Source organism: Oncorhynchus nerka, linkage group LG16 (genome assembly GCF_034236695.1).
Source record: "Oncorhynchus nerka isolate Pitt River linkage group LG16, Oner_Uvic_2.0, whole genome shotgun sequence".
Taxonomy (NCBI): Eukaryota; Metazoa; Chordata; class Actinopteri; order Salmoniformes; family Salmonidae; genus Oncorhynchus; species Oncorhynchus nerka.
In genome coordinates, this window is record NC_088411.1 from 10,452,436 (window position 1) to 10,524,524 (window position 72,089).

At 42.8% G+C, this 72,089-nt stretch overlaps 3 protein-coding genes and 1 pseudogene across 7 annotated transcripts in view; 3 read left to right on the forward strand and 1 right to left on the reverse strand.

Annotated features, from left to right (window-relative positions):
• Positions 1 to 6,385: 6,385 nt before the first annotated feature.
• LOC135561159 (bone morphogenetic protein 2-like) lies at positions 6,386 to 13,072 on the forward strand (annotated as a pseudogene).
• Positions 13,073 to 14,102: 1,030 nt separating this feature from the next.
• LOC115144002 (protein split ends) lies at positions 14,103 to 27,795 on the reverse strand. The gene is made up of 3 exons (XM_029684563.2): positions 27,351 to 27,795; positions 27,200 to 27,252; positions 14,103 to 21,777 (listed from the first exon to the last, which is right to left on the reverse strand). Exon 3 carries the CDS (start codon positions 21,680 to 21,682, stop codon positions 14,876 to 14,878), a length of 6,807 nt encoding a protein of 2,268 aa, XP_029540423.2. The 5' UTR covers positions 21,683 to 21,777; positions 27,200 to 27,252; positions 27,351 to 27,795; the 3' UTR covers positions 14,103 to 14,875.
• A 20,270-nt stretch (positions 27,796 to 48,065) lies between these two features.
• On the forward strand, positions 48,066 to 55,458 carry LOC115144003 (V-set and transmembrane domain-containing protein 4-like). 5 transcript variants are annotated; one of them, XM_029684565.2, is made up of 8 exons: positions 48,066 to 48,261; positions 49,267 to 49,668; positions 52,218 to 52,271; positions 52,470 to 52,574; positions 52,679 to 52,760; positions 52,872 to 52,993; positions 53,675 to 53,739; positions 53,958 to 55,458. In XM_029684565.2, the coding sequence occupies exons 1-8, from the start codon at positions 48,210 to 48,212 to the stop codon at positions 54,108 to 54,110; spliced, it is 1,035 nt and encodes a 344-aa protein (XP_029540425.1). In that variant the 5' UTR covers positions 48,066 to 48,209; the 3' UTR covers positions 54,111 to 55,458. The 5 variants fall into 5 exon arrangements, with proteins under 5 accessions (XP_029540425.1, XP_029540424.1, XP_029540426.1 ...); XM_029684564.2 differs by having other exon boundaries at positions 48,068 to 48,261; positions 49,264 to 49,668; XM_029684566.2 differs by having other exon boundaries at positions 48,072 to 48,261; positions 49,264 to 49,668; positions 53,985 to 55,458.
• Positions 55,459 to 70,688: 15,230 nt separating this feature from the next.
• The window catches only part of LOC115144553 (leucine-rich repeat-containing protein 18-like), a 3,330-nt gene continuing 1,929 nt past the window's right edge, over positions 70,689 to 72,089 (forward strand). The window contains exon 1 of the mRNA XM_029685595.2: positions 70,689 to 72,089. This exon is cut by the window's right edge and continues 354 nt beyond it. The gene's annotated coding sequence lies outside the window, so the exon portion shown is untranslated.

A 72,089-nucleotide genomic window follows, 5' to 3' on the forward strand; every position in this document is an offset into this window, starting at 1 on the left:
TTCTCCCAATAATATAACTCATCATATCTATTGAAGCTGATTAGGATTTCCTGTGATATTCATGCTAAGGCTGCAGTGAGTATTACACTAATGCTCCTGTTGGAAGTCTGTCCATGGAGGATAAGGCACTGGGGCTTATGTCTCTCCTTTGTCTGGGATGGCTGTCTCGGTCTAGGCATTAGATTAGTATCTATCCACCTGTAACAGAACCAAGCTTAATACTGAACGAGGTAGTGTGACAGAATAGGATACACAGCCAGACGCGTGTTATGACTAACAAGAATCATCCTTACCGCCCAGCATGGGACAGTGTCAGTGGCGACCCGCCATTAAAGGCAGGTGGGGCAGTTCACCACCTGTTTTGCATGTTATTACATGTCAGTTTATTGAAAGATAAAAATGTTTTTTTTTAAATCATGATCTCTTTTTTGCTTTCTTGAGTAAGGCAGCTCCAAGATGCAAGTGTTTCAGCCTAGCTCAGTGCTTTCTGTGGTGGTGGGGCAGCCAGTGGAAAATACAGAGTGTAGGGGTTGGTAATGTTCTCTAGTTGTGCCGTGGTTGGCTCAGTGTTCTGTCACTCATAGGGACACTACGTCACCGCAAACTCTATGGGGAGAATTCGAAAATTGAAGCACCTTGGGTGCTGCCATAGATTTACATTAGAAGTGTCCATCCAAGAAGGCTCAAAGTCATTGGCCACAGATAAAATGACATCAAATCAAGTTATATCTACCATAGCTTTGATTGGACTGCTCATGTCAACATCATACTTTTAAAATCTTAGCTAGCAAGCTAGACAAGCATTCATCATCATGAATCATGTCGACAATCTACTAGCAAATCTATTTCAATCCTTGTCATATGAAGAGAAATTATAGATAAAACATATCGGTGCTGATCGGCCATTGGACATAAACATTACACCACAAGATGGAAATCACAAATTCAACAATGAGTGGTTTGGAAGGAATCAGTGGCTAACTGCAAGTGTTGCAAAGCAATCAGTAGCCTACTATTCAGTGGAGGGGCTGTGTGGTCCAAGTCTGGTTTTACAGTTTTTTCTGAAACACTAACAGGGATCCTTGAAGCACTTTCTCTGAAACCATTAACACTTGTAGCCATTGCATTTACCAAGTGTGCCAAACGGAATGCGCGTTCTCTGCTTTACACTCAGTTTGTAATTTTATGACACAATTTTTGTAAGTGAACTCGTTATCTAAAAGTGTTTTCACATGTGTCAGTGTGGAAAGCCAATTGGGGAAATTGTGTAGCAATGTAGAGACCAATGTTTACAGTTTGCTATTAAAAGTGTGTTATTAAATTGCAAACTGAGTGTAGAGCAGTGAGTTGTGTTTACAGTTTTGTCAAATCAGAGCTTGAGCACTAAATAGGCCACAGGTAAACATTTGATTTTGACAACAATGAAGGCCAATACTGGCCTCATGGCTTGGTTTTGGCTCTGACATGCACTGTCAACCGTGGCACCTTATTTAGACAGGTGTGTGTGCCTTTCCAGATCATGTCCAATCAATTGAATTTACCACAAGTGGACTCCAATCAATTTGTAGAAATATCTCAAGGATGATCAATGGAAACAGGATGCACCTGAACTCAATTTCGAATCTCATGGCAAAAGGGTCTGAATACTTATGTAAATAAGGTATTTCTGTTTAAAAACCTGTTTTCACTTTGTCATATTGGGTATCCTGTGTAGATTGATGAGGACATTTTTTTATTTAATCAATTTTAGAATATGGCTGTAATGTAACAAAATGTGGAAATATTGAAGGGCTCTGAATACTTTGCACTGTAAAATGCACTGTAAAATATGTAATATGCCAGGGGTATATGTATACTGCAGCTAAGAAAGTAACACTAAGTGTATGTTGTGTACTAAACTGTTAGTGGCCCATGTGCCTCACCCTAATCATTTGGTCCCTTTCCCTCTAATAACTTAGCCTACTGTTCTGACTTGGTGGTGCACATGTAGTCTATAGCCTGTTTTAGAGAAATGTAATCATTGAATATTGTAAGAGCTTTCATTGCCTGCTTACATGCCCCTTTATTTATCCTACGGTTCTGACTTGGTGTACAGGGACAACACTGTCAGAACGGCCCATGTTCTGAATTCTGTTGCTGTACATTTCAAAAGTGCTTAACAAATAGCTATATTGACTACGCCCATCTTAGCTCGCTCATTAATTTAATCGAAATTTCCTCTTACACACTTATTGTTCCCTTATGCAATAGTTTGTACATCTCAATTGTCAGTAGAAACCACATTTGTTTAAGCAAGTCAGCCATATCAGCTATGTTTTTTAAAAGGCAGTAAATGAGGCTGAATGAACTGTGTCGCTGCCAGACAAGGCTCCGCTGATAGCCAGGTGTAGCAGTGGTAAGGAGTCACTGAAAATAGTTCTGCTGTTGGGAGCTTTATGTAGGTCTTAAAACTTGAACATCCGCTGAATTGCAGAGCGCCAAATTCTAATTAAATGACTAAAAATATGATATTTTCATGAAATCACAAGTGCAATATAGCAAAACACAGCTTAGCTTGTTGTTAATCCACCTGGCATGTCAGATTTCATAAAAGCTTTTCGGCGAACATCTCTCTCAGCAGACAAACCATTACAAACAGCTAGCAGCCATGTAGATTGGCCACGAAAGTCAGAAAAGCAATAAAATGAATTGCTTACCTTTGATGATCTTCGGATGTTTGCACTCACGAGACTCACAGTTACACAATAAATGTTCATTTTGTTCCATAAAGATTATTTTTATATCCAAAATACCTCCATTTGGTTGGCGCGTTATGTTCAGAAATCCACAGGCTCGAGCGGTCACGAACGGGCAGACAAAAATTCCAAATAGTATCCGTAAAGTTCATAGAAACATGTCAAAAGTTTTTTATAATCAATCCTCAGGTTGTTTTTACAATATGTAATCGATAATATTTCAACCGGACTGTAGCTTCTTCAATAGAAGAGAGAGAAAATGTCTGCTCAAAGCTGTTGCGCATGCAAAATGCTGCTGGCACCCAGCCATCCAATGACGAGATGTGATCTTTCTCGCTCATTTTTCAAAATAAAAGCCTGAAACTATGTCTAAAGACTGTTCACAACATGTGGAAGCCATAGGAAATCTGAATCTGGTTGATATCCCTTTAAATGGAGCGAAGGCAGGCAATGGAACAGAGAGCTTTCAGGAAAAAACGCACTTCCGGGTTGGATTTTCCTCAGGTTTTCACCTGCAATATCAGCTATGTTATACTCACAGACAATATTTTGACAGTTTTGGAAACTTTAGAGTGTTGTCATCCTAATCTGACAATTATATGCATATTCTAGATTCTGGGACCTGAGAAATAGGCCGTTTCATTTGGGTACCTTTTTCATCCAAACATCAAAATACTGCCCCCTACACTCAACAGGTTAATAGTTTGTGGGCACTGTTTGTTACCGTTATAGTGCAATTAATGTATTATTTAGTGTTGTTTTGTACTGTGTACTGGCTTTGCTGGCATGCATGTAAAAAAAATCAGGGGGCGTTTGCCCCACTAAGATTTACATGCAAAAAATGCCACTGGACAGTGTAGAAGCTGAAGAAGTGTCATCCACAACAACAAACAGTAATCAACATACAGATAAAATAGTCAATTTCCCTCCTTCCTGAATACACCAACAAACAGCACCCAGCACTTCTCCGTCAACATTGCTCAGGGTTGTTTGTTTACCATATGCCGACGTGTCTATCAGTGACCGGGTGGTCAGCAGCAAGTGTGTGTGGTTTTGTTTTGGGGGGTGGGGGGCTGCTCCTGTGCCAGGTACGAGGTGTTGAAAGGTGGGTCAGACACAGAGATACCAGTGGGTCCACTCTAACCCACTGAAGCAGATGGTCTGTCGAAAGCAGAGGAACTATTCAATGCAGGGAGGTGGAGACGAGACAGCCACAACATTTTTAGAATACTCTCTGACAGTCCACATTTGTCCCCTTCGATTAGTATAGGTGGGCAAGGGTTAACAGGGTTATAGGGGTTACTCCAGAGCTCTTCTGAAATGGAGATACTAGGTGCATACTGTCGCACTCTTAACCCACCATTCCACAGTCTCCCCTCTTTTCCATTTCCAGGCTGTTTAGACATAATAAATACTCCTAATCTCTATCTCATTAAAGTGTCAGTGGCTGGTCCCAGTCTTAAATATAGCCGTATTAGGTGGCAAGGCTGATCCCCATGGCTGTCCCAGAGTCTGCTGCTAAAGACAGACAGGAGAGAGGAGAGAGTAACTCTGTCTCGGTAGCCCTGTAAAAAAATGACAACCCCTCTCCACTTCTGTCTGCTTTCAGACACACCGTGTTCCTGCCTTTCCCTCTTCAATATAATCAAGATTAATGGGGACTAGAAATTTTTGGGATTAGGGATGATGTCTGGATCCAATGTCTCTTCTTCATTAATGTGGTGCAGTGTCGGGGTAAGACAGAGATATGCTTTCCCACTCAGTGAAACGAGGTTACCGAATGCCAGAAAGCCCCCACAGTACACCAAAATACAGCAGCACCCCTGCTAGCGCTGATATTTGGGGAATGCAGAGGGGGTTTTGGAGGCATCTCAAGTAGCCTATCATGTTACCTTAACAGGGCAATTACATGTGCTTGACTTTGATTAGTCAGAGGTGTGGGGATGTGGTGTAGTACTGAATGTAAATAAATCATAAATCATAGACAATAGAGATGTTTACCTGGGGCTTGGCCACTTTCTGAAATTCAAATGAACTGATTTGGGTGATTGGAGGTGAGAATGCAAGTTGAAGTCTAGTCACTCCACCCCCGATATGCATTCATCCCTCTAAATAGTTTAATGCACGTTCTGTTGCCTATTCATTTCCCCCTGCACGTTATGCATTGATCGTTGTCGTTTTCCCAAATGCCAGACATTATTTACAGCCCGGTTTCATTTTAAGCTTGCTAACATTGCCAGTTTATTTTGTTGAGCAAACATTTGTTTCTTCTACTATTCTATGTCATTTGAATCTGCCTTTTTGATTATCCGAGTGGATGCAGTGTTTAAAGGCTCAATAACATTCCCAAACACTGGGAGAGGTTTCCTTTATCAGGGAGAGGTTTCCTTTATCTCATCTCATGTCATCTCATTACATACTGTATCGTCGATTGTTGCCAGCATGCTGGACCTGTAGTCCTACTCCACCGTGTCTGGAGCGCACGCGGATGAGTGCCAGTATTTGTGGCCAAAACGGGTGTGCGCCCCACTCTGTTTTGTTTGAAATTAAGTCTATGTGAAACTAATTTGTGTGATAAGAGTACTCTAAATGTATGATGAAAATGTGTTTACCCAGTGTATGGTCTAGACAACTTATTATGATAAGTGTGTGTTATGGGATTGTGCTAGTTTGTATATTTTTTAAATATGTAATTAGATTGTGGGGCACATTGGTATAATGGCTGGGTCCAAATATATATATATACCTGTGTTTTGCTGTTATCTGGCCTTTACCAGTGTTGAAATAAATTCCTCATGGGGAGGCTGGTCAGGTCCTGGTAGGCCCCACATGTATTGATTGGCAGGAATGCCTATTTAGGCCTAATCCATACAATTATTTTGTATTTATTTTTAGTTTGTTTTTTGACTGTTGTTTTGAATCTTTTCCAAAATACTTTTGCCAAGCTTAATTTTGTATCACCTCATTTAACAAACCTACACCTGATTTTGCATTCTATAACTTCGCTGCTTCTTGCCCAGAGACGTTAACGTGCGCTAACCCCATTCCGTACAAATGTGCGCAACCGCGACATTTAAACAAGGCTGCAAAGAAAATTAATGGGACTGTAGCGACTGTGTTGACATCAAAATCTGGGGTGTGAACTACGTTTCTATCCAAGCGTTGATTGACATGGTAATGGCTCTATAGTATTGGAAAAAACGGACCCCTCCGACGCTGACCCCATCGTGACGTGCCATGGCATAACGTACAGCACGCATAAAGCAATTCATTCTGTCTTACAGGCTCTCTCCACCAGGTGGAGCACTTCTCTCAAAAACAAGAAAGGGACAGGGACAGGGTGAGGGGAGATACCTAGTAATTTTTTGTATCATCACTGCAAGCTATCATGACTCTCAAAAGCCGCTGTTTACTTCTGAAGATCACTTTAGCACCGCCCTAAAAATCTGATTAAAATTCGACACAAACCTTCAAATAAGTACGTAATGACACATTATATAAACTCTTTATAGTGTTTTATTTAAATTTTAAAGGCGATAAGGGGATAAGTTGGACAGATCGAGTGAAAAAAGCCGTTTCCCCACACGACATCTCTCCTTCTCACTATCACTAGGTTTTGCTTCCCCACCCGCCATTTTTAAAAAGACCCGATGGAGCTTATTTCCTTCAAGAATCATGCAGAGATGGGCATCATGAAGGTCTCATCATTGATTTTGTTGGAAAGGGGAGAAATTGTGCTTTACAATGGTATTGATATTACAGTTGATCTGGAAGTATTATGTTTTTTGGGTGCTAAAATAAGGTCAATTGTACGGACCAGCACAATGTACAAAAAGTTAGTTAGTTCACATTACCCTTTTTACACAGTCACAAATACATTATGTCTATACTCATAGGAAACACCTTCATAAACATATAAACACATTTATATGATAAGAGGGAGACTAATCAAAGGAAAGTTGCTCAACTTGACAAACAAGGGGAAAACTGTAACTAAGAGCAATGAGGAAAAGGGTCTGTAGCTTCTGTAACCTAATGGGCTTCTCTCGCCACATTGAACCACGTTTGACCTCTAGACCCCTGTCCTGCACTTACTTTTAGGTCACAGAGAATGGAGTCACTAAGAACACAAAACACCATGCCGTGAAGGTATGTTTCCACTTTAGCAACGATTGTATTTTCTACTCACATATCTAATAGAACAACATCAGCACTCACATTAGTTTTACAATTATTTCCATGTGTTTCTGGTTGGCCTACAGAAGTGTTTAACATAGAGGGGACAGGGGAGGTCATTAACACATGGGTAGTGCTCTCAGATGTAGCCTCTAGCACCCTGCCCCAGTGCCCCTATTTTGGGGGGTTAGACCTTGCAGCCCTGTGGGAGACTCCTGACTGTTACAGGCCCACACCCTCACCTTGGACCTTGCCATAGGCAGGTCTGTAACTGTTGTACCATTTTCAATCTCATCTCTCCTACAAGCAGGCTATCCAAATGTGCTAAAATATGCTAATTTCCAATAATAAAGTGTTATGTTATTAACTTGAATGATCATGAATTGACAGATCGGTTAACGAGGGAAATGTGCAATATTTTTACTAAGTTATTGCCCACTCCGTGACAAGGATCCCCTAATATGATTACGTCAGAGGCTCATGCAAAGTGAGTAACAAGCACCAATTTATGCTTTGGCCAATGGCGCCATCTACTGCATACATGAGACTACTGGCAATTCAACCAAGAACCAAGGCAGAGATAAGGTCGCTATTATACGATCCGATACAAAATAACGTGCTATGAGATGCCATCCACGTCATATGGCTTCTCTTCAAGTTTATCAGTAATAGGCACATGGTCAATCAAAACACTTCAGGTGTTCCACAAACTCAAGTTTATTGGCCACAGAGGAGGGTTCCATGTACCATGCGCTGTCGATTACACACATGCAGGGTCCCCTGTGCAACTGTCCACTTTCACTGCTGTTTATTCAACGTTTTTATGCCCGTGTTGTGGGTGTCTGGCAAATATACTTTTCGGTATTATGATCGATATGTATAATGGAAAATATGCATACGGTGAAATGTTTGATACATCCAATTCAATAAATTCACATAGACGTCATCTGCCCATGGACGGCCACGTGCGGGCCCAAGTGCGTAATAACAAGGCCCGTGACTGATAATAATTGCCTCCAAATGAGGGGATCATCATTTTGTAGCAGATGACTTTGAATTGATTAAATACATTGTAAGTGGAAGCCCCATTGATCAGTGAGATGATTTTAAGAATTTGTTTTCTTCATCACCCTTGATTGAAGACAATCCACGAATCATTTCAAATGCGTATACACAGATCATTGGATTTGGTGACACCTCCATTCATTAGTACGTCATCCTGTGAGTCAATCAACAGACAATGCCCAAACGGAGAGTCCGGCGTAGGGACAAGTAAAACCTCCGTTTTCATTTGCGTCAAAGGTTTGTGTACTCTCGTTCATTTGAGGGCCAACTGGCCTCAATACAGATAACTGAAAACACACTACAGAAATCAGCGAGAACATACTGAGAAAAAAAGTTGTCTTCTAGTTCATGATGCGAGGACGTCATTTCGTCTTTTTGCTACTCGCAGCGTGAATAATCTACCATAGGATATCTTAAAATTAAGGTATAATGTGAGAGATCAACAGGCCTAGTTATTTACTTATCACGTCGTGTCTTATAAAGTTTAGTTTTCTATTTCCATTCGATTTCATAACAATTTAATAATGTATCTTTTGTGAAAAGGGAAAGCGGTTGGGTCAGACGAATAGGTCAAATTACCCTCTTATTTGGGCCAACCTGCAATCTGTTGGCCAAATTATTAATTGTCTGTTTGAGGGGGTGCTACTTCAGTATTTAAATCCGTTATACATTCATTCATAGAGCTCCAATTGTCCAATCGTCCATCACACTCAGGACAGTGCCTACCAACAGCGGTGATAGCTTAATCACTGACCCATAACCATTCGGGCTCAGTAGGCTATCGCTTGAATGATATTACAAGCATTATGCGTCTGTCTCGTCCCCATATTACAGCGTAGAACCGTGGCCATTTTTAACTATATCATTAGACGAAAGGCATCCCAGATCATGCTGGACTTGTTCAACGCAGTGGAACAGTGGAATCCCGGGAACCAGGAAAAATTAGAGGACAATGTGGCGCGGAGCTTCGAGGACAGAGGTGCGTTATCAACAAACGCATACTTACGCACGGCTGATGTTACTTTTGTGCCCAAGCATGTTTGAAAATAATGAAGAAAAAATACTTAAATTATCTTGAAGGGGAAAACTTGCAGACTTGTTATTTTAACACAATTCATTATTATTATTTTTATGCATGTTGGTGGAAGGTGTAATTTCTTAAATGTATTCTCATTTTGTAGAGATTAGAGAATGATCAATGTATAAATTCACTGGTTCAGGCAAAAAAAACGACTTTGCCTTGGGAAGTCATAATGGACCCCATTTCTACAAGGTTAGTTGGAAATATAGACTTTTAACCGTGTTGAAAAAACTCGATATAATTAGTGTACTGTTTAGCCTAATGCATGTTTTGCGCACAGGTAGACCTCTATGAGGTGTTAGACAGCAGAGCGAAACCTTGGAGATGGAATCTAATCACGTCAAGACTGTTACCTTTATACACCTACGGATGGAAAGTCTTCAACGTCACACAAACGGTAAGAATATTTTATCTCAGCAAATCATATTTAAACTCGACTTTTTCAATAATCACATATTTTGTTTCCCCAATGACAGGTGTCCAAGTGGATTTGCAGGATTCGCAACAGCGAGGAGAATAATGGGATTCAGGTTGGTATTACACTGCCATCGGGTAAGTGGATTGAGTCAGTCCTGCCGTTTTCTGAGAGACAGAGAGAATCACCCGAGGAGAATGCCTACCTACAGTAGTTATATTCTCAGGCGATGGAAGATGCTCAACCACTAATCGATCACTAAATCAAGGTAAACTAGCTGGTCAGAATTTCATTTTTTATATAAATTCAGACACAGAACAACTGTGGGGTACATAATTATTGACACCCTTGATAATGATGAGCAACATAATACAAATACTGAGCTATATTGTATGCAATTATATTCTGATATACTAATACAATTCCTCAACGAAAAAAGTGGTCAAAGTATTGACACCCCTGTTTTCAATACTCAATCACCCTCCTTTTGTGAGGATAACAACCCTGATCTTATTTCTAAAATGTGTTATGAGATTGGAGAACACATTGGGAGGGAAATTCCCCCATGCAGATAATTTCCAGATCCTTGATATCCTTAGTCTGCGGGTATGGACTGCCCTTTTTTTATCCAAACCACCGGTTTCCAATGGGGTTCAAGTCCGGAGACTGAGATGGCCATTGCAACATGTTTATTTAGTGGTCAATTAACCGTTTATTTGTGTAATTTGATTAATAGTAAAACCAAATGCATGCTTTTCAACCGTTCGCTGCCTGCACCCGCACGCCTGACCAGCATCACCACCCTGGATGGTTCCAACCTTGAATATGTGGACATCTATAAGTACCTAGGTGTCTGGCTAGACTGTAAACTCGCCTTCCAGACTCATATCAAACATCTCCAATCGAAAATCAAATCAAGAGTCGGCTTTCTATTCCGCAACAAAGCCTCCTTCACTCACGCCGCCAAACTTACCCTAGTAAAACTGACTATCCTACCGATCCTCGACTTTGGCGATGTCATCTACAAAATTGCTTCCAACAATCTACTCAGCAAACTGGATGCAGTTTATCACAGTGCCATCCGTTTTGTCACTAAAGCACCTTATACCACCCACCACTGCGACTTGTATGCTCTAGTCGGCTGGCCCTCGCTACATATTCGTCGCCAGACCCACTGGCTCCAGGTCATCTACAAGTCCATGCTAGGTAAAGCTCCGCCTTATCTCAGTTCACTGGTCACGATGGCAACACCCATCCGTAGCGCGCGCTCCAGCAGGTGTATCTCACTGATCATCCCTAAAGCCAACTCCTCATTTGGCCGCCTTTCGTTTCAGTTCTCTGCTGCCTGTGACTGGAACAAATTGCAAAACTCGCTGAAGTTGGAGACTTTTATCTCCCTCACCAACTTCAAACATCTGCTATCTGAGCAGCTAACCGATCGCTGCAGCTGTACATAGTCTATCGGTAAATAGCCCACCCATTTTTACCTACCTCATCCCCATACTGTTTTTATTTATTTACTTTTCTGCTCTTTTGCACACCAATATCTCTACCTGTACATGACCATCTGATCATTTATCACTCCAGTGTTAATCTGCAAAATTGTAATTATTCGCCAACCTTCTCATGCCTTTTGCACAGAATGTATATAGACTCCCCTTTTTTTCTACTGTGTTATTGACTTGTTAATTGTTTACTCCATGTGTAACTCTGTGTTGTCTGTTCACGCTGCTTTGCTTTATCTTGGCCAGGTCGCAGTTGCAAATGAGAACTTGTTCTCAACTAGCCTACCTGGTTAAATAAAGGTGAAAAAAAATAAAAAATAATGCTTGGGGTTATTGTGTTGCTGGAAGATCCACTTGCGGCCAAGTGTCAGCCTCCTGGCAGAGTCAACCAGGTTTTTAGCTAAAATGTCCTGGTACTTGGTGAAGAGTGGGTGGCAGGTAACCTAGTCATTAAAGCGTTGGGTGGCTAGTTTGAATACCCGAAGTGACAAGGTGAAAAATCTGTCGATGTGCCCTTGAGCAAGGCACTTAACCATACTTTGCTCCAGGGTCACCGTACTACTGTGGCTGACCTTGGAAAACAACACATTTCACTGCATCTATCTAGTGTATGTGACAATAGAGCTTTTTTTTGTTGTTGCTATGGAGTATTGAATGCAGGAGTGTCAATCATTTTGACCACTATCTTTTTGCGATTTTTAAAATGATTTGTTAAGGTCTTAAATCTCTTTCTCTGAGCAATTGTTTTAGTATAAAATACTATTTCATGTGTTTTTTTAGCATAAAATATAGCTCAGTATTTGTATTATTTATTTATTTCATTATGGACCCCACTATGTGCAAGCCCTACAGACCTTCAACCTCACATCAATAGATTAAAAAAAAGAAGAAAGAAAAGATTAATAGTCATCATCCCTCCTCGTCCTTGGACGTAGCCTGCTCGGTGTAGCTCATCCAGCTCTCCGTCTGGTAGTACATCTGAGTCGGCGCTTAGTTACAGGGCAGCCGCAGCAATACATAGAATGGTCAGCTGGGCGGGGTGCCGGTTCCACGTGCACCAGGGTTCTCAATCACCTCCAGGATCTCTGGCGTGAGCTTCATGTCGTGGACATTGGGAGCTGCGCCAGTTGCCAGTGGCCACACCGGAGTCCAGCAGTTCCTTAATTGTCTTCTGGATCTCTTTAGTAAGACCCTTTGCAAGGGTCTCTGAAGATGCACTGGGTCCACTGCAGGTGGCAGTGTGACCTCGAAGCTCCAATCCTCAGGTCCGGTTCTCTTCTCCAAGTTGATGCAGTGGGTGTCCATGTCTGATGGATTTATGAAGACAATCCGCAATGGCGGACATTTATAAGTTTTGGAGTCATTTGCACCATAATGGAACGCCAAGTGACCTCATATTTTTCGACCACGACTTTTTGACCAGTTAACTTTTGTAGCTGTCTTTCATTTTGTTCATTACATGTTTTATAATCTGGTGTGCGGGATGATTACATTTAATAATGTGCCTATGACTATTTGCAGGTCTGAATGAAACAAACAGGGATAATTACATTTTGAAAATAAATGTTTCTCTGATTCTTTGCTATGAATTGGACTTAGTTCATCATAGAACGTTTAGCCCAGACATTTCTACCATATTGCTCGGCTGTCAATTATCAAATTATATTCTGAGAAATGTGGAGGTTTGCTGTTGTAACCGTCAAAGATTATTACAATTCTGATATATTTATTTCTCATTTACATTTTTGTCGGACATTTCAGCCACGCCACAACACCTGACAGTCCAAAGGTATCGCCTCAAGACAGCAGGAGCAGGCGGAAATGCGCAGCATCAAGTTATCCCCGCAGCCGCCCCATGTCATGCCAGCGGATCCCCCTCCTTGGGGACTTCGAGGTAATCGGCTGGGCTGGCTGGATCATTTCTCCACGGGGTTACAATGCTTACTACTGCAAGAGCTCCTGTCCGTTCCCACTCGGAAAGAGTTTCCGTGCCACGAATCACGCGACTGTGCAGTCTGTCATGCACGCTCTAAAGCTCTCCAATGAGGAGGAAAACGTGGTTCTGAAACAGTATGACGATATGGTTTCGTTTTGAACAGCTTTCAGAAATCTTGGTTGAATTTAAAATATTAACAGTATGTCCAGTGATTCATGTATAAATGTATGTTTTTGTATGAAATCAAAGTTGGTTGTTACAATTGAACATGTTTGTATTGATATTTGATAAGGCTTTGAGGCCGTACAATGGCAGTAGGCCTAATGGAAGTCCCCGTGTCACCGACCAAGGTGCTGAAATTAAGCGTCCGGTTGGTTTATAATTGACCTTTTACAATTAGAGGTTATTGCTATATTACGAATGCTGGCCTTCTTTTCAAGCACATACATTATCAACATATTTTTGTGTCATGGTTGTCATAATGAGGGGGCGTCATTTGATCACCCTGTCGCAGAATAACTTTCCTTTAAAATGTATAGATTTTAGAGGTTGACAAAAATGTCCATTATAATCCACATAATAATTCACATTTCCTGTTGCTGCAGGATAATTTTTTCCCGCTGTTGCAAACTGGCTCAAATTAAGATGCTATATTTTTTGTACACCCTTGATTCAAATCACAACAACTTGATGATGAGTTAATCATTTGAATCAGCTGTGTAGTGCTAGCCAAAAACACAAATGTAAAACAGGATTAAGAAACACTGTTATGGGATGGATATGTGACTATATGAAAGATCATATGAAAGACTGATGTCCTAGTAACTATATCGTGTAGGCCTACAAATGTGGTTTCATCTTGTTTGCTACATCATACACTAGGTTTGCGATTTCCATCTTCAATGTAATGAACAATACACACTAGCTGGCGCCAGAGGCCTGAGTTTCACATTTAAAAAGCCAATCTTGCATTCACAGTAAAAGATCTCTCACCATAAATTGAGATGAACCAAACAAAATGCATTCCAACGCGGTGTAATAAGTGCAGTGTAGGCCTGATCATCAAGTCTTGCTACCTATGAAAAGGTAAGCCATTTTAAAATGGATAAAAATCACTTTTTGAAATGTAAACTATATATATTTTTACAACATCAAGATTATGAAATTACAACAAAGGATAACCCTAGTTCTTCAGAGTTTATTTTTTATTGGAATGATTTACAAAAACAAAATGCAGCCCTGCTTTATCTAGTCATTAAATCCAAAATACTGCCAAACATATTTCCAAGTATCTCCAAGTATTTCCAATCATGTTACAATGATCAATTATTGCCACTTACAATAAATGTAAATACCATATATTTTATAATATAAGTATGAAACAGAATATGCGACTTTCAATATTCAGTTGCATGAAATATTTCAACTCGTGCATGCAAAACACAATGCATACTGTATATTAGAGTGAAAATAACCAAATTTATATTGGTAATGACTACTGAAACGTACATCAAAACATAATGTGTCCTTTTGGTTTAAATAAAAATCTAAAAATCTGTCAAAATTGTGTTATTTGTGAGGGCAAACAGCTTTTTGGGGAAAAAAAGTCTCAAAAAGCAAAACTTGACATCAATAAAACAATTACAACAATTCATGAAAAGAGGTGAAACACCACTTCAATTATATTCATAGAAATCCTCTCAAGATTTACAACCAAACTTCCTGTCTACGTGTGAAAATACTTATGTACATTGAACTTCCATGTTTTTTTCTTTATGCTGTCATTTTCCATCAAAAAACATTTATGAATAATATCTTAATCATATATAAATCCCTGTGGTCAGACACTCCCAAATGCCATTTATATATGAACTCTACAGTAGCTCGTATTAACCACAAATGCAAATTAACACTCCACTTCAACACTGTTAAACTTTTCTCGCGAAGTTGATAAAAGCCCTATCAGTTCATACAGTCATAAAGGTCCTCAGTGCCTAAGAACTCCCCTAACATGTGGTCTTGTGAGCCATACACTGGCTCTAGGTAGGGATGGCCTTCGCCGTTGTGTTTATATCGCTGCCTTTCCCGCATCCGTTCAAAGTCTTCCTGGTCCAGCTGTGAGGGGTGGACAGTGGACTTCTGTGATGGGATGGATGAGACAGGCACTGGGACAAAGGAACCTTGGTAGAGCACCATTGGTGCGTTCATCACCTCCATTGTGGGGCCTTCTGGAGGTTGAATAGGTAGCTGCACGTAATTCCCAGTTTCTGGATCAAAGAAGGTCTTCGTCTTGACCTGGACGGGCATGTCGACTACGAAGTACTGCCCAGAGTCTGGGTCCTGCAATAACTTCCGTTGGGTCATTGGGAAGGAGGCATAACGGTGCTCGATGCTGGATTGACGGGAGAACTGGCCGGTGTAACTTGACTGGCGGGATAGATTAGGGTGAGGTGATGTCAAGTCTATAATGTCACTGGCATAGGAATCAACACTGTGGTTTCTGTGTTCTAGTTTCTCTCTGTTGGATCTCTCGCGGGCTCGGCCCCTCTGAGACAGCTCATCCCTAATGGACTTCTCAATACGCTGACTCCTCGGCTCCGGTCTTTCCCTAGGAGATGTCTCACTGCTACGAATTCTCTCTTCTGCTTTATTACCAATGTGTCTGTCCATGCTCTGAGATCTAAGGCGCTGTTGTCTCCCAGTCATGGATCTCTCACCGTTTGGACTTTTTTGCTCACTGACAGCTCTGTCACTGCTACGGAATCTCTGTTCTGGCTTGTCGCGGCTTTGTTTCTCACTCCTCTCACAACATTGTTTGTTACGGCTTTGACGCTCGGATCCTCCATGTCTCTGATTGTCACTGCTGCATTGTTGACGCGTCGATTCCCCATGCCTGTGTTCCTCACTACCACGACTGCTGGGCTCTGTTCTTTCTTGCCTGGACTTCTCACTGCTATGCCTCTGATGTTCGGGTACATCATTGTGGTGCTTCTCACTGTTACGGGCCTGGCTCTCTGATTCATTGTGCCTGTGCTTTTCACGACTACGGCCTTGATGCTCTGATTCACCATGTCTGTGCTTCTCACTGCTACGGCTGCTGTGTTCTGTCCTCTCCTGATGTTGCTTCCCTCTAATACGATGTTTCTCACTACTATCACTACTACTACTTTTCTGCTCCGATGATTTATCCCTCTTGTTTTTGTCACTTCTACTACTACAGCTCTTAGTACTGCTCTTTTGCGGTTGACTTTCCTTCTCTTCCTTTTGGATCCTCCTGGTGGTCAGCTTCATGGCTTTGAAGAGGGCCTTCTCGGACTTGGGAGGCACCACGGGGGGTCTGCCAGGGCCTTGGGTGTCGTTGGCGCGGCAGACAGAACCAGACCTCTCGCTGGACACCTTGTAAACGTCTGGGGTGTCATCAGCTGTATCCATTGTGCTTGTCCTTTCTTCTGATGATGGGCTTAGCCTTGAATGTTTGTTATATTCCTGTGTGACTGTGAGGAAAGACCCGTATTGTTGGCCTCTTTGGCTGTTTTCGGGGGTCAGTTTTGAGGGAGACAGTGGGGTGAGTGGTGAGTGGTGAGATGCAGTCTCTCTTGGTTTGAGGTGTTTGTCTGTTGTGATGGTAGCAGCATGGAGTTCAGGGATTTCAAGATGGTCTTCCTCGCCCCTCTCAGAGCCACTTAAGCTCTCCCTGGGTGACCACGGCGCACGTTGGCCTTTCCGATTGTGTTCGGGGGTTAGTTTTGAGGGAGACAGCAGTGAGTGTGAAGAGTGGGGAGATGCCGTCTCTTTGGGTTTGAAGTGTTTGTCTGGTGTGGTGACGGCATTATCGGGTGACTGCATTTCAATGGAGGTTTTTGGATGATCAAGATGCTCTTCCTCGCTTTTCTCAGAGCCACTCAAGCTCTCCCTGGGTGACCAGGGTGCACGCTGCGATGGGTCATGGTTTGTCTTGTCCAGAACCGGTTTCACTGTCTTGGTTACAGGCGAGACATGATCATTTAATATGTTGTCTTTCACTTTGAATAGAGCCGGTTTCCCCAGAACGGGCGAAGAGACGTTGGACTGAGATGTTGGCGTTTGATTGTTTGTGTTGTCCATCGGGCTCTGGAACCATCCTCTTTTGTCCATCTCTCTGGCTCTCGGCCCATTTTCCTCCTTCAGTGATGTTTCTCTGTCTCGCCTGGGACGGACTACTGGCTTGTCTTCAAAGTCCTCATTTTCATGATCACTTACAGAGTAATAGTCCACTTCTGTCCTCCTCTCCAAATCCCCTCTCACACGTTCTGGACCATCCTTTACTCCTTCCTCAACCTCCTCAAATTTTGCAATCAAATTCTCCAAAGAATGATAGATGTTTGAGTCAGTTTCAAGGTTTCTTTGCAATGTATTTTCGACAAAGAAATATGATGACTTCGGGGACATACTGGTTTGATTCTGTTGACTTGGATTTATACTACTGCCATTTGACAACGGGGACACTAATGTTTCTCTAATATCTTGGTCAAGTACTTCATCAACATGTACAATATCTTCACAAACCCTAACTGATTTGTCAGACTCTTCAGTTGCTTGAATCTTTTTCATGCTATCTTTTTTCATAATTGATTCATCCTCAGTACTGGTGTTTACTTGGTTTGAATGTTTTGAATGATCCTTGTCTGGTTTTAAAGGGGCCTTCCTTCTCACACACAGTTGTTCCTGTTGTTCAATATTGTGTTGTATTTTCTCTGCTTTGAGTTTCTTCCGAGGAAGTGTGTTAGTTTGCCTTTCATTTAATAGAGCCTTCAATTCTTTTTCCTTCTCCTCACTGGGGGAAAAACAAGTATTTGCCTCATGTGGATACTTTGAGTACTCTCCTGGCAGACCAACGTGGTGTTTATTTTGTACAAAACGCTTCTCTTGCTCAGCTGTCTTCTCCGTTTCAAGTGCATCTGTTTGTTGATCAGCTTGTATCTTTGCATCGAGGGCCTCCTTACTTGAGACCTTGCCCCTTGCGTGTGTGTTCTCTTTTCGTAGAATGTTATCATTTTTACTATCCCTAATTGAAAAGTCCTTGTTCTTTGTGCCCTCCTCAATTATGTCCATTACATTTGCACATTCTTTCTCCTTCTCTGAGCTGTCCTCTTTTTTAATGCTCCCTTTCTTGCTCCTCGGTGGTACCTTTGGTTTGATAACTGGTGCGTCCGGTTGACTCTCCTCTGTGACGACCTCATCGTTTCTAGAGGTGTCGTCTCTTGTTTCAACTGATAGCTGTTTAGCTACGGTTCTATCACTCTCCTCTGCTGGGTATTTGCTGGATCTAATATTGTGTTTTTGTTTGCCACTGACATTATTGATTGCGTTTCCTTGCACTTGCTCCTCCCTGATATATCCTGTTGCCAGTTTATTTTGTTCAGTGTAGATTGTGGCACCGAATCTGTGATTTTCGCCAAGTTTTGTCTCGGTCTGGGAAAGAATTCCTTGTATCTGATGATGATCCTTCAGATCCCCTAGCCTCCCTCTGACCTCGTTTTGTTTCCCCTCTGTTGCTTTCCTGATATAATCCTGTCTAGATTGTCTACTCTTTTGGACTCTAACGTTATAACTATCATCAGGGTTATCATCAGGGACTCTATTGTTTTCACATTCTTTATTACTAAATACTTGATTTTTACGTTTCTCTGCTCTATCCGATATGATTTCCTCGAGTGCCATTTTAGCCTTGTCGTAATTGTCATTGATCAAAGATTTGTTTACAACCACGTTGTTGTCTATCTTTGAGAATACATCACGCCTAGCTTGCTCCTTCTCTTTATTCGCAAATGCCTCTTTTTTAGCGAACGTGTTTCCTCGCATAGAAAGAATACCCCTTTTAATGTTCCTAAGCTCCCTTGAAATTAAATCGTTTTTCGCTTTTGCCTCCCCATCTATCATTGGCTTGGGCTTCAAATTCTCACCGTCCTTGCTATGGCGTCCACCCAATCTGGCCTTCTCCAGCTCTTTAAGTGCATGTAAGTCGCTTATTATATTTTCACTATCTTTCATTTCTCTGTGCACTGAACTCTCTGCATCCTGTTCTTCCTTATCCATGTCTCTCTTGTTATTCACCTCCATTTTAGGTTCTAAATCTTCCTCCTCCTGCTCTTCCTCACCATTCTCCATCAGTGCATATCTTTGGCTTTTAATATAGTTGTTCTGTCTCGCTGAAAATATATGCTTAAACCTGCCTTGCTCTTTAACAGGCTCCTTCTCTTTTTCTACCACCAGACATTCTTTCTCTTTTTCTGAACTTTCTATTACTCCGTTGGCGAGGATGTTTTTCATTGGATAAATGTCACCTGTTGCCTGTGGCTCTATCTGTCTGTAGCTTGGCCTTGGCACTGAAAATGAATAAAACAAATGTCTATCCTCTACTACAATTCCCTTTTCATCTTTCACTTGAGGGTCCTCTGTTTTGACAATGTTGGTCTTATTGGTTAACGCTTCAACAGCTTCTGCTCTATTGGGAGAGAATAGTTTGTTTCGGGTGGTAAATATTGCTTCCATACCGGCTCTCATAACCTCTTCAACACTGTCTTTGACATTTAACTCTATCATGTCCTTTGTTGACCTGTTGGTGTTGTACGTTCTATTTGAGGGCAGCATTTCATTTTCAGCTGTTATCAATGTGTCCCTAGTTGCTGTGATGGCTTCTCTTGTACTTGCAGTCTGTTCATCATTATGTTTTTCCTTGAATTCCACGGTGTCTTTTGTTGGCTGTTTCGCATGGTCTGTTCTATTTGGGGATAACACTTTGTTTTGTGCTGTAGGTAATGCTTCCCTATTCGTTCTTGTATGTACAGGCGGGTCACCGACACCTTTCTCCTTTAGCGCCGACATCTCTTTCACTGGATTTTCTGATATATTCAGAGAAATCCTATCCTTTTGTGTAGTAGGATGGTCTTTTGTGTTGTCCGACATATTCGGAGAAAGCCCTTTGTTTGGTGTGGTAATGGACAAAGTATCCTTATTCATTGACGGTGAGAAGTGTTTAATCTCTGGCTCTACAAGACTATTGTACAAGTTCAGAGTTGGGTACATTTGTTTCTTAGTCCGAGGGCTCTTGTTCACCTTTGGGTGTGAAAGGGGAGACCCGGGGCTCCTGCTAGCCGCAGCCTCTCTTTTGGTTTGCAATAAGTTGGATATCAAATAATCGTCTGATATATCAGAATCTAGATATTTCCTAAGACCAGCATTGCTAGATTCCGAAACATCAGGGCTACAGATAGGCAGTCCATCTAATAGAATGGCAGGTGTACTGAAGCCAGAGGCTAGAATGGCAGGTGTACTGAAGCCAGAGGCTAGAATGGCAGGTGTACTGAAGCCAGAAGCTGTAACGTCAGAAGGAGCATGTGCATATTTGAGTAGTCTCTGTTCCAGCAGCTTTGGAGACAGAGTACGCCGATCCGCCTGTTCGGTTTTGAACTTTGGCGGGCTGTACCTGCTCTTGACCCTCTTCCTGTTATCCTTGAGGTTGAACAACAAACTGGACGCGATGGATTTGTAGCTCTCTCGTTTGATGACCTCTGGGGTCGACCTTGATTTGACTGGCGACACATGCTCTAAGTCTAGGCGGGTGAGATCAAGGAGAGAGGGAGAGAGCACCGCTGACAGGATCTCTGAGGTGTCTGTGGCCTGTCTGGATGGTATTATGGGTGTCATCAGCTGAGAAATGCTGAATGGAGTAGAGGTCAAAGAGCACGGCTCCTCCACTTCTTTCACCTTTATCGACTTTACTTTCTTTTTATAAGGTATGTTACTCTCCTCCACCAGTTTGGGGGTTTCAGTGGGAGTGCAAAGTAGTCCTGGTTGGTTGACAGGCACAGCACTCTTGACTCTCATTCTGTTTCTTCTCCAGGGGGTGCTGGTTTCACCCTGGGAAGAGGTGTCTGATGCACACCTCTTCTCAGGGGCAGAGGGTTTTGGTAGAACCTTGGGTGGAGGACGAGGAGGAGGAGGGGGTTCAACTGATTTCTGGCACTGCTGCTCCATCTCCTCTGCACGCAAAGTCTCTATTCTATGTGCCTCAGTCAGCTCTTTGTATAAAGGGGAGTCATACCACTTAGGGAGGTTGTCCACCACATGGGGAATGGAGGTGATGTCTTCCTGGCCGAACGGAGAGTGGTTAAAATCCCTCCACGATTGGAATGGGCTGAACTCGCTGTGGAGGAAACAGTTTTTGATGTGCAGTTTCCGCAGCTTGAAGTTGGATATGCAGTTTTTTGTCTTGGAGAACTTTGCATCCTTGCCTGATTTCTTGGCTATGAGGTTGTTATAATCTGAGGAGAATTCCGATAGTTCCCTTTCGATGCTGAGGAGGGCCGACTTATCCCAAGAGTCTCCGTTAGTGTCCTTAAAATCCCAGTTTTTAATCAGCATGCCCTCACATTTCTCCTCTGTAGCGCTGAATGCTTTGAGGAGAGTCAAACTGGACATGCTCTTCTGCTGCTTCCAGGGTTGAGTGCCAATGGTACCATTGATTTGGTGCTTTTTACCAGTGTCTTTAGTCCTTTTCAGGGGCTCCTCCACTAGGGGCTTGTGACAGCTGAAAGGGTATCCGTATGAGAACTCATCGTTGTAGGCGGCCTCGTCTCCGATGCACAGGCTCCGGAAGGCGCGGTCGGTGAGCGTGCTGACCTCTCGGTCCGTCTCGTCCATGAAGATCTCAGTGAAGCCGTTGGGGAAGCGGTGGTGGAGCATGGTGCTCCGGTGGCTCACGTGTTGACGCTTCTCCACGCAGGTCATGGTGAAGGCTGATGGTTGACACCAATCACACCTCTGCAGTAGGTTGTAGATGGCGGAGTCTATATGGTCCCCAGTTTGGTCAGCTCGCCATCTGCCTGGGAAAGAGATACAGTGTCACAATCAAAGAGGAAACCCTGGACCTTCATAACGTCATTGCTTTACGCAGATTGTATAGAGAAGAGTTTACATTTCATCAGCCTAATCATTTGAATAGATTACCAGCTTGACATTGTGGTATTTATTTTATGCAATTCCTCCTAACGGTATAAAAAAAAAGAGACTGTGTCCATTTTGATAGCACTTTAAATGGTTTGGCATACCACATATTTCGCTCTGACCTTTGTGTATATGACATGTGTGAACTCAACTATCTCGTAGCTCCAATTTGTAAGTCGCTCTGGATAAGAGCGTCTGCTAAATGACTTAAATGTAAATGTGACTTAAATGTCTATGTACACCACAAACACACCATACCGCAGGCTATTTTAAGGAAAGGAATATGTTTTTAGGCCCTTTACTAAACATCAGGCATGACAATGGCTATGAACAGCATGAGAATAAATACTGGGATTTTGTAGGAGCTAATGCCCATTCTGCCCTGTACTGCCCTGTATCTGACTACCTTCGCCTCTCCCGAGTCCGTACGGGAGTTGCAGCGATGGGTCAAGACTGTAACTACCAATTGGATACCACGAAATTGGGGAGAAAAGGAATAAAAAAATATATAATATCATTCAAAAATTAAAATACCCCAAAAAACTGGGACACTCCTAAAACTAGCGACAGCTGATTGAGATAAATATACACACAAACAGAGTGAAGGTACTGAATGTATAGAACAAGCCTTAGAGTTGTATTCAATAAAACACCCTGAGTAAAACTTGATTCAAAAGCACAGAAGAGACATGATTCAGATTCATGTCCAAGTTCAAAGATCATGCCAAGATCAATAACAGTTATCCAGCCATTTATAGGCCTCTCTCTGCAGACGGTAATTACATCTACATGCTAGTCTATATATATATATATATATATATATATATATATATATATATATATACACGTGTTATTATCGGAGAAGGCCATCAATTTGTAGTCACTGTTGTTGTTTGCACCATTCCTATAAATCAGCATTGGTTTGTATACAACCATGTGGGTAGCATGTTGCTTTCGCATTAGTACGTTACATGTGGTGACCTTTACAATGGACATACAGTACTTTACTTATTATATATTTTCATATTGTGATTGATGGTCAAGCATATATAAGGAAATCACACACCACAATGGTCTTTAAACATTTTAAATGGAGACTAAGTCTACATCAGGCACCGACAATGCCCTTAAATCAAGACATCATTCACAGTACACTTTGCAGCAGCTGCTTAGCTTAGTTTAGCTATCTGGGTGAGTGCCTAGAATAGCTCATTAACTCATTTCGATATTCTGACCTGGGAGCATAACAATTGGCATATTGGTCAACTTCACTGTTAATACAAAACTGGGGGGGCCTCCTGAGTGGCGCACTGGTCTAAAGAGAACCTGGTGCCACTAGAGGTCCTGGTTCGACTCCAGGCTCTGTCGAAGTCGGCCGCGACCGGGAGACCCCATGGGGTGGCGCACAATTGGCCCAGTGTCATCCGGGTTAGGGGAGGGTTTGGCCGGCCGGGATGTCCTTGTCCCATAGCTGTCACTTTCTGACCTTTATTTCCTTTGTTTTGTATTTATTTAGTATGGTCAGGGCGTGAGTTGGGTGGGCAGTCTATGTTTGTTTTTCTATGTTTTGGGGTATTTCTATGTTTCGGCCTAGTATGGTTCTCAATCAGAGGCAGGTGTCATTAGTTGTCTCTGATTGAGAATCATACTTAGGTAGCCTGGGTTTCACTGTGTGTTTGTGGGTGATTGTTCCTGTCTCTGTGTTTTGCACCAGATAGGACTGTTTTAGGTTTTTGCACGTTTGTTGTTTTGTTAGTTTATTCGTGTACAGTTTCTTTATTAAAGTACAATGAATAACAACTACGCTGCATTTTGGTCCGCCTCTACTTCACCTAAAGAAAACCGTTACAGAATCACCCACCACAACAGGACCAAGCGGCGTGGTAACGGGCAACAGCAAAAGCAGCAGCAGGAGAAGCAACAGAGGCAGCAGCAGCAGGAGCAGCAGCAGCAGCAGTGGGAGAGGCTGCACTATTTGGAGGAATGGACATGGGAGGAAGAATTGGAAGGAAAAGGACCCTGGGCACAGCCTGGAGAATATCGCCGCCCCAAAGAAGAGCTGGAGGCGGAGAAGGCGGAGAGGCAGCACGGCGGCGTGGATGGAAGCCCGAGAGTCAGCCCCAAAAATTTATTGGGGGGGGCACACAGGAAGTGTGGCGAAGCCAGGTAGTAGACCTGCGCCAACTTCCTGTGCTTACCGGGGGGCTGGAGAGACCGGGCAGGCACCTTGTTATGGTGTGAAGCGCACGGTGTCCCCAGTGCGGGTGCATAGCCCGGTGCGGTACATTCCAGCTCCGCGTATCGGCCGGGCTAGAGTGGGCATCGAGCCAAGTGCCATGAAGCCGGCTCTACGCATCTGGTCTCCAGTGCGTCTCCTTGGGCCGGCTTACATGGCACCAGCCTTGCTGCATTTTGGTCCGCCTCTACTTCACCTAAAGAAAACCGTTACAATAGCGCTATAAAGACTTTGGTGGCGGGCCGGGCGCATGCACGCTGACACGGTCGCCAGGTGTACGGTGTTTTCTCCGACACATTGGTGCGGCTGGCTTCCAGGTAAAGCAGGAATCAAGAATCAGTGCGGCTTGGCTGGGTCGTGTTTCGGAGGACTCGCGGCTCTCGAACTTTGCCTCTCCCGAGTCCGTACGGGAGTTGCAGTGATGGGAAAAGACTAACTACCAATTGGATACCACAAAATTGGGGAGAAAAGGAATAAAAAATATATATTATAATTAAAAAACTAAAATACCCCAAAAAACTGGGACACTCCTTAAAACTAGCGACAGCTGATTGAGATAAACATACACACAAACAGAGTGAAGGTACTGAATGTATAGAATAAGCCTTAGAGTTGTATTCCATAAAACACCCTGAGTAAAACTTGATTCAAAAGCACAGAAGAGACATGATTCAGATTCATGTCCAAGTTCAAAGATCATGCCAAGATCAATAACGGTTATCCAGCCATTTATAGGCCTCTCGCTGCGGACGGTAATTACAACTTAATGAAGGTCACACACATGCATTTTCAGTCCTTTGCCCTCAATATAAAACAATATACTGTATTAAGTCATTGTGACCACTATTCATGAGTTAAGGTGAAAGAATGTATCCACTTTTCAGAAGAATTTGGCTGGCAGGAAGCTATTTTCCAGTGCTTATAATTTGAAACCAGTTAGAGAGACGGTGATTTCCCAGCATCTGGTTGGTTTATTAATAGCAGAGAAGGAACTACAGCACAGAGGCTATCTATCACACCCCAAGGTAAATATTCAGTAATATACAGTCAATGTACAGGAATATGCATTATGCGTACAGTAATAAGCAGTAAATGTAACATTACTGCCAGCAACATAACAAACATTGTCTTAAAAGTTCCACCTCATAGCTCTCATAAAATGTCTGGACTTTCATTAAAAAAAACTTTAGTTGGTTTATTCAATTGATATATCTATTTGGATCACTGACTATGTGATCCAAATATAAAAATATATACACACACTGTTTTTTTGTCTATTAAACATTGATCAGAAATACAGTGTAGACATTGTTAATGTTGCAAATGACTATTGTTGCTGGAAAGAGCAGATTTTTTATGCAATATCTACATAGGTGTACAGAGGCCCATTATCAGCAACCATCACTCCTGTGTTCCAATGGCACGTTGTGTTAGCTAATCCAAGTTTATCATTTTAAAAGGCTAATTGGTCATTAGAAAACCCTTTTGCAATTATGTTAGCACAGCTGAAAACTGTTGTGCTGATTAAAGATGTAATAAAACTGGCCTTCTTTAGACTTGTTGAGTATCTGGAGTGTCAGTATTTGTGGGTTGAATTACAGGCTCAAAATGGCCAGAAACAAAGACTTTCTTCTGAAACTCGTCAGTTTATTCTTGTTCTGAAAAATTAAGGATATTCCATGCGAGAAATTGCCAAGAAACTGAATATCTCGTACAACGCTGTGTACTACTCCCTTCACAGAACAGCGCAAACTGTCTCTAACCAGAATATAAAAAGGAGTGGGAGGCCCCGGTGCACAACTGAGCAAGAGGAAAAGTACATTAGCGTGTCTAGTTTGAGAAACAGACATCTCACAAGTCCATAAGTCCAAGTCCATTCCATAAAAAAATCTGCCGTTTACAGCTACAATAGTCATTTACAACATTAACAATGTCTACACTGTATTTCTGATCAATTTTATGTTATTTTATTGGACAATTTTTGGGATTTTCTTTCCTTAACAAGGACATTTCTAAGTGACCCCAAACTTTTGAAAGGTAGTGTATTTACTATATATATATACACACACAATACCAGTTGAAAGTTTGGACACACCTACTCATTACAGGGTTTTTCTTTATTTTTTACTATTTTATACATTGTAGAATAATAGTGAAGACATCACAACTATGAAATAACACATAAGGACTTATGGACACTTAACCAGCATGGCTACCACAACATTCTGCAGCGAAATGGCATCCCATCTGATTTGGGCTTAGTGGGACTATGATTTGCTTTTCAACAGGACAATGACTCAACACACCTCCAGGCTGTGAAAGGGCTATTTGACCAAGAAGGAGAGTGATTGAGTGCTGCATCAGATGACCTAGCCTCCACAATCACCCAACCTCAACCCAATTGAGATGGTTTGGGATGGGTTGGACCGCAGAGTGAAGGGAAATCAGCCAACGTGCTCAGCATATTTGGGAACTCCTTCAAGACTGCTGGAAATGCATTCCAGGTGAAGCTGGTTGAGAGAATGCCAAGAGTGTACAAAGCTGTTATCAAGGCAAACGGTGCCTTCTTTTGAAGAATCTAAAATATATTTAGATTTGTTTAATATTTTTTGGTTACTACATGATTCCATATGTGTTATTTCATAGTTGTGACATCTTCACTATTATTCTACAATATAGAAAATATAAAAAATAAAGAAAAACCCTTGAATGAGTAGGTGTGTCCAAACTTTTTACTGGTACGAAATATGCATATGATATCATAAAAATAAAAAAGTATTGAATATTGACAGCAAAGGATGACATTATGTTTGTCATGTACCTGTGACATGTGTGATGTTTAGCTATTACTGTAGAAGGTCCACATTGTGAGCTCTTCACCCCAAACATGAAAAAAAGGATCCTGACAGTATGATCCAAATATCCCCTCAAATGTCCATGCATTTGACAGTTATTACCAAATCAAATCAAATCAAATGTATTTATATAGCCCTTCGTACATCAGCTGATATCTCAAAGTGCTGTACAGAAACCCACATATGAAGGAAGATCAAATGCTGGTTTACCTTTTGATTGTGTATTCCATGTTTGGGGTAGAGAGATGAATCCACGGCCCCTGCTAAAAAAAAACATAGGCATGAGTAACAACAACTTTACAAGCAGGAAAAAAGTTTTCTGGTAATAAAGAAATAGCCAAAGAGAAGTCCTTGAACTTACTCAAGCCCTGAGATCCATGTGGTTAATGCAGTGGGGCAAAGGACACTCAAATTTGAGCACAGAAATGTGTCTGTACCGAAATAGACGCAGAAACCGGTGTGGCCAAACTGACCAGTAACACAGGAAGCAGCTAGCTACCCCACATATTGGAGTAACCATGTTGGTGTCGAGTGGCAGCAGGCCCATGAAATGGAAACGCTCATTGGCTAATTTTAGTATCTAGGAGCATGGGCCCATAGCAGCCTGCTAGCTTTGCCTTTAAACATCTTCAAATACTAACAGTGGCTATTCATGTGAGGGGTTGAGTGGTGGAGACAGTCTATAGCTCCTGGTGAACTCATGGAAGTTGTGGCTTACTGCCTGGCTATCTTTTGGCCTGTGACTCACTTGTCTCTCCCATGGTCTCTCCATGCAAACAAGGTATCAAAAATAGCTAATTGCATCACCAACACAAGTGTCACACTCATTAAACCGTAGAATGAGAGGCAAATGGCATCTGATTACAATGATGGGTTAGTACTGGTTTTCCAACACACACTGTTCATGATTTGTTTACTGTCTGGGATCAGCTGTGTGGTCTGCCTTTGTCACTGAAGCTGCTGTATATCCTGAAATCCTGCAGACCGATTTAGATTATAATACTCCAATGAAGATGATTGCGTTTTGTTTCTGTCATTGAGACATTTTTCAAGGTACTATTTACCATATTCACTTTCGTTGAATTCGCTCCTTACTGTACCAATGTGCTCTATTTAAGCAGGTCTATTTTTGTCACATTGTATTTCATACAGTAATGGCCTGTCTCTCGTTATGTCACACCTTCCATATCTCAACTAATCAGTCAAATGTCAGGCCAACACCTGTTACTGGCAGCAAGCAAGGTCCAGTGTGATTATAGGGTCTGGAAAAAGAGGCTTCAATCCCTTTGCTGACTTGACAGATACAGAGTAAAGGGTTGTTGCAGAAGTATCGAGACAGGGAAGTATTGTATCTTTGAAAAAGCAGTATGTAAAGGAAAATTGGAGACATGTTTGACTTTGACATTTCTGTTTGCAAGCTAGTGACACAGACTTTTACCTAAATGTTAGACAATAAAATGTGCATTTTAGTTTAACCTAGATGGTTTGAAAGAATATACTGGAAGTCCTTACATTGTTTTGGAGAGATTATTTTACTTCGCCATCAGCACTCATGGAAGGATTTAAAAGTAGAGTGCAATCCGAGTGCATTTCCCAATTACTATCTGTAGCCAGCCACTCACCTCACCCAGAATAAGGTCACATGGTGTCAGCAGGGGGGTCTCTCCACCTAGCAACCCAGCTTCCAACCCAGATCCAAACGGTCTCTTGTGTCAGTTCCTCCCGTCGCCCTTCTCCCTGCAGCCAGCCAACGCTATAATAGGAAATTGGAGTGGCGGGCCGCTTTCCCCTGGAGTGTGGCAGTTAGTCAGGCAGGGAATCATGCAGGGAGGCAGGGCCCATAGCCTATCTGATGGACATCCACACATGGGCCTGTGCTGGGCAGCAGTGGGGGGCTGGCTGGCTGGCTGGGTGAGTGGCTATTAGTCACAGCCATTGGGGACCATATAGGCAGGCACATGACTAACTGACAGATTGTCATGGCAGCCCAGTAAATTCGGGCTTTTCTGTTTGGCTGGTCGCAGTATGTGGACGAGGTGCAGGGCTGGTGGAATGACCCTCATTCCTGTCCGCTGATGCTGCTAGCACACCTGGGGTTAGCTAGCCTGTTAGCCTGTTCCTCTCGGATACATCAAGTCGGCACTCATACAGTTGGCCCATGGCTCCCTGGTTCATATACAGTGTTCTGAATCATTACACAGCCCACACATTTAGACCCAACACCTCTGAGGTGAAATACATAGCACCTTTTGTTGTAAGAGTGTATCTAGAACCTAAAATGGTTATTTGGCTGTCCCCATGGTAGAACCCTTTGAAGAACCATTTTTGGTTCCAGGTAGAACCATTTTTGTTCCATGTAGAACCTTGGAACCCAAAAGAGTTCTGCCTGGAACCAAAAAGTGTTCTCCTATGGGAACAGCCGAAGAACCCTTTTGGAACCGTTGCTTCTAAGAGTGTATGACAAGCTGGGAATCAGGCCACCATTACTGTATAAAGCAAGTTGGATCTGGCCAGTGAATATATGAGGATATAACACATTTTTCTTACCTTTATAGAGACACTTTATATCAAAATAGATATGTTTGAATAGGGCAAACAAAACAAACCTCTGAATTTCAAACTAACTGCACTATCCATATCACGTTTCAAGGTAACACCCAGATGCATATAACGTTGAAATTAACAACAGTTTATTAATCCAACCGGGGCAGGCAAAAGACAGGTCAAGGGCAGAGGTCAGTAATCCAGATAAGTGGGGCAAAGTTACAGGACGGCAGGCAGGCTCAGGGTCAGGCCAGGCAGAAAAGGTAAAAACTAGAAAACAGGAACAATCGAGAGACAGGGGCAGAAGGAAAAACTCTGGTAGGATTGACAAAACAAAACAAAATGGCAACAGACAAACAGAGAACACAGATATAAATACACATGGGATAATGGGGGAAATGAGTGACACCTGGGAGGGGTGGAGACAATCACAATGACAAGTGAAACAGATCAGGGTGTGACAATTCATAGAAACCATGATACCTTATTCATTCCTTTAGTTTCATGAATCAAGGTACTAAAATGCATGCTCAACTCAAACTAATTTATTATACGGTCTCACAAGAGTGTGTAGAGCAGTGGAGACAGTGCTCCAGTGAGACAGGGCTCCAGTGTGATACTGTGGCATGTGTCTCGGTCTCGACTCACACCGGAGACCATCATATTTCCTGGAAGATGCAACAGATACTGTATATACTGTACACTATGCCATTGACACAAAGTCATAGTTTGAGGAAGCCCCATTGACCTCCATGGTTTAGGAGGGCCTTGGCCTATAAAGTGGCATGTGAACATAGGAGCCAGGATTCACATGGGTAAAATAACATTTAATAGGTATTGACGTAGCCTGTTGCAGTGTCTGTGTGTAAATTCATGGATTTATATGAGCAAAATAAAGCCCACATTTTGTATGCTGACAATTGTGCTCTGTAAGACTCCATCATAGGCTGGGAAACATGATTGTAAACATTACATAATTACTTATTTATGGAATTACTCCCTCGAGCTGTGGTTCCAAATCCTGGTCCTGGGGACCCAAAGGGGTGCACATTTTTGTTTCTGCACACCTGATCATTTGAATTAGCTGTGTAGTGCTGGGGCAAAACCAAAAATGTGCACCCGTTATTCCCCAGGACCAGGATTGAGAACCAGTGCCCTAGAGCGTATGTTTATTCAATGCACGGCACACCTCTCTGTTTGTTCATTAATCATGGCTTCCAAAATCCCCCCTTGTACCCGCTAACAACCTACAAAGACCGAGATCATGTGTTAACGTTGTCTTCTCTCCTTATTTCCCACACCTCTCCAGTGTTGAGGTTGGTGTGCGTTGCTGGCTGGCTGGCTGGCAGGGGGAGTGGGGGTACTCTGAGCCCGTGCCAAGGCATGCTAGGCAGCTGGGTGCACAAAGCGACCACTGCCATTGTACATGTCTGCGGCTCTACAAAATGTACACAGCAGTTCCAAAATAATCATCAGGAGCCTGGTGATACGGGCTAGTCCGAGTGCTTTTAATGAAGCTGCAGATTGTGTTTTTACATGCCAAAGTTGGGGGAGTTTAAACATGGCTGCCAGCTATTAAACCCAACCATAATCTGAGCACTGAGAAGGGCCAAGCTCTCTTTGGAGCACCCTGAAGGGCCCTTGTTATGAACCTGACACCCCGGGCCTCTCCAGTGCCAGACTTCCAAGTCTCAGGGAGAAGGGAAGGGAAGGGGAGGGTTGAGAGGGGGCCTGGGTAAGGCTGTTACGTTATTGGGTTACTTTTGTTGGGTTTTGAGAATACGAAATATACTTATTCATGTCACTGATAGAGTGCTAAGGTTTAGAGGATCTACACCAGAAGTTAATGGTTATAGGAGGAAGGTATATAGTGTGTGCAACTAAGATTGGTATATGTTGAGTGCAGGGAAGCGATTACATATGGTAGTGATGGAGGGGGGTTGAGGTCAGGTCAGGTCACCTTAAGGGAGAAATAGACATTTATGGCCCGTATCACTAGTGTCCTGCCTAGCAGTAAAGAACGATGTTTGTACAGATGGGTACAGTGCCTTGCAAAAGTATTCATCCTCCTTGGCGTTTTTCCTATTTTGTTGCATTACAACCTGTAATTTAAATTGATTTTTACTTGGATTTCATGTAATGGACATACACAAAATAGTCCAAATTGGTGAAGTGAAATGAAAAAAATGACTTGTTTCAAACAATTCTAATAAATAAAAAATGGAAAAGTGGTACGTGCGTATGTATTCACCCCTTTGCTATGAAGCCCCTAAATAAGATCTGGTGCAACCAATTACCTTCAGAAGTCACATAATTAGTTAAATAAAGTCTACCTGTGTGCAATCTAAGATTCACATGATCTGTCACATGATCTCAGTACATATACACTTGTTCTGACTGGGTCTGCAACACCACTAAGCAAGGGGCACCACCAAGCAAGAGGAACCATGAAGACCAAGGAGCTCTCCAAACAGGTCAAGGACAAGGTTGTGTAGAAGTACAGATCAGGGTCAGGTTATAAAAAAATATCAGAAACTTTGAATATCCCACGGAGCACCGTTAAATCCACTATTAAAAAATGGAAAGAAGGGGCCTCCCGGGTGGCGCAGTGGTTAAGTACTGCTGTACTGCAGCGCCAGCTGGGCGCAGTGCGTGCTAATCAAGGTTGCCAGGTGCACGGTGATTCCTCCAACACATCGGTGTGGCTGGCTTCCGGGTTGGAGGTGCGCTGTGTTAAGAAGCAGTGCGGCTTGGTTGGGTTGTGTATCGGAGGACGCATGACTTTCAACCTTCGTCTCTCCCGAGCCCGTACGGGAGTTGTAGCGATGAGACAAGATAGTAGCTATTAAACAATTGGATACCACGAAATTGGGGAGAAAAGGGGGTACATTTAAAAATATATATATATATATATATATAAAAAAATATATAAAAATACAAAAATGGAAAGAATATGGCACCACAACAAAACTGCCAAGAGAGGGCCGCCTACCAAAATTCACGGACCAGGCAAGGAGAGCATTCATCAGAGGCAACAAAGAGACCAAAGATAATCGCGAAGGAGCTGCAAAGCTCCACAGCGGAGATTGGGGTATCTGTCCATAGGACCACTTTAAGCTGTACACTCCACAGAGCTGGGCTTTACAGAAGAGTGGCCAGAAAAAAGCCATTGCTTAAAGAAAGAAATAAGCAAACATGTTTGGTCTTCGCCAAAAGGCATGTGGGAGACTCCCCAAACATATGGAAGAAGGTACTCTGGTCAGATGAGACTAAAATTGAGCTTTTTTTCCATCAAGGAAAATAATATCTCTGGTGCAAACCCAACACCTCTCATCACCCCGACAACACCATCTGATGTTTTTCACCGGCAGGGACTGGGAAACTGGTCAGAATTGAAGGAATGATGGATGGCACTAAATACAGGGAAATTCTTGAGGGAAACCTGTTTCAGTCTTCCAGAGATTTGAGACTGGGACAGAGGTTCACCTTCCAGCAGGACAATGACCCTAAGCATACTGCTAAAGCAACATGCGAGTGGTTTAAGGGGAAACATTTAAATGTATTGGAATGGCCTAGTCAAAGCCCAGATCTCAATCCAATTGAGAATCTGTGGTATAACTTAAAGATTGCTGTACACCAGCGGACGTGAGCTTACAACTCACTCGCCGGGCATTATTCTCTGAACTGTACATTGTGGCAATTGTCCTTTTCCTTCACCATAAGGGCTCAAAAGGCTTTTGGCATAGAGCATCCAAAACAACTGGCAAGTCCCATGACGGGGCAAGCTGTTAATCGATATATTCAAATATTATTAGAGGGAGGAACAGGTACAGCTTTGACATGACTAACTCATTTCACAACCAAGCTAGCTGTATCCAAGCAGTGACTAGTCTTTAGAAAGCTAGCCACCACCCTAGCTAGCTTCTGTGGTTTAACTTCGAAAATAAACGTTTTTTACTAACTACACAAGCTATCTTTTATAATCTGTCTTTTCCGAAATGGTATCCGGCCATAACACAGATTGCCACTGTCAAGGATAACCCACTAATCGCTAGCTACCTGACTAGTCTACCACACTAGAATTTCTGACAGCTAAAAACATAGCATCCCAGCTATGGCGACAAAAGCATCTCCCACAGTGTCTGACAGTGAGAAGCTGAACACCCTGGATGCTGCGGTAGACCCAAAAGGCCTTTTAGGTCCCACCGTCGAGATGATGCCAAAACAGTGCGGGGAGGAGAAGAGGGAGGGTGAAGCCCTCCAGCTCTTTGCCCAGGCTGCAGCAGGTCGACCCCTCTCAACATTTAAAATGCCCAGGCCCCCAGGCTGCGAGCCCAAGGCAGCAGAGAACCTCAGACCCTAAAGGCTCCTGGTCTAAGAATCCTCCCTTCCCACCCATGGTCCCAAGGAGCCATTCGGCCCCTAACCCCACCCCGGGGGTAAGGAGGAAGAAACTGATGGCCTAGCAGTGTCCCCATTGCCAGAGAGGCGAGAACGGCCTCCTCCGAGTGCCGTTCTATCTCTTCCGCCAATCCTGTTCCAGGGTGCAAGTTCCCAGGCACCTCGGTGTTCTTTTCTGCGTACTGAACCCAAGTCAGTGGTCACAGAGTACAGCCCAAAGAGGAGAAGAGACAATGTCAGTTCACATTAAAAATGACACCACAAGCAAAACCAGGCTACAGGCCAAAGGTGTAGTCAGACATGTTGTTTCTCACAAAATCAAAATAAAACAGGGTACCTACCTCCCTATATCTCCACCAGAGGAAGCTACCACTCCTTCTGGTGGTGATAGGCCACATAAGCACTCTTCCGGTGCGGGCTCGATTTTTCCTGGTTCCAAAAAAGGGGGGCGGCATATGCCCGAATCCTAGATCTACGTGCTTTGAACAGTCACATGAGAAAGTAAAAGATCCGAATGTTGACACACACTGCTCTGTTACGCACCAAGGCGATTGGTTCGTATCCGTCGACCTGAGGAACGCTTACTTTCACATCTCAATATACCCTCCTAACAGGACATTTCTCAGATTCGCTTTTCAAGGCGTTATTTCCCTTTCGGCCTCTCGCTGTCAATCAGGTTTTTACGAAGTGTACCGAGGCAGCCATAGCCCCAGTAATAGACAATTGGCTGCTGTGCGCTCGATCGAGACAGGATGTCTTAGAACACAGTCAGATGCTCTTGGAACACCTGACATTTCTAGGTTTCAGAATTAACACAGTAAAGAGCATTCTGATTCCCAAGAAGACAATCTCTTCTAGGTCTAACCTTAGATTCAGTATCATTCAAAGCTCACCTCTCAGTCGAACGTATTTAAGAACATTCCAGAATTGCCTAGCACTGTTTTCACAGAGGGAACCTGGTCTCTTTAAAAACATGCCTACTGCTGCTAGGTTTGATGGCACCGGCTTTAGTAGTCATTTCATTAGGACGCTTGAGGGAGGGTTCCAACACTGGGTCTCTTCTCTAGCTCTGAGCCCAATACGTCACTGTCACGTTCTGACCTTTATTTCCTGTGTTTTGTATTTAGTTAGTATGGTCAGGGCGTGAGTTGGGTGGGCAGTCTATGTTTGTTTTTCTAGGTTTTGGATATTTCTATGTTTTCGGCCTAGTATGGTTCTCAATCAGAGGCAGGTGTCATTAGTTGTCTCTGATTGAGAATCATACTTAGGTAGCCTGGGTTTCACTGTGTGTTTGTGGGTGATTGTTCCTGTCTCTGTGTTTGCACCAGATAGGACTGTTTTGAGTTTTCACATTTCTTGTTTTTTGAAGTCAGTTGTTCATGTGTACCTTAACGCATTAAAAAGAACCATGGACACTTACCACGACGCATATTGGTCCTCAGATCTGTTTCGCCTCTCCTCTTCGGAGGAGGAGGAAATTCATTACAGTCACAGACATCACTGTGTACAAATCTCCATAGATTGCATGGTAGCACTTCACTCACAGGGTGTCCAGATGGGCACTGTTTTAGCTAGAAAAGTAGTCACAACGGACGCATCTCTGTGGGAACCCCATCTCCGTTCTACTCACATGAACAGCCGTGAAAGGCTTGCAGTGTCCCTAGCATTAAAGTTGTTTCTCGTCATGTTCTAGTCAGATTAGACAATACCACTGTTGTGGCTCACATAAACAGATAAGGGGGACTGCGATCCCCTCACTTACACACACTGGCACACAGACTGATTGTGTAGAGCAGTGTGTATCCCCAGTCACTGAGAGCTAGTTATGTACCGGGAGTGCTGAATCTGGGGGTAGATTTACTCTTCAGGGGAAACCCTCTATATGGGTAGTGGAAGCTCCACCCAGAGGTACCCAATCAGGTTTGAATGCACGTCGGCATTCCAGCAGTGGATCTTTATGCATCGACGGAGAATAAACTGTGTCCACTGTTTATTTCCCTGAGGGTTTGGGATGGGAGTGGGTGTGTTGGCGTACTATTGGCCACGAGTTGTCCTTTATGCATCCCCACAACTGGCCCTGATATCCCCCACCCTAGCCAGGGTGCAGGAGAAGGGTCTCTCTCATACTAATAGCGCCGCATTGGCCAGAGAAACACTGGCTAGCTGAGATCATTCTACTACTATGCAGACCCTCCCTCTGGGTCTTAACCTACTGTGTCACCCACCCGGAACGGTTGGCACTTTAGGCTTGGCCCGTGAATGGTTCAATTTGTACACTGCGGGGATTCCCCAAAATGTCATTTAGAATATTCAGAGTGCTAGAGCCTCATCCACCAGGTCAATTTATTAATATTCAGAGTGCTAGAGCCTCATCCACCAGGTCAATTTATTAATATTCAGAGCTAGAGCCTCATCCACCAGGTCAATTTATTAATATTCAGAGTGCTAGAGCCTCATCCACAAGGTCAATTTATTAATATTCAGAGCTAGAGCCTCATCCACCAGGTCAATTTATTAATATTCAGTGCTAGAGCCTCATCCACCAGGTCAATTTATTAATATTCAGAGTGCTAGAGCCTCATCCACCAGGTCAATTTATTAATATTCAGAGCTAGAGCCTCATCCACCAGGTCAATTTATTAATATTCAGAGCTAGAGCCTCATCCACCAGGTCGATTTATGATTGTAAATCACGTGTGTTTGAGGAATGGTGCACTAAGTCACAGGCAGTGTAATTCCGGTGCTCTGTCCCGATAATCCTGTTGTTTCTACAGGAAATATTAGACAAAGGAAAGGCCTTTTCTACTATTAAGGTGTATCTGGCAGCTATTTCGGCTTGTCATGTGGGTTTTGGGAGCACGACAGCACGGCAAACACCCCCTTGTCGCCTGTTTTGTGAAGGTGTACGTCTTTTGCGTCCGGTGTCCAAACAGCTTGCCCCGTCATGGCCCTTACCAGTTGTTCTGGATACTCTATGCCAAAAGCCTTTTGAGCCCTTGGATCAGGTGGATCTTAAGATGCTTTCATTTAAGACAGCGCCATTACTTGCAATGGCCTCCGCCAAGTGTGTAAGTGGCATTCACTCACTCTCACTGCACTCGTCATGTGCACAGTTAGGGTATCATTGCGGCCTAACCCTGCCTTTATCCCTAAGGTTATTAAGCCATCTTTGATGTGAGTTCCCCTTGAGCTGATAGCTTTTCATCCCCCACCATTTTTCTCTCCGGGAACATCAACAGTCGCATATGTTTGTGTCCAATACGCACTCTGCATATCTAAATGGACATGACTAAAGGGTCCAGGTTCGCCTGGGAAAAACCTTACACTGGTAAAGGTCTCACTGAACAATGCCTCTTCTGCTGGAAAGTGGGGGCTATCACTTTGCCCTACACAAGTAAGGGTCTTCAGTCTCCTGCTGGCCTACAGGTTCATTCCACTAGAGGAACGGCTACATCCTGGGCTTTATTTAAGGGCATAATCTATCCAAGATATTTGGTCAGCAGCGAGTTGGGCTTCTCACTGCAACGACCCCAAATATTCTGAGGGGCAGCGCCCATTTGTGTGATAAATCGCACGGGGCAGTCAGTTGTCAGGATAAGCCATAAGAGAAATACCGAAACTAATATTTGAAAGAGAACTTTAGGTTACCATCGTAACCCCGGTTCTCTGAAAGTATGAGTTAGTTATTTCACCACACCACCCTCCTTGCATTGAGCGAGGAAGAGGATGTGTTTTTTTTAATGACTCCCAGATGCTGCGTCTGACCTTTTATAGGGTAATAGGGATGTTTGATGAGCTGTGCGCTCTTGCTGCGCAACAGGTGGCATTCCGGCTCAAAATAGACTCTTTAGGCCTATGCATGTGATAGATAAATTAGTGATGAACTAACCTACTAACAGCCTAATTTGTGTTTATGACAGACCATATCAGCTACAGTAGGTATCAACAGTATTCACCTACTTTGGACGTATCACATCGTGTTGCGTTACAACGTGGGATTAAAATAGATTTAATTGTGATTTTTCTTGTCGTTGATCTACACAAAATTCTCCATAATGTCAAAGTGAAACGAAAATGATACAAATGTTTACAAATTAAATTAAATAACAAAAATATAGAGGTTGGCTAAGTATTCACCCCCGCTGTTTAGGCAAGCCTAAATTTGTTCAGGAGTCAAATGTGGTTTAACAAATCACATAATAAGTTACATGGACTCACTCCATGTAACATATTTTTTGTATTTTTTAATGACTACCCCTTCCTCTGTCCCCCAGACCTACAAAACCTAACATCTGCAGGCCAAGGCACTGCATCTCAGTGCTAGAGGCCTCACTACAGACCCTGGTTCTATTCCAGGCTGTATCACAACCGGCCGTGATTGGGAGTCCCATAGGGCGTCACACAATTGGCCCAGTTTCGCCGGGGTAGGCCGTCATTGTAAATAAGAATTTGTTCTTAATTGACTTGCTTGTTTAAATAAAGTTGAAATAAATCAAATAAATACAAAGACCAGAGAGGTTTGGAAAGCCTCATAACGAAGGGCAGTGATTGGTAGATGGGTATCAATAACAAAACAGACATTACATATGTCTAAGCGTGGTCAAGTTAAAAATCATGCTGTGAATAATGTATTAAACCACCCAGACACATCAAAGATACAGTCCATCCTTCTGAACTGAGCTATAGGACAGGAAGGAAACATTGACCTCACAATAATGACCTAAATGACAAAGTACAAAAATAATACAAATATACAGAAACATGAATCCTGTATGCAACAAGGCACTAGAGTAATACTGCAACAACAACAAAAACACTTGTAAGGAATATTTTGTTTTGGCCCAAATGCAAAGCCTGACATACTATTTGGGGCAAATCCAACACAACACATCACTGAGTAATTGCCTCCTTATTTTCAAGCATGGTGGTGGCGCCATCACGGTATGGGTGTGCTTGACGTTGGCAAAAAGGTTTTCAGGATTTTAAAAAAAAACTGGAAGGAGGAACATCTATTCCACGTCGTTTCAACGTAATTACATTGAATGGACGTGGCGAATGTTACAGTTTTGACTAACATCTGCTTAAAAATCTATGGCAAGACTTGACAATTGCTGGCTAGGCATGTAGATTTTGATCCAGTTAAACACTAACCCATATCATTGCAATATACACCACACCGCAGGAGACTGCTGAGGGGAGGACGGCTCATAATATTGGCTGTAACAGAGGGAACAAAATGTGATCAAACACATGGGACACCATGTGTTTGATGTATTTGATACCATTCCACTCATTGTGCTGCAGCCATTTCCAAGAGCCCGTCTTCCCTAATTAAGGTGCCACCAGCCTCCTGTGCGCCACACCAGTATGAACCAACGTTATTTCCCAACAGATGTCAAGGTGTAACTTGATGATCCGTTGGCCAACATGACCCTGCATTGACTGCTTTGTTACATAACATGCAGCTGGGAGCTCTGTCAAGGTCTTGCATCACACATTACATGCTAGCCAAGAATTACAAACAAGATCATCTCCTGTATTTTCATAATCATACACAGCATCATATTTCAAAACAAACTTGCCAAGCATAAATGAAGTGAACCTCTGGGTCAAGCCTAAAGCTTGAGGCTACTGAAACTAATTGGGTTTCAGAGATGCACTGGCAGGTTCTTAGGTTAGTAGATCTCTGATAACAGTTCATTGACTCAAATGAATACGTTGGGCTTGACCCAGAAATCCACTTCCCAGTTTTAATCACGCAACTGATTGATGTGGAAAACTAGAGGGTGAGGGTTGATTTGAGCTTGTTTTGGAGACCCAGAAGGGAGCTGTTGCTGTTCTCCATGCTCCCGTCCTGCAGGTACCAGTGCATCAAGGCTCAGACAAACAGACTCCGAAACAGCTTCTATCCCCTGGCCATAAGACTGCTAACAACTACAGCCCCTACAGTATTCCTGCTACCAGTTACTTTTTTACCAGGGCGCTGATGACGTGGATGTCGATTAAGGCAGACCCCCGCACCTCTCTGATTCAGAGAGGTGTTAAATGTGGAAGACACATTTCAGTTTAATGCATTCGCTTGTACAACTGACTAGATATCCCACTTTCCCTTTCTATTTTTGTGTTGTTACATGTTCTATTATTAACAATATTATTCATATTATCATGATCACTGCATTGTTGGGAAAGAGTTCACAGGGTAAGAATTTTACTCTACTGTTTTAAACCTGTTGTGTCCAGTGCTCGTGGCGAATAAACTTTGAAACTTGAAACCCCACCTTGCCTTGGTTGGAAAGAGAAAGACAAACAGAAAGAGACTGCCATATCCTGACATTCAAACACTGGCTTACACTCAAATACTTAGTCCAAGTGATTGTAATTGGTTGCGAAAAGATGTGCTGAGCTGCAGGCGTATTATCTCATCTCATCATCAACCACGTTCTGAGCCAGATACAGGAAATGCTTATTTTCCAGTGTGACAGCGCCTTCCAAGCAGCTATCAGAATGAACAAGAGAAAATGGTAAAGAAAGACAAATGAGACGAAGATGCTTCCTAACGGTCGATGTTTGTCTGTCATCACACTTGTTTTTACAATTGGTGAGTCCTGTATATGACTCCTTTATATTTAAATACTGTAAGATTCTATTTCGAATCACTGAAAAAACATATTCTAAAATTAAGAAAAGAATGATATGATTCAAAAACTGGAAAACCGTATTTGTATAATTTATTAATAGCAAATAACTTTAATATGGGTATCTTGAATATTTTTTGAGTAAATTAGCCTAAATGATCAAGGTTGGAGAGTGCTTTTAAAACAGCCGGGTTGTTGTTCTGTTCGATTTGCAACAGACACTTCTTGCATTGACTTGTCTTTTGAGCAGAGAGAATCAACTAACCATCACTCTCAGATTGATAGCAAATATCTTCATAATGCGATTGCCTTCCATAATTCATGAGCCGTGTGCATATTGCCTGATCAAGCTCCGAGAGTGTTTTTAAACAAGGCTTTGTTGCCTTGTGGTAATGGTCGATCTACGACAGGCACTTTCCATGCACGTTAAGTACCACTACTCTCAGCTACAGTGAGCATGTTATGTCAGAGGTCTTGGTCCTCTCATGGCTGCCAATAGAATGTGACCAAGGAGAGTCTGCTGTGTGCAATATTGACTATCCAGTCTCCCAGTGCTAGTGGTGTGACCGTGACAGCGTTGGGTCTGTGTGTCTGGTGTTGGGTGGTGGGGTATTGTCATGTGCCCCATGTTGCCACATTATTTATCACTCTATCTGGCAATCACAAGCTGTCAACAGATTCAGCCTCAACAAGGCTCTAAATTAGACATGTGAGCTCTGTTTATACATTTCCCTTCACTGGAACTAAGGGGCCTAGTCCGAACCATGAAAAACAGCCCCAGACCATTATTCCTCCTCCACCGAACTTTACAATTGGCACTATGCAGTCGGGCAAGTAGCGTGCTCCTGGAATCCGCCAAACCCAGTTTCATCCATCAGACTGCTAGGTGGTGAAGCGTGATTAATCACTCCAGAGAACGCAATTCCACTGTTCCAGAGTCCAATGGTGGAGAGCTTTACACCACTCCAGCCGATGCTTAGCATTTCGCAGGGTGATCTTAGGCTTGTGAGCAGCTGCTCGGCCACGGAAACCCATTTCATGAAGCTTTCGACGTACAGTTATTGTGCTGATGTTGCTTCCAGAGGCAGTTTGGAACTCAGTAGTGAGTGTTGCAACCGAGGAAACACGATTTTTTTTACGTTCTATGCGCTTCAGCACTCGGTGGTCCCTTTCTGTGAGCTTGTGTAACCTACCACTCCGCGGCTGAGCCGTTGTTGCTCCTAGATGTTTCCACTTCATAATAACAGCACTTACAGTTGACCGGGGCAGCTCTAGAAAGGCATAATTTTTACGAACTGACTTGTTGGAAAGGTGGCATCCTATGACATCACTGAGGTCTTCAGTAAGGCCATTCTAATGCCAATGTTTGTCCTATGGAGATTGCAATGGCTGTGTGCTTGATGTTATACACATGCCATCAACGGGTGTGGATGAAAGCCAAATCCACTCATTTGAAGGTGTGTCCACATACTTTTCTATATATAGTGTATGTGTTGAGAGATCTTGAAGCAGTTAGCGGTTGATTTTATATATTCATTATTTTTGTGATAAGAATTTGATCAAATATTGGAGTTAAATATAACAGTTTAACTTTTAAGTGCCACCACTACTTAATTGTCATTTAGCAGATACTCTTATCCAGAGTAGTTAGTGTTAAGTGCCTTGCTCAAGGGCACGTCAACACATTTTTAATCTAGTTGGCTTGGGGATTCGAACCGGCGACATGTTGGTTACTGGACCAACACTTCTAACCTTCTAAGCTACCTACTACTACAGACATCATCGTGCTCAAGCTACAAAGACGCATGCAGTGCAAGCGTTTCTCTGCTCTGTTTCATCTCGGGCGCGAATTCACCGGTCTAATCTGTCTTGTCGACACAAGCGTCCTATCTTCAAACATCAGTTTCATACTTGCAGGAAGTTGTGGTGACCGTCTAAGACAGATATTAGAGAAGTGCTTGTTCTATAACAAAGATGATCCCTGTGTTTCAGAGTGCATGTTGACACATGTGAGAGGAAATGACCTGGAAAGCAATGATGAACCAGGTAAAAAATAAAATAGTTATGAAATATGTTGCTACCTCAAAATCCTCATACCTATTACGCTATTGAGTCCTTTGACTTTCCGTAGACTGTCAGTTGAGAAAATGTACTTAGGCTCCTTCTGTATAAGTGACTGATGCAGCTCAAACACGGACATGTCAACCAAGCCACACACTTATTACAATCCAATTCCATTCCAAGCTTAACTAATGCAACTGCAATATTTCAAGTCAACACAGATCCAGACAGAGACTGCCAACTGGGCACACACTGGTTCAATCAGCGCTGTTTCCACGTCATTTCAACAAAATGACATTAAACCACGTGGAATAGACGTTGAATTGACATCTGTGCCCAGTGGGTGGGGACATGACTGGACCTATTTTTCATCAGCCTGAGGAACGAGTAAACACATTGCAACAGATTGCATCAAACAATTCTCACGTGTGAACTGGCCTATTGAGCAAAACAGGGAACTGGATATGTACTGTCTATTGCTGCTTTCACAACAGGTGGCTCATTCTTTGTGTTTTGGTTTCTTAGATGCTACGTATGCTTTGATTGGAGCAGGAATTGGGCTCTTCTTTGCCATATGTTTTATTGGCAGCAAGCTCTACATTATAAAAAAACACATGCTTGATATCGAAGCTTCAGGTAAGTGCACAAGCATAGTAGCATACCTGTATACTTTTCCACATTTCTACAATGAATATGAATTCATGATATTTGTGAAACTGAAAAGTATTATTTTTTCTTTTTCTTTTAGAGGAATCCGTAAAAAACCCATCTCATCAGTAAGTGGACTGCTTGGAAAAAAGTAGTCCTTCGGTGTTGTCGTAACAACAAAAACATCGGATATGATTGTGGTATCGATATACAACAAATTTGTGCTAAACTTACAATGTATGGTTTTGTTCCCTTTGCCAATAGAACTGCTTTTGTGGACATGAAGGACTCAAGAAGAGTAAGCGATGGATGAAGTGACAAGGATACCAAAGAGTTCTGAAGATAAATGGAAATGTTTTGGGCATGGAAATGTAAATAACAATTGCATGATGTGTGAGTTGGAGGTGTCTATAAACATGTGGAAGTGGAGTCTAGACATTAGTGTTTGGTCTGCCTGTGGTCAAGGATAGCTGGGCAAAGGCCTGGACTACATGCGGCCCGTGGAATCATGCTTAGATCACATAAAGAATTTGCGATGGTAAAAAAAAAAAAACATAGTTGTTATTCAAATTAAAAGTCCAATGAACACTCGCCTTTGTATAATGATTCAAACTCCCATCGCTTGAGGGACATTTATTTTGAAGGCATGTAATAAATAACATGACTGACAGGCTCCCACACACACGTCACAGTTACAAATAGTAGCTAGCTAGAAATTTGCTCAAAAATGCATTTTTCAAAAATGTAAAAGAAAAGGAAAGTAGACCATGAACGTAGGGTGTTCCAGCAAGAGTGGACATCGAAATATTTCTTTATTGACGTATCAGGGAACGCTGTGTGCTTAGTGTGCAAAGACAGCACTTCCAGACGAAGCATGCAGAGAAATATAGGAATATGTCTTCTGAGCAGAAGGCAAGTGCATCGAAAGAGTTGCTTTCTCAGTTGCAAAAGCAGCAAGGACTTTTCACAAAACTGCATTCAGCAAACGACAGAATTTCTCTGCTAGCTATGTACTGTCCCACAAAATGTCTAAACATAGCATTCGCCCCGGCGAAATCATTTTTAATTGACTCTGCAGCAATACTTTGCCCAGACAAGAAAGAGCTGTTTGAAAATGTTTCCCTGTCAAGACGAACATTGACCCGGTGTGTTGAGGACCTCGCAGGGAATATGGTACAACAGTTGAAATACAAGGTCAAGGATTTCACCTATTTCCCCGTGGCCCTGGATGAGAGCAGTGATGCACATGACACGGGGCAGTTGTTGATATTCTCCCGAGGCTTAACCCCATACTTTGAAATGACAGAGGAGCCTGCTTCAGTGCAACCGCGGGGAAAGATTTATTGGCGGAGGTTAATAAGTGTGTGGCAAAGCTGGGACTGAGTTTTGAAAAGTTCTCCAGCGTGACCACTGATGGGTGCCCAAACCTGACAGGAAAAAAACATTGGCCTTTTGAAAAGGACACAAGATCAAGTAGCTGAGCTAAACCCAGATCAGATCATTATTTTCCTGCATTGCATTATTCATCAGGAGGTGCTCTGGAAATGTGTTTTGAAAATGAGCCAAGTTGTGGATATTGTTAATAAAGTGGGAATGAGAGCAACATCTTTAAACCACAGGCAGTTTGTCTCACTGAGAAGGGTGTGGAACCTGAAGTCGGGGGATTGCTGAGTTTTTGCAAATGAAAGGAGGAACATATGTGGATTTCCCTCAACTGCAAGATAAAGAATGGTTGACTGATTTTGTCTTCACCGTGGACATCATGGCCCTCATGAATTAATTGAATTCCAAACTACAAGGGAAGGGCCTTTTTGCACATCAGATGTACAGCCTTGTCAAAGCCTTCAAGGGAAAATTACTCTTCCTGACCTGCCGAGTAGGTGCCAACAATTTCACCCACCTTCCCGAAACTACTAGTCTGTTTCCTATCAGATGACCAGCGGGAGAAGAATACATCGCTGCTGCTGCGTGCTTTGAACGGTGAGTTTTCTCATCGTTTTGAGGATTTCAGAGTGTTAGAAAATGACACCTTTCACCTTCAATGTGGATAACGCTCCCACTGACCTGCAACTTGAGCTTATCGATCTTCAGCCTGATGCAGTGATTGGAGAACTATTCAAAACAATGTCACCGACGAGGTTCTATGCATCTCTCGATGAACAAAACTTTCCAAAGATTAGGAGTCAAGCTCAGAAGATGTTTGTACTGTTTTGGGTCAACCTATGTATGTGAACAGACATTTTCAGTGATGAAATATAACAAGTCAAGGCACAGATCATCGCTGACTGATTCTCACCTCTCAGCAATCCTGCACATAGCGACGTCAGAAACTATACCTGACTTCACCGCTCTAGTCAATGCCCAACAGAGACTTTACTCACACTGATTGAGTAGTTGAAATGTAATGTTGAGCTCTCTCTCTTTCTTGTGTTCTTGTGCATACCCCGTTAACAAGAGTTCTGTCCGTGGTGCTGAATACACAGTGTACTTTTCCCCTCATGTGGTTCATTGCATGTTTAATAATGAAAATACCTACCAAAAGGAGAACATAGATGTGGTTTATTTCTGTGCATGTCAAAAAAGTAAAATAAGTATCAAAGCTGGATGTGATTTACAGTAGATATATCTAACAGCACAGTTATACACATGATGTATATTCCTGTAATAGGATTCTGGCCCACGATGGCAAAAATATATTCTAACGTGGCCCTCCATGGAAAATAATTGCCCAGACCTGCTCTAGTCAATATTCAGGGCATAAGAAGAAATTCCCTTGACCACGCCCACAAATTGGGGAAACCAAACCATCTTCCCCATTGACCCCCATTGAAAAAGAGCCAACTACTTTGTAGATTTTTTGTTATATACAGATATTAAAAACTATGCCAAAAATCTGCTGTGTCATACAATGTACATCAAACCAGGTTAAAAAAAATCCCGATCTACGGTTTGCAATGCTCCCAAGTAGGGAAATAAAGCCTAGCTTCAGGCTATTACTAGGCGTAAGGAGGGTGGGAAATTGTGGGACCCGGTGTCCAATACACATCTATGCAGAAAACATTTAATCCCAGATAAGACGTTTTACTTGTTTATTATAGTCTGTATGTTATTTCACTCACTACTTGTAGCTGTATAGTCCATTTGAGGTGTTGTTGGTCTTGGCGAGCTAGTTAGCACTCACTCGGTAGTTAGCGCCGTCATGGAAAACGACTGATATCGAAAAGATCTGTTCCCCAGCCACTGCCTACAATTATATAAGGCCTGGATATATCAGGTAGGAGTAGATGTTGGGATATATGAGACTTCTGGCCACTTGGTGGGGTCATTAGTCCAGCTCGTTTCTGGCAGGTTGAAGGGGCATTAGGGAAGCCCTACTCTAGTATGAACACTCGGGAGCAGGCAATGTTGAAAAGTCATCTTCATATATGTTGTACTTTTCTTACATTTTGTTTTGGAATTGACTAAAACAAACAGACAATAAGTACCATTACGTTTGAAAAAGGTCAAGTTTTTGCTGTGAGCCAATCAGGTAACCAAGCTAGTGTAACGGATGTGAAACGGCTAGCTAGTTAGCGGTGGTGCGCGCTAAATAGCGTTTCAATCGGTGACGTCACTTGCTCTTAGACCTTGAAGTAGTGGTTCCCCTTGCTCTGCAAGGGCCGCGGCTTTTGTGGAGCGATGGGTAACGATGCTTCGTGGGTGACTGTTGTTGATGTGTGCAGAGGGTCCCTGGTTCGCGCCCGGGTATGGGCGAGGGGACGGGCCATTGTCAGCCAACACATCTGTCAATATACTTCCCACAAGGGGGCAGTATTGATCACTCCATAACAAAGCAGCTTGCCTAAACTCTCACTCCACAACTCACTTCTCTGCGCTCCAAAGCCCCCCATGCATCTCTCGCATCTGAGCGCAAGAAGGATCTTGTTAACATGCCGGTTTACTTTAATTACCCTGCAACCACGTCAGTCTCAGACCTAACTGCCTTCCGTTGAACAGACATAGACTTAGATTTATAGGAACACTTGAACACTTAATTGCTGAGAGCCTGAAACCACTGTAAGAAGTATACCCCCCCCCCCCCCCCTAGTGAAAATAGAGAGAGTGTGTGTGTAACAGAGAATACTACACAAACGTCAGATGCATTTATAAGTGTACTTCATAGACGTGCTTTAGCAGTGAATATACAGTAACTGTGCTCTATATAGTGTCTTCTCAGACTTGCAAAGTTTCTGGGGATGCTGCCAAGCTCAGCCTTTTCTATCAAACTCACAACTCAGATGATCGGATGAAGAAATAGCAATCCAAGCATGGATAGAATATGAGTCCAAATATTAGAAACTATTATGATGACTGCATGAATGCAGTCCTGTTTGATCTAAAGAAGGGTGAATGTGTGAATGAAACTCTTGTGTGTCTATAAAGCCTTTCCCTAAGAGAGGAGTCGACTATGTTCCAAAACAGAGCTGCCCTCACAAAGTCCTGCACAAAGATTCTCTGTGGGCTCTAGTTACACAGACAGAGACAGAGACAGCGCTGATCTATCCTCCTTCATTATCTGTCTCTCTGTGTGTGTGTGTGTGCGTGTGTGTATCAAAACTGGTCAGAGTAGTCTGCTCTGCTGTAGTCCACAGCTGGAAGTGTGATACATCGGCGTCAAAAGTAAAGCACCCAACACACTCCCTCCTTCCTTCCTCCTGCACAGGAAATTCCATTTCCCACATTCTGCTAAGCAGAGGAGTAAAGTGGGGTGGGGTAGTGTGAAAGAGGGAGGGGCGAGGGGGGTGGTTCCAAGCAGAAACAGAAAAAGTCCTGTTTCATATTACACACAAATGGCGTAAAAAATAAAAGAAAGGAGAAGAGGGATCCTGAGCTGAGGCTCTGTTCTTTGGGAAACATTGAACTGCCTTTTATGGAGGCTGCTGGTCTGGAAAATGAAGATCTCTTCAGTGGTCATACTTCTCCTTACAAGAGTGTTCATTGCCGGTAAGCAACTTTCTATTTCTATTTAGGTGGCTGGGCTATAGAGGAAAATTGATTTTAGGTCAGTATGTCATGATACGAAATTTGGCAATACTTTGAAATGGTGAGAGAGACAGAGAGAGAAACGCACTACGGTAACGACATTAAAAAAAATGGAAAAACCTTTGTTGAAGGGCTAGTCGACTTTTTATTAAATGAGTGAGTGTTCTGAAAAAACCATTCCACATGACATGCGTTTGAATAGAAATAATCAGTGGGCAGTGAAATAATAAGTTGTTATGACAGGACAATTGCAAGTGTAATATAGTCTTTATTTTTGTGCAATGTTGAAAAATAACTGTAAACTGAGAAATTGGTGGTTTCCCTTATTTTTGTTTAAAACGACCATTGCAAGGTTTGTAGTTTGCTTTTGACCCATTTATTGTGAGTTTGTGTGACTCTTTCATAAGATGCAGCTTAATACTCTAGCTAAATAAATATATCTAACAAAATATAATTTTCGTCTAGAAATGAATCATACTTTTTATACCGTGTTTTCATGGCTTTGAGTGTCACAGAAATATGCTTACTGCTAGCGGAAAATTAGGATTATGAAATGATTCTCGGTTGAAAAAACAGATGTTGCTTTTGTCATGGAATAAATGAGGCCCTAAACTATATTCCTTAATATTTCTTCCTCTTAAAATGGACATATACTTGCACTTAAGTCAAGCACCACTTTCACATGACTCACCCACAGACATAAATACAGTAGGAAAGAGATACTGTGTATCTTACTGTTGATCAAAATCAGAACAACAGATAAGGATTATCTATGAATCTAGGTCAACATTTATTCTTCCAACTCCTTCAAGGTCTTCACACACCAGCCTAGGCTCTTGATGGCTCTTATACCCTTTGCACACAATGAACCAACCAAAACCCTACGGGGTTCAGCTCAAAAGGGTATTGATGTCACATCTATATCTTTATACATATTCTTTATGCGTGTGCTATATCTTTCAGAAGTGTGCCAGGCAATCAATGCCACCATCACCCCGTTCCCCTTCACGGTGGCCCAGGAGGGCGAGAACATCACCCTGACCTGCCAGGTGTCCCAGAGACGACGCTCCAGCAGCCTGCCCGTGGTTAAATGGACCTTCCGGCCCGAGCATTCTTCCAGCGACGAAGAGCTCCTCATCGCCAAGGTCAACATGAGAAAGGCCAGGTTCTATGGGAACTATACAAAGAGCTTCCCCTGGCCTAAGCTGAAACTGACAGTGATCAAGCAGGGGAGGATTTTCGACCTGCTCATTATGAACATCTCAGCGGAGGACCGAGGACTCTACATATGCCGGGTGCAGGAGTTCAAGAGGCACCAGAGCCGATGGAAGGCGTCAACGAACTGCACGGCCGCCACCGAGCTCAGAGGTAACTATGGATTTCGGTGTAGCACTGTGTGCAGTAACAGACAACTGACCAAATCTAGGATTCATCAGTCAGGAGAAGGAGGAGATTGTGTCATGTGTAATGAGAGGTCCTGTTTTTTTTTATTGTGGAAGGGAGTTCAATAGTTTTGAACACGCTTGAGAAGAAGCAGTATTTCATAGCAATAAATTACATGGCAGCTAGTGGTTGCAGGGCTTTGTTATGCTGGAACGAGAAGATGGAGTATATTTTTGTCTCTGAAGACAATGTCTGCCCTTCAGTTCGGCCAGTTCGATGCACATAACATTCTGTGAAAGGATCTAAGCAGCATGCACAGTAGCGAGGCAGATGCAATTTCACTTTCTAAGCAATTACTACAGTGCTTTGAGTAAATTCAGATTGAACCACTTTTTCCGTTTTCCATGGAATAATTTGTGCCGGCTGTGACATTTTGACTGTCTGTTATAGCCAAGTCTGAGCCAGAGCAGACAGACTAGAGCAACACCAGAGGAAATGAACACCGGCACCATCACCACCAAACAGATACTGTCTTTGGCTACTGCCAGGAGTTTCCCTCCCCTAAGTATTGTACACACATACAATCGTGGCAGGAAGTGAGTGAATTCGAGAGTGATAGAACAAGAGATAGTTGTAGTATGAGGCTCCCCAACGTCAGAGCGTCTATGTTGTCGAAGGTTGTTGGTTGAATAGACAACTGTGCAGTAGTGCGGATGTAAGAGAGATAAGAACACGCCATAACCTCACTCCACGGCCAGTTTGAAATGTCGCCAATGGTGCTATCGAATTGGATCCTTTTCTATAGCTCAACAGGTTTGTATATTGTCAAGCAGACCGTCACGTGTTGGCGAGACAGGGGGCCCCAAGGTTTTAGGTGGGGTAGGTCAGTTTACCCTGAAATGTACTCAGAGAGGGAGGAAGCGAATACTGCTAAGCTAGCACACTGATTGATTGATTTCACGTTGGCTCAATTACCTACCTTGATTCCTTTGGTCTTACGCCATACATCCTACTCTGCCCAAAATCCAGGAATATGGTAGGCTATGGTATACAACCCAAAAGGTCATAGGGTTTGATGGTTTAGGGAAAACAAACTGAAAACAGCATGAAGTAAGGCCTCTTTCTGGTGTAAACCCCTATAAACCCTGAGATATTCGGACAACGTGTGCGTGGGCTGGGAGATGTTGTGCCTTTTTAAAGATGTATGTGGTGAAACAGATGTGGTTTGTGTTGAAGTGTAGGAGCATCAGGGTCCTCTATTACTCTGGGTCCTCCGTGGGTCAGGGTGTAATATGGGCAAGTGTAAAAACAGAGCTCTGAGAATGAGGCCACCATTACTTTTTCACGGGCCTCACAGTGAGAAAGAGGGTGGTGAACAGAGGGCAAAGAGAAGTGAAGAAAGAGGACGTGAAAGTGAAGGAAGTTTTGAAGATGTTTGTAATGACGATTGTATGGATTATCACTCCGTACTAGTATTCACTTATTCTTTTTTTTTTTTCTCTAAATTTCATTAATACCCTGAAGTAGCCCAAAGTGACCCATTGAATTTGTCTATTGATTGCGGAAGACAGTATTTATCCCTTATTAAACAGAATACAAATCTGTCTTAGGGATGCTATTCATTCATTATGTGTTGCTCTGTGCTGTCAAAGTGGGGATACATACGAGAGACCTATCAAAAAGAAAGGGGGAGCACATGTGAATGGAATCAATTGAACAGCGAAGTGAATTTGGTTGAATGTTTCCAAATGCCATTCAAAAAGAGCCATAAATGGATGACATTTTTAAAGACACTTCTTCGGCTGCATGCAGTGCTAGAGCTTTATGTTATTCCAGCATGTGCAGCTGGCCTCCTGGCACAGTGCTTAATGTCCTATTCAAGTCACACTGTCTGAGTAATGGCAAAGAAGTCTTCTGCGCCACAACACTGTACGCTTCATTTTTGAACAACAACAAAAAATGCATGGCCAAGAGTGGCTCTACCTGCAATGACACAGGAACGTGCTGAAAGAGTTTGTGGCCTTTATTTACAGCAAGTACTGTACATACTTGGCCAACACAACAAGAGAAAATCCAGAGCCAAGTCTCCTCCTCTCATCTATGTCAGACTAATGTTTCCAAATAGTTGAATGTGGGACATACATATGGTTAGCCCAGTCTAAAGCAAGTGCTGGTGGTTTAGCGTTGAGGTAAATGCTCTAGAGGTAAGCCCTCTGGACAGGCAGACACTCAGCCGGGCTTCAGCCCACTAGCTCTGGCGGCTAGCTAAGCTAAGTATGGCTGCTGTGGGTGGGAGAGGCTAGCCTGGCTGTCGTCAGCTGCTTGCGGTTTGGGGTATTTCAGGATGGCTTGGTGGGTGTTAGCTACCACGAGCCAGTGATTCAAGAAGTGAATCTGGAGGAGAGGACAACATCGATACTGTCATCCTACGCCAGCCCGCCTACAATTAGAGGTTTTTAAACTGTGTACACTATATAATCAGGTGGAACGGTAGCCACACTGATTACTATGGACGTTCTCTTGTTTCCTTCCAGTACATGTCCTACCAGTGACCAAGGCCAAGGAGAGTCTGTGGAGTCTGTTTGAAGGTAAGAACATGACTCTGGTGCTCTGCATTGTTCTTGTACTAAAATAGCACAACCACAAGAAGCATGCCTAAATGAGTGGACATGGATATTTTAAGGGTATGTCAAAACAAGTGACTAACAACAGAAACACGGGTCTTCAGGGTAGCACGTCTTCTGACTTGAAAGGATGACTCATCTGGTTGGTTTTGTGTGTTCCAGACATGTACCTGTGCGCTGCGCTGATCTGCTCTGTGGGACTGGTGTGCATGTGCATGTTCACCGTGGTGGTGACCTGCCAATATGTCCAGAGGAAGAGGTTAAAAGGTAAGTAAACACACCATGAAATAACTAGTCTGGGCCGCATTGACAGATCATTTAAAGTGAATGGACAAGGCAAGCCGAACTCTTGTTTTTTGACGACACGGCAGGATGTGTTTCCCCGTCATGCGCCAACGTTTCGTCTCATTGTCTTACAGACAGCTACCATTTGGTCAAGAGCCCTCAGAACAGGTAGGCTTCTTTACAATCCAAATACAATGTGAGCTTTACTCTAGATAGTATGGTAGCCTACACACAGAATCTGATCTGGCCTAATTCTGCTATCAAAATCTCTGTCTGCAGTTCAGGGGAGACGGTGACCAGTCTAGTCAGTGTGTCTCCTGCCCTGCCCAAAAAGCAGAGGAGGTACAGGAGGAAACGTAGCAAAGAGCAGTCTGAGATACCACCAGAGATACCAGCTAAAGGTAAACGGACAGCCTCTCTGGCACAGGACATCCCATCACATTTCTACCATATTTACACACAGGGATGTTTTCTTAGGAACGTAGAAGCCTATCTTCATACCCACCCGTTGGGTATGTGGCCTGGGGGAGGGAATGGGGTTAAAGTGACCATCGTAGAGGAGTTCACTTAACACTGTGTCTGATTCCTGATATTAGATTCCTGATATTGCTTCTACTTGCTCCCATCACGCTGTATCTTTTCTGAGTCTATATATGGTTCTACACTATACTGTACTGTATGTGCTGGCATAGAGAAACTGGCCAAAGAGCGAAGCAAGTTCTCAGTCTGTTTCCAGAAATAGTGCACTGTTTACGGTCAACGTATTATGCAAGACAGCAGATTCTAAGTAGCATTTGTTCCTGATGATAATATTTTGGTTCACCCTTGAGATGAATAGGTTTGGCAGAGTTGAAGTAGTCATGTCGTAGTAGTCTGAATGCCTGTGCGTAAAGCATTGTATGTATGTTCAACTCTGCTTTGATGTCTGCTTCCATCACTAATCAATGACAGGAGAGGCTTGTAAACATTGTGAACGGAGACAATTGTGGTTCTGGGTTTTGGTTTGGGGGGGGGGGACATGTTTCTTGTTACACAGACAATGTGTTCCCTCTCTGCATAATGATCATTTCATTCCTCCACAGCACCCATTGCAGACAAAATCCGAAAACCCAAACTTTTAAAGGCGCAGCCGAGGAAAGTGGTTTTAGTAAGTTGCCTGCTTCTTACGTACAACGTGTTAGGCAACAGGTACATTATTTATGTAGAGGGCTGTCCATAAATCTAACATTCCTTCGAGTTGTTTTACTTTAAGTTGTACTTCATTGTATTGGTATGTGTATTAACTACTATCCCAAGGTAATTTGGTCCAGAATCCTATTGTAATAGACCCAACATGAATAACTCAATTTAGTCTGGTCTTCACAGGCTTCCTTTTCTTCTTGTCCCTTGCAGCCGAAGATTGCAGAGGAAAGCCTGACTTATGCAGAGCTGGAGCTGATCAGGCCTCTGCCGGACAACAAAGCCTCATGCACAGGCACGGTATATGCCGAGATCCTCTTTAAGGAGAGGCAAGTGTGAGAAACACACCACTAATATCTTTAGGCTGTAGCTCATGTACATGTTATATTTATGATCAGTATTATTGTTTCATATTGTGTATTTCAGTCAACGGTGGGAAGTCGCTTTTCTTTACAAAGTCCAAATGAGATGAGATACAAATGTGTTTTCTATTTTGAAAATGTTGAATTTTTATTTTACACGAGACATCCTATATTCTTTTTTTTTGTTTTGTTTTTTAATATTCAACCCGAATGCCTTATCCCCCGAAAACATCTGCATGATGTCTGCCATGTTCCGCTATGTAATTACCGCAGTACTTCAGCTGCAAAGCTTGACATTAAAGGCAACAATTAGCCACCTGCCCTCAGGAGATAAGTTTGTGCTATCACGCCAGTGCTTTCAACTGGTGCCAAAGTCAACGGGCTCTTGGGACACACTGTACCCAGAGCTGTGGTCAGCTTGTGATGGAGCAATTTAACAGGCTGCAAACTAAAGGCCTTGTTTGGTTTCCCTTGTTATATAGCACCAGTGAACACCTCTCACCTGAAGATTACATAGCACATCATTAATGAAGGTTGTTTTGTTTGTAGTTTGTATAAGAACTACGCCAATGACCAAATGCCATATCGGTATCTCTCAACAGCTGAGTTTCACCTTCTGGTTTGAACTTTTCAGTGAATATAAGTGTGTGTAAAAATGCTTAGTGAATTGTTTTCGCTGTTTAATGACCCCTTGGATTGAACCATGGAAAAGCGAGCAAAACGCCCGGATTTTCTTTCTCCCCCAGTGAACTTGAAACGCCAGACATCTAGGCACCATAACCATGCCCTCCCCCATCTTTCTCTCTCTATCATACATGCAGATCTATACATCTATAATCCCCAGAGTGGGATTGTGCATTGAGACGATTCCACACGCAGGAGAAACCAAATCTCTTCCCACATACATTGACCACAGCGAACTCTTATCTAAATCTATCGATACAAATCTACACAATGACTCAAAGTAAACCTCCGGGGGTGAGAGAAACTTTAGAGAACCTTTTTTAAAACTGTGAAGAAAAAAAATGAAAGTCTCCTCCAAACCACATTGGACTTAATGGGAGGCCACTGCATGGACCACTAACTAGAACCATGTGTGAACGCTGAACTCTGCACTTTTCCTCTGCCGTTTGTTTCAAGCAGAGAGCGCCGTCCTCCGCACTCATCAACATTCCGCTCTGTTCCATTTGGAGCTCCCATGTTGTTGTTGTTGTTGTTTTGCAATTGAATTGACATACGAGCGTTTGTGCATGTAATGTATCATGTGTGTATCATGTGCTGTATAAACATCGAGCGGATATGTTACGGTCAGCGGTTATTAATCACCTGTTTTCCTTGTGCTTTCTTTCAAACCTCCGTAGGATATCACATCAGTGAAAAGTCAATGACAATTCACGATGCTGTGAGGAAAAACGGAAAATAAACAAGTAGGAGTAGAAGACAAATTAGAGATGTTGTGGTTTGACCATACCTCCATATTTGCTTAATTTGGGGAAATGGGAGGGAGGGAGGGATATATATATAGAGAGAGAGAGAGAATAGGTAGTGACTTTAAACGGTGCCTCCCTGGTCTGCACTCATATTAAACTACTGAAGTCATCTAAAAAAAGAAAAAGAAAACATGATCAGATCTCAAGTCTCCAGACGTGATGACGTTTCTGAATTGCAGAGCACAGTAAACCGAGTGTAAATCAGGGTTCTACCAGACCAGTCTACCTGCTCGCAGCCCACCTATGAGTAGATCGCCAAACAATTCTGAAAGTACATGCAATTTGACAAGTATCAGACCCCGCAAGCTCCCAGCTACTATCTAATCAACACAACATTGACATTATGCCACCCATGGTTAGCCACTATTGGCTCAAAAAGCCAAACCTAACACAATATCTGCCAATTCATTTACAGTAATACTGCCCCTGTCTGTCTTTTCTATCACTCTGTGTGTAGCCAGTTGATGTCATATCCATCTTGTGGGTTGACAGAAATACTTTCCCCAACACCTTCTCATTTAAATGTTAATGTCTTACCTGGCAGAAGTATATCATGTGTATCTATTATTTGTTATTTGTTAAGTTAACTTTGCCATGAAATGAGCAGCAGCAGCAGTACAGAACCATCGCTACACCGGCACATTAGAAGGCACATTCCTCACTTGCTAGATGCACAATTAAAGGGTCAGATGCGCAACTAAAGGGAAAGTACTTTAGTCTAGTTCTCTTCCAGACCAAAATGGCCTTCTGATGTGATGTCATCTGCAGTGTGCTAAATCTGGGTCAACACAGAGTGTTTCTTGGTAGTCTTAAACAAACCTGCTTTGAAACAGAAGTATACACCTCACACACATGGTTATGGTCTTAAAAACAGAAGACACCTGTACCATGTCAGATAAAGAGTTGAAATGTATTCAATTATGAGTTTGCATCCCAATATTACACTTCATAGACATCACAGAAGACAGAAATATAAAAACACTGGATGTTTCAGGCAGGTTTTTTAAAATCATGTTAATTGATTATGAAATTGTGACAAATATTAATAACATTCCACCCATGAGGCCACTAGAAGGCGATTTAGTCATTTGGTACCCATTGACATGGAGTCAGAACATCCAGTTTCTGTCACGCCCTGATCTGCTTCACCTGTCCTTGTGCTTCTCCACCCCCCTCCAGGTGTCGCCCATCTTCCCCATTATCCCCTGTGTGTTTATACCTCTGTTCTCTGTTCATCTGTTGCCAGTTTGTCTTGTTTGTCAGGTCAACTTTTCCCCAGTCTCTCTTTTCTCGCCCTCCTGGTTTTGACCCTTGCCTGTCCTGACTCTGAGCCTGCCTGCCGTCCTGCGCCTTTAACCCTACTCTGGATTATCGACCTCTGCCTGACCTGACCCGGGGTCTGCCTGCAGTCCTGTACCTTGGCCCCACTACTCTGGATTATCGACCCCTGCCTGCCTTGACCTGTCGTTTGCCTGCCCCAGTTGTTGCAATAAACATTGTTACTTCAACACAGTCTGCACTTGGATCTTATCTGAAACCTGATCCTTTCATTGTTTCTCTATGAACAATTGTAATTTTGAGAGTGAAAAATTGAATAAAAATATGAAACCAGGAGAAATATAACGGAGAAAATATAATTTGGGAAAATATAAAACAGAAAACATAGTGCACTATTTTCTCTTGTACACTAAGGACACTAGTTGTAGGGGAGAAGAGAAGAAGAATATGCCTATTTGAAAGTTAGAAAAAAAATGAGTAGCTCGCAACATTTAAAAACGTTTTTTTTTTAAGTAGCTCTCATGCTAGAAAATGTTGGAGACCCCTGGTGTAGACGTTATCTACGTAGTCTGTGTGGTTAGAGAAATTGGTACCGGCGATTGTCAAAGTATCAGTCTGACATCTGATAGAGCCGAAGGGGATAGTTGCCATTTTACAGGCTCGTAACCAATTGTGCTATTCTGTGTGTTTTTCTTTTCTTTTTTCGTTGTTTGTAACTTTTTTTGTACATAATGTTTCTGCCACAGTCTCTAATGACCGCAACGAGCTTCTGGACATCAGAACTTTGATTACTCACCACGGACTGGATGAAGTTTTACGGCTCCTCACTGACCAGGCCCAAATCCCTGTCATTCACATGAAGAGGAGACGCAGATATAAGGGCCGCGATCCAGGTGCTTGGTGAGAATTTGTAGGCGAGTGGATAATCTGCCTTTACCATCCGTCAAACCGGGGAACGTACAATCACTTGAGAAAAAACTCTAAAAAAATAACTCTAGACCGCCTTTACTAAACACACGTAAAAAGCTCTCCCTCGCCTTCCATATGGCAAATCTGACCATAATTCGATCTTCCTAAATAAATTTACAAGCAACAACTCAAGCAGGAAGTACCAGTGGATATGTTCCGGTATTCATCCAATGGCATTGAGGAGTAAACCACATCAGTTACGGACTTCATCCATAAGTGCATCAACGACATCGTCCCCACAATTTAAGTACATATCCCAACCAGAAGCCATGGGTTACAGGCAACAACTGCACTGAGATAAAGGCTAGAGTTACTGCTTTCAAGGAGCTTGAACTGGCGGACGGAAGAAAAAATGGCGGACGGAAGACAGGGTGGTGCGGCAGGTGCCGCTTCTCATTCGAATGCTGTAATTTTATCTAAACCATCAGGTGTACGCCGATCCCAGCTAAGTAACTCATGCAAAGAGTTAAAGCGCAATTATGTGTTTTATCTCCAGTACTCTGCCATGATTGTCAGTTATGTAGCTGCTCTACTGATAATCTCAGTGCGTCCTTGCTGGGATGACACAATCAGTCTACTACCGGAGAATATCAACACCAAACACATTGGTTCACCGTTCCGCGGGAGCGGACAGTACACAGCATACCATAATGTTCTGAATAATGGCCAAGTCTATCTCGCTCCTTATTCTACTGAACCGCTTAGGCGTAACAAACACAAGTCCAACATTTATTGGAAACTGTTAAACTACCTGTTCACTACCCTCCTGCTCTCCGGGGATGTACAACTCAATCCTGGGCCCAATATCACCGAGCCAGTGATACGCACCGGAGTGGAGAGCGGTGGATGGCCTCGTCCACTGGTCGTCGCCGCTGTGGAGGTGGGTGAGTGCTATGATCCTATGGTTTCTCTCGACTCACCCGGCTCCAGGATAGATTTTGACTCTTCAAACATACCAGTCGCTATATGCGATCCCTGACTCTGCTTCTGGTACGCAAGATATTTTAATTAGTTCCCCGCATCCAGTGCAGGCGGGAGGGATTGTTAATTGCGCTACCGAACTGCCCCTAATCAAAACGAAACAAAACGGCCTAAACCCAGCCGTCAGAAAACACAGAAAATGTAACTTTTTTCAATGTGTCAATCACTCCCGAGTCATCTGGGACCCACGAGCTAAGCCCAAGGGACTACTAGGGGGGCACTTGAACATTCGTAGTGTCATTCCAAAAAGTGATCAAATTCAACATCTACTCACAGACTCCAACCTTGACTTTCTCTGCCCCTTCAGAGACATGGCTCCATAAACACTCTCCATATGCTGCTTTGATTGTGCCTGGCTACAATGTTTTCAGGAGAGACAGGATTGAAGGAAGAGGAGGGGGTGTGATGATTTACATTAAAGAACATATCCGATGTAAACAAATTGAGTGGTCATGTGATAATGAACTAGAATGTATCAGCCTGAACGTTACACTGTCTCCCCAAATGTCTTTTACCCTCATTGGAATGTATAGGCCACCTTCCACCAAAAGTGTGTTTTTTGATCAGTTTAATACCATGCTTAGGGAATGTGATTTTGGGAAAGAGGTCATCTTAATGGGAGATTTTAACATTAATTATGAAGACAAGTGTAGTAGGAAAACACTCAAACGGATCACTAATACCTTTGACCTTACACAGCTAGTTAAAGGGCCAACCAGGGTGACTTGTTGCTCTAAAACACAGATTGATTTGGTGTTCAGTAATAAACCAGAGAGTGACTAAATCATTCAATATGGTTACTGGGCTGTCTGATCATAATCTGACACTTATAGCCAGAAAGCTGTCTAAGAGCAGGTTTAACCTCTCTACTGTTAGAAAGCCGGATCAACTCAGAATACCTAAGAGTGAATTAAACTATTTTGAAAAAGCAATTAAGGGAATAAACTGGAATGATCTCTCGTCCTATACAGACGTGGAAGCTGATAGTCAGGTTTTTCTATCCACAATCCAGACTACAATAAATGGCTTCCTAAAGAAAATCAAATCCAAACCTGGCCAAAAGAGCACTCTTCCTTGGCTAAATGGAGAAATCTGGAAATTGATGAAAGAACGAGATTATGCTCTAAAAATAGCCCTAAAATCTAAATTAGAGCATGACAGACGTAGGTTTACCATGTTGAGAAATAAGGTGATGAAAGAAATCAGACAGGCCAAGGCAAACTTTTTTATTAACATAATTGGTGAAGCAAAGGGAAATTCTAAATTGATATGGGAGAATCTAAAAAGTTAACAGGAAAGACCATAGTAACACTGCAAAAAGACTAGAAATCATGGTGAATAACAATCTAACACAGGATGCAGTCGAAATAGCAATAGCCTTCAATTCCTACTTTATTGACTCTGTCAGGGTACTGACACACAACCCCTCCACTGGTTTCTCCGGCTCAGTGCTAGTGAATGACACTCAACCTGTCTTCATCATAAGGGAGGTTTCTGAGTCAAAGGTGAACAAGGTGTTTAGCTCACTAAAGAACTCTAAAGCCAAAGATGTGTTTGGGATGGACTCTACCTTTCTTAAAAACTACAAAGAGTCACTCATTGGCCCCATTACTAAGGTCACCAACACATCTATTGGTCTCGGTGTGTTTCCAAGGGTATGGAAGTCGGCCATAATAACGGCCATCTTTAAATCAGGCGACCCTGCTGACGTGAGTAACTACAGGCCCATTAGTATACTACCTGTGGTGTCAAAGGTTGTTGAAAAGTGTGTAGCAGAACAACTGATTGCCCACCACAACAACAGCCCCTTCACATTACACTCCATGCAGTTTGGCTTCAGAGCGAAACACTCCACAGAAATGGCCAACTGCTTTCTTCTGGAAAATGTGAAGTCCAAGATGGACAAAGGGGGTGCTGTTGGGGCTGTGTTTCTGGACCTAAGGAAGGATTTTGATACTGTTAACCATGAGATTCTCATCACAAAATTGTCCAAGTTCAACTTTTCCCCTGATGCCTTGAGATGGATGAAATCATACCTTGAAGGCAGAACTCAGTGTGTCAGAGTGAGCAATGAGCTGTCGCCCACTCGTAGCTATGATGTGGGCGTGCCCCAAGGGTCAATACTGGGGCCCCTCCTGTTCAGCCTGTACATTAATGATCTGCCTTCTGTCTGTACTGGGTCTGAAGTTCAAATGTATGCAGATGATACAGTGATATATGTGCATGCAAAGAGCAAACAACAAGCTGCACAAGAACTCACTACTGTAATGGTCCAGGTTACAAAGTGGCTCAGTGACTCGTGTTTGCATCTCAATGTGAAAAAACTGTTTGCATGTTCTTCACAAAGAGGGCAACAGATGCTACTGAGCCAGATGTCTATATGTCAGGAGAAGCTCCAGGTGGTATCCGATTTTAAGTACCTTGGCATCATACTTGATTCCAACCTCTCTTTTAAAAAGCATGTGAAAAAGGTAATTCAAATAACCAAATTCAACCTAGCTAATTTCCGATTTATACGAAATTGTTTGACTACAGAGGTAGCAAAACTGTACTTCAAATCTATGATACTCCCCCACTTAACATACTGCTTGACTAGTTGGGCCCAAGCTTGCTGTACAACATTAAAACCTATTCAGTCTGTCTACAAACAGGCTCTCAAAGTGCTTGATAGGAAGCCCAATAGCCATCATCATTGTCACATCCTTAGAAAGCATGAGCTCTTGAGTTGGGAAAATCTTGTGCAATACACCGACGCATGTCGGGTATTCAAGATCCTTAATGGCCTGGCTCCCCCTCCACTCAATATTTTTGTTAAACAGAAAACCCAGACATATGGCAGCAGATCCACAAGGTCTGCCATGAGAGGTGACTGTTAGTTCCCCTAAGGAAAAGCACCTTTAGTAAATCTGCATTCTCTGTGAGAGCTTCCCATGTCTGGAATACACCAGACACACATAACTGCACCACATATCACACTTTCACAAAATGCTTGAAGACATGGCTAAAGGTCAATCAGATTTGTGAACATGGTCCCTAGCTGTGTGTTGCCGCTTTCCATGTTGTCTGTTGTCTGTAGCTTGTGAGGTGTGGAAACACTTTGTTGCTTTTAGGAATTTTGTCTTGCTGCTTTTTGTTCTATTTTGCTCTGTCTGTATGCTACGTCTTGCTTGTCCTATGTTGCTCTGTCTGTATGCTATGTCTTGCTTGTCCTATGTTGTAATGTCTTGCTTGTTCTATGTTGCTATTGTCTATATTGTAATTGTTTTTAATAACCTGCCCAGGGACTGCGGTTGAAAATTAGCCGGCTGGCTAAAACCGGCACTTTTACTGAAACGTTGATTAATGTGCACTGTCCCTGTAAAAATAAAAATAAACTCAACTCAACTCAGCGGGAAACTAATCTGGACGCTTATAAGAAATTCCGCTATACCCTCTGACAAACCATCAAACAGGCAAAGCATCAATACAGGACTAAGATTGAATCCTACTACACCGGCTCTGACACTCATCGGATGTGGCAAGGCTTGCAAACTATTACGGATTACAAATGGATACCCAGCCACGAGCTGCCCACTGACACGAGTCTAACAGACAAGCTAAATGCCTTCTATGCTCACTTTGAGGTATGGAAGACTGAACCATACCTGAGAGCACCAGCTGTTCCGGACAACAGTGTCATAACACTCTCCGTAGCCGAAGTGAGTAAGACCTTTAAACAGGTCAATATTAACAAAGCCGCAGGGCGGATTACCACGACCAACTGGCAAGTGTCTTCACTGACATGTTCAACCATTCCCTGATCAAGTCTGTAATACCTACATGTTTCAAGCAGACCACCATAGCCCCTGTGCCAAGAATGCCAAGGTTACCAGCCTAAATGACTAATGCCCCTTAGCACTCACGTCTGTGTCCATGAAGTGCTTTGAAAGGCTGGTCATGGCTCACATAAATACCATCATGCCAGAAGCCCTAGACTCACTACAATTTGCATACTGACCAGATGCCCTTTCCCACCTGGACAAAAGGAACACCTACGTGAGAATGCTGTTTGTTGACTACAGCTCAGTGTTCAAGACCATAGTGCCCATAAAGCTTATCACTAAGCTAAGGACACTGGAACTGAACACCTCCCTCTGCAACTGGATCCTAGACTTCCTTACGGGCCACCCCCAGGTGGTAAGGGTAGGCAACAACACATCTTCCACACTGATCCTCAACACGGGGGACCCTCAGAGGTGGGTGCTTAGTCTCCTCCTGTACTCCCTGTTCATAAACGACTGCGTGGCCACGCACAACTACAACACCATCATTAAGTTTTCCAACGACACAATGGTGGTAGGTCTGATCACCAACAACAATGAGACAGCCTATAGAGAGGAGGTCAGAGACCTGGCAGTGTAGTGCAAGGACACAAACATCTCCCTCAACGTGAGCAAGACAAAGGGTTTGATCATGGACTACAGGAAAAGGAGGGTCGAGCACGCCCCCATTCACATTGACTGGGCTGTAGTGGAGCGGGTTGAGAGCTTCAAGTTCCTTGGTGTCCACAACACTATTTTATGTTTTTTGTTTCACCTTTATTTAACCAGGTAGGCTAGTTGAGAACAAGTTCTCATTTACTGCGACCTGGCCAAGATAAATCAAAGCAGTGCGACACAAACAAAAAAACAAAGTTACACATGGAATAAACAAACATACAGTCAATAATACAATAGAAAAAGTATATATACAATGTGTGCAAATGAGGTAGGATGAGGGAGGTAAGGCAATAAATAGGCCATAGTGGCGAAATAATTACAATATAGCAATTAAACACTGGAGTGATGGATGTGCAGAATATGAGTGTGCAAGTAGAAATATTGGGGTGCAAAGGAGCAAAATAAATAAATTAAATAACAGTATGGGGATGAGGTAGTTGGATGGGCTATTTACAGATGAGCTATGTACAGGTGCAGTGAACTGTGAGCTGCTCTGACAGCTGGTGCTTAAAGCTAGTGAGGGAGATATGAGTCTCCAGCTTCAGTGATTTTTGCAGTTTGATCCAGTCATTGGCAGCAGAGAACTGGAAGGAAAGGTGGCCGAAGGAGGAATTGGCTTTGGGGGTGACCAGTGAAATATACCTGCTGGAGCGCGTGCTACGGGTGGGTGCTGCTATGGTGACCAGTGAGCTGAGATAAGGCAGGGCTTTACCTAGCAAAGACTTATAGATGACTTGCAGTACCGAAGAGCCCTTACTGCTGCTCGATCATCCTATTTTTCTAACTTAATTGAGGAAAATAAGAACAATCCGAAATTCCTTTTTGATACTGTCGCAAAGCTAACTAAAAAGCAGCATTCCCCAAGAGAGGATGACTTTCACTTTAGCAGTGATAAATTCATGAACTTCTTTGAGGAAAAGATTATGATTATTAGAAAGCAAATTACACGGACTCCTCTTTAAACCTGCGTATTCCTCCAAACCTCAGTTGTCCTGAGTCTGCACAACTCTGCCAGGACCTAGGATCAAGAGAGACGCTCAAGTCTTTTAGTACTATATCTCTTGGCACAATGATGAAAATAATCATGGCCTCTAAACCTTCAAGCTGCATACTGGACCCTATTTAAACTACTGAAAGAGCTGCTTCCTGTGCTTGGCCCTCCTATGTTGAACATAATAACGGCTCTCTATCCACTGGATGTGTACCAAACTCACTAAAAGTGGCAGTAATAAAGCCTCTCTTGAAAAAGCCAAACCTTGACCCAGAAAATATAAAAACTATCGGCCTATATCGAATCTTCCATTCCTCTCAAAAATTTTAGAGAAGGCTGTTGCGCAGCAAACTGCCTTCCTGAAGACAAACAAATCGAAATGCTTCAGTCTGGTTTTAGACCCCATCATAGCACTGAGACGGCACTTGTGAAGGTGGTAAATGACATTTTAATGGCAACGGACCGAGGCTCTGCATCTGTCCTCGTGCTCCTAGACCTTAGTGCTGCTTTTGATACCATCGATCACCACATTCTTTTGGAGAGATTGGAAACCCAAATTGGTCTACACGGACATGTTCTGGCCTGGTTTAGATCTTATCTGTCGGAAAGATATCAGTTTGTCTCTGTGAATGGTTTGTCCTCTGACAAATCAACTGTAAATTTCGGTGTTCCTCAAGGTTCTGTTTTAGGACCACTATTGTTTTCACTATATATTTTACCTCTTGGGGATGTTATTCGAAAACATAATGTAAACTTTCACTGCTATGCGGATGACACACAGCTGTACATTTCAATGAAACATGGTGAAGCCCCAAAATTGCCCTCGCTAGAAGCATGTGTTTCAGACATAAGGAAGTGGATGGCTGCAAACTTTCTACTATTAAACTCGGACAAAACAGAGATGCTTGTTCTAGGTCCCAAGAAACAAAGAGATCTTCTGTTGAATCTGACAATTAATCTTAATGGTTGTACAGTCGTCTCAAATAAAACTGTGAAGGACCTCGGCGTTACTCTGGACCCTGATCTCTCTTTTGAAGAACATATCAAGACCATTTCGAGGACAGCTTTTTTCCATCTGTAACATTGCAAAAATCAGAAACTTTCTGTCCAAAAATGATGCAGAAAAATTAATCCATGCTTTTGTCACTTCTAGGTTAGACTACTGCAATGCTCTATTTTCCGGCTACCCGGATAAAGCACTAAATAAACTTCAGTTAGTTGAATACGGCTGCTAGAATCTGACTAGAACCAAAAAATTTGATCATATTACTCCAGTGCTAGCCTCCCTACACTGGCTTCCTGTTAAGGCAAGGGCTGATTTCAAGGTTTTACTGCTAACCTACAAAGCATTACATGGGCTTGCTCCTACCTATCTCTCTGATTTGGTCCTGCCGTACATACCTACACGTACGCTACGGTCACAGGCCTCCTAATTGTCCCTAGAATTTCTAAGCAAACAGCTGGAGGCAGGGCTTTCTCCTATAGAGCTCCATTTTTATGGAACGGTCTGCCTACCCATGTCAGAGGTCGGTCTCAACCTTTAAGTCTTTACTGAAGACTCATCTCTTCAGTGGGTCATATGATTGAGTGTAGTCTGGCCCAGGAGTGGGAAGGTCGGAAAGGCTCTGGAGCAACGAACCGCCCTTGCTGTCTCTGCCTGGCCGATTCCCCTCTTTCCACTGGGATTCTCTGCCTCTACCCTGTTACGGGGCTGAGTCACTGGCTTACTGGGGCTCTCTCATGCCGTCCCTGGGGGGGTGCGTCACCTGGGTGGGTTGATTCACTGTTGTGGTCGGCCTGTCTGGGTTGGCGCCCCCTTGGGTTGTGCCGTGGCGGAGATCTTTGTGGGCTATACTCGGCCTTGTCTCAGGATGGTAAGTTGGTGGTTGAAGATATCCCTCTAGTGGTGTGGGGGCTGTGCTTTGGCAAAGTGGGTGGGGTTATATCCTTCCTGTTTGGCCCTGTCCGGGGTGTCCTCGGATGGGGCCACAGTGTCTCCTGACCCCTCCTGTCTCAGCCTCCAGTATTTATGCTGCATTAGTTTATGTGTCGGGGGCTAGGGTCAGTTTGTTATATCTGGAGTACTTCTCCTGTCCTATTCGGTGTCCTGTGTGAATCTAAATGTGCGTTCTCTAATTCTCTCCTTCTCTCTTTCTTTCTCTCTCTCGGAGGACCTGAGCCCTAGGACCATGCCCCAGGACTACCTGACATGATGACTTGCTGTCCCCAGTCCACCTGGCCATGCTGCTGCTCCAGTTTCAACTGGCCTGGGCCCTAGGACCATGTCCCAGGACTACCTGACATGATGACTTTGCTGTCCCCAGTCCACCTGGCCATGCTGCTGCTCCAGTTTCAACTGTTCTGCCTTACTATTATTCAACCATGCTGGTCATTTATGAACATTTGAACATCTTGCACAGCCAGAAGAGGACGCCACCCCATATGTTATAATCTCCACCCGGCACAGCCAGAAGAGGACTGGCCACCCCAATGCTCTCTCTAACTCTCTCTCGGAGGACCTGAGCCCTAGGACCGTGCCCCAGGACTACCTGACATGATGACTCCTTGCTGTCCCCAGTCCACCTGACTGTGCTGCTGCTCCAGTTTCAACTGTTCTGCCTTATTATTATTCGACCATGCTGGTCATTTATGAACATTTTAACATCTTGGTCATGTTCTGTTATAATCTCTACCCGGCACAGCCAGAAGAGGACTGGCCACCCCACATAGCCTGGTTCCTCTCTAGGTTTCTTCCTAGGTTTTGGCCTTTCTAGGGAGTTTTTCCTAGCCACCGTGCTTTTACACCTGCATTGTTTGCTGTTTGGGGTTTTAGGCTGGGTTTCTGTACAGCACTTTGAGATATCAGCTGATGTACGAAGGGCTATATAAATACATTTGATTTGATTTGATTTGACTTGGAGCCAGTGGGTTTGGCGACGAATATGAAGCGATGGCCAGCCATTGGCTAATAGCAGTAATGCCAAATTGAGTGTTCCATCCAATAATTCTTTAAATAAAAAGCTAAATAATCATTGGTATGACCACCTTAAAACAATTCTATGTTAGCTTAGAACCCCAACCCACAATCACGTTGGTTAACAATAGCATAGTATATACCCTTACGGAAAAAAACACATGAATGTGAACGTGACAACGTGAAGTGTTCCAAAAACATCTTTCATGTGATCTTATGTGAAGTTAATGTAATAACATGTGACAGCTACACGTGTGAAAGCATGTGGTTTTTCTGTAAGGGTCCAACTTCTCTCACATTTTCCTGTAGTATCAAAGCACCAATAGACACATTATACTATTAACTTTCCCAACTAGAATTATTATTGATACTCAGTCAAGTACCTTTGAAGTAGTTCCAAGCAAACGTTTATACAATAAAGAGCTCTTTGAATTTCTGATCTTTAGACTGTATGACAGGGTTGTATTGAGTCAGAGGAGAACAAAACCACATCCATTCAAGACTTGAATAAACAGAATGACATATTTTTGCCCTCTCTTGCCAGTTTTCCTAAATGTGTCCAACAAACTATAACTCATCCCTTGAATAGGCTACATGGCTAATTTGGCTATCTTTGATATGAATGTCAATACTGAAACAAAACAGTTTCACAGTCAAAGACGTACAAGACTTGTGTAACGAACTTCTTCTTCGTCTGATGAGGAGTAGGAAGGATCGGACCAAAATGCAGCGTGGTACATGTTACATTTATTAGATCAGAACACGAAAAATACAAAATAACAAAGTGAGGGAAAGAAATGAAAATCGAAGCAGTTCTGTATGGTGAAAACAAAGACACAGAAAACAACTACCCACAACCCATAGTGGGAAAACAGGCTGCCTAAGTATGATTCTCAATTAGAGACAATGATTGACAGCTGCCTCTGATTGGGAACCATACTAGGCCAAACATCTAGAAATATAACAAAACATAGAATGCCCACCCCAACTCACACCCTGACCAAACTAAAATAGAGACATAAAAAAGGAACTAACGTCAGGACGTGCCAAGAATAGAAACTAGATTTCATCTGAAATCCTCTGTTAGTGTCACAATATAATTTGATAATTAGTCACTAGGGGCATTACGTAGTTAACACATAATGCCACCTCTGTACCTGGTGACCAAGCGGGGCAGTCATACAAAAGCAATAGGAAGGCAACAGAGAGGCTGTAACCGACACTGTCAGCTGGGTTGGGGGTAGGAAAGCTGGACCAGACAGACCGGACGTCCTGCTAACAAGGTTGTGAACACAGATGTGACCAGCGATCCAGCCTCAGCACATGGCCAATGTGCCAGTATTGAAGCAATGGATAGCCCAGTATGATTGATTACTGAGTGTTAGTGTTTGATGTTATCAACTACTGAAGGGTTTTCATGCTTCATGGAATTCTCCTTCAATTAAACAATATGTTTAATTATACTGTAGCAATAGAATAAACCCATAATTTAAAAAAAAGGATTAGGTTAGTTAAAACACCAGTGAATGAAATTGAGATGTGTGTTTATACTGAGCTGGTTGTCTGGCTGTTACAGAGAAATCATCACCCTCCAGTCGGGCAGAGCTCTTGTTACCAACATGCTCTCACAGTCTTACGTCATAATTAGAAGTTCATCCATGTTTCTCAAATGTCAAATTTCGAAGTCGTTCCAAACATCATTTTTCTAAATGTTAAGGTTATTAAGTTTAGGCATGAACTCCTAATTTTTAAGGTAAGGGTTAAGGTTTGGGATAAGGTTAAAACAAAAATCTTAAAAACAACTCTCTATCGCTTGTTTCAAAAATGCAACCTTGGCTCAAGAGCTAGATGTTAACGCCCATCCGCCATCCCTGTCCACAACGCCCTTGCAAAACTGACACCTAGTTGAAGGTAACAGCGCTCATTGTGTCCCCTAGTGGCCAGTTTCCATGTCATCTACTGACGTCCTCAAACACGGATGGACGTTGAATACTGACTTGTATCACGGGTGACCTGGCTGCTTTTTACAGGGGAGGACGACAGACTGAACACAGGTAAACAAGAGGCTCTTGTGATGTCCTCCTGGGGACCAGAAACAGGATTCCATTGAAAGACACACCTAGCTGGAGAATCGGTCTAGCTTGGTCTTTGTCTGTGGCCAACCCAATAAACTTGAACGCTTCTCTCTCTCTCTCTCTCTCTCTCTCTCTTTCAACCTCCCTCACCCCTCTCCTCTCTCTTTCTGTTTCTCAGATACAGTCCTCACATTGCAGATCATCAAGTGTAATCTATCCAGCCTATTCACAGGTCCCCAAGGGGCACTGGGCCATGCTCAATTAGGTCAGTATGTCTGTCTCTCTGCATTACATGCATATGGCTGCATATAGTCTATGTGTAATTCAGGCACTGGGGGGAAGTTGACTCTGTTTAATTGGCTAGACTAAACTATACCTTGTGTTTATTAACAACATATGCAGTTGTATTTAACAAATCAAATCTACATGGTAAATGACAAAGCTCAGCTTCGATGGAAAGGCATGCTTCATTAGGTACATTTAAGTTTTTGCAAGCACCAGAGACTTTATGACTTTTCATATCAATTGTCATACTGCTAGTCTTCCATCAGATTACATTTCTATCAACAATGACCTCAAAATATGTGATATACTGTACACTAATATAAGACTGACCATATAATTAGAATGTAGGGGAGAGTGGTGTAAGTCGAGCCATTTTTTACATTCTGCATCATCCCGTCAAGGGAAATATAGTATTCTTTGCAACAAAGATATATACATATATTTCAGGATGTTATGTATCCCTGGAAATAATCAGATTACAGTTTTGAAAATATAGCACCTCCAAAAAAAGTACATTGGCACAACTTATGGGGTACGTTGAGCCGCGGGACAGGGTAAGTTATGCCGCCTACACATTTCTGTGCTGAATGAAATATTACTTTGAAAGAAATCATATCTATATTTATTTCCCAAACTCAATTCAACACAATCGCTTTTTTTGTTGTCTTTTAATAATTTTAAGCATCTTTTAACACAGGCGTAACACCTAACAAAACCTTTTTAACATAGGGTATAGTTTAACATTGGCACATCCTTTGGCTCATCTTACCTTAACCCACACATTTTGTCTGTATTAGCCCACACAGCTACAAGGATGCGCCTTCATGCAAGGATTAGGACCTCATCAGGTTTTAAATACCCCAACTGGTGTATAGAACAATCTTAAAATGATAGAATAGAATAAGGTTTTATGATAGAAGCATCATAAAACCTTTAACATGATAAATTAATTTGACTTCGTGAAAAAAACATATATTTTATTTTTTACCTAACTTGCTTACCACTTTTTCTTCCTTCAGAGACTGCATGAAATGGTGACCTCTTCCTAAATACACTACATAACCAGACGTATGTGGACACCTGCTCGTTGAACATCTCATTCCAAAATCATGGGCATTAATATGGTGTTGGACCCCCCTTAGCTGTTATAACAGCCTCCACTCTTCTGGGAAGGCGTTCTACTAGATGTTGGAAGATTGCTGCGGGGACATGCTTCCATTCAGCCACAAGAGCATTAGTGAGGTCGGGCACTGATATGTTGGGCGATTAGGCCTGGCTCGCAGTCGGCGTTCCAAATCTTCCCAAAGACATTCGATGGGGTTGAGGTTAGGGCTCTGTGTAGGTCAGTCAAGTTCTTCAACACCGATCTCGACAAACCATTTCTGTATGAACCTCGTTTTGTGCACGGGGGCATTGTCATGCTGAAACAGGAAATCCCCAAAGTGTTGCCACAAATTTGGAAGTACAGAATTGTCTAGAATGTCATTGTATGCTATAGCGTTAAGATTTCCCTTCACTTGAACAAAGGGGCCTTAGCCTGAACCGTGATAAACAGCCCTAGACCATTATTCCTCCTCCACCAAACTTTACAGTGGGCACTATGCGTTCGGGCAGGTAGTGTTCCCCTGGCATCCGCCAAACACAGAATCGTCCGTCGGTCTGCCAGATGGTGAAGCGTGATGTCCAACGGAGGCGAGCTTTACACCACTCCAACCTTTTAAACGAGAGGCTGCCTGGATCTGTAATTTAAAGACCCTCGCTCCCGTCGGTCTCAATGTAGACTTTGATCTGAAGCCATTCTTGTGATTATTGTGATTTTGCTATTCATTGTAAAATGTTTGATGGCCTACGTAGCCAATTTGTGGCTTCGATCGTATGCTATCCATTCATGTTTATTGTATGTTCTTTTTATATCTGAGTATTAACCAATGATATCAGGCCACACCCAGCCATGAGTACAGACACCTGTGTGTGTCCTTTGACACTATATAAACTAGTGACCCGCACTGTTTGTCATTCCACCCTGATGAAGACAGCTTGTCTGTCAAAATGCGGGTTATTAGGTTATTAAACTACTGCATCTAGGAGCTCCTGGTGTGTTTTTTCCCCCAACTGTTCTAGTTTTTACTTGGACTATCTCTTTATGTTGAATGCCAATACTCTTGTACGGCTTCCAATAGCCAAAGATCTCTCTTTCTCTATCCAAGCATCCATTTTTATTCCTGTAGGATGAGGGCCCACTTCAGTCAACAAGGAGGTAAATGTTGCAGTAAATGTGATAATCGTACATGAAAACAGTCAAAGATTTTCCACCATTTGTGTCTCAACATGACAGGCATATTTGGTGTTTTGTTTATTTGTTCTGAGCTTCAACTGTATGCTAAATGTATACAGAATGTATACAGTAAGCAAGCGACAGCACAAACAGTGCAATA

Excerpts from the sequence above, each read along its gene's own strand:
- LOC115144002 (XM_029684563.2), bottom strand. The coding sequence starts at position 21,682 with ATGACCTGCGTGGAGAAGCGTCAACACGTGAGCCACCGGAGCACCATG.
- LOC115144003 (XM_029684564.2), top strand. The coding sequence starts at position 48,210 with ATGAAGATCTCTTCAGTGGTCATACTTCTCCTTACAAGAGTGTTCATT. Across the intron at positions 52,994-53,674 it reads ACCAGAGATACCAGCTAAAG|CACCCATTGCAGACAAAATC; the intron begins GTAAACGGACAG and ends ATTCCTCCACAG. Across the intron at positions 53,740-53,957 it reads AGCCGAGGAAAGTGGTTTTA|GCTTCCTTTTCTTCTTGTCC; the intron begins GTAAGTTGCCTG and ends TGGTCTTCACAG.